A 65,402-nucleotide genomic window follows, 5' to 3' on the forward strand; every position below is an offset into this window, starting at 1 on the left:
TTCATGTGTTTACTGCAATCATGGACACTTACATACTATCATAGGTATCTATGTCGACAACGGGATCATTGCTTCTCTTATACCAACTTTCATAGACGAAATCTTACAATACTTAAATACCACTTTTAAGGTAAGATGAATTATTTTGTAGGATTTCAAGCTGAGCGCTGTTCGTCCACGGGTTCTAGTTTCTTACACTAGAGCCGATATATAACTGATGTACTACTGCGTTTTAGGCTACAAGATGCCCATGAAATATCTACTCCAGCAGATATGCAAAATTATGGAAAAACAAAGATCCCAATGACCTCGTAGTTGTTGTTCCATATCGCCAAGGAGTAGGATATCTCATGTATACAATGATCATCACTCGCCCAGATATTGGCTATGCTGTAAACAAAGTCTCCTTTTAAGAAAGTCCACGACAAAGTCATTGGACGGTGGTGAAACGGATCATGAGATATCTGAAAGTTACAAAGGATTATGGATTGTATTATAATGCTCAACAAGCCCCACCCCAACTAATAGGTTATGCGGATGCTGATTTCGGAGGTGATCTGGATGACCAAAAGAGTCGAACTGGATTTATTTACACCCTAGGTTCTACAGCCATTGCATGGGGGAGCGACAAACAGGGTTGTTTGACTACATCCACAACTGTGGCTGAACTTGTTGCTTTAGCAGAGTCAACTAAAGAGACAACATGGCTTGTCGGCTCTTAAAATCCCTCGATGCCGCACAAGAGCTCCCTATCACAGTATTCTGTGATAACCAAGCGGCTATTGCATTGATTAAGAATCTCAAATATCAAAGACAAACAAAGAACATTGACATGAAATACTTCGCCATTTGTAAACACTATGAGAAGAAATTCATGGATTTCCAATACATACAAACAAACAAATCACTGATATTATAATAAAAGTGTTACCATGAGATGCATTTCAATGTCATTTCAATGTTTACAATGTTAGGGTAAGAGAATTTGTTTCAAGTAAACATGGTTACTAGTTGCAACTAGATATGGTCAAATATTTCCTTCCATTCAAATGAATTCTAATGCATCATATGTATATAATAGTTCTTGATAGTATGTGGTAGTTGACATCTTTTTTTCAAAAAAAAGTTACCCTAGCTTCATATTAACTCTTCTTTGGGTTAGTGAAAGCTTTCTAGAAATTTTATAAAGAAAGGAACAACTCTTCAATATCTCAAATCCAAATTCTAAATACTCTATGAAAAACCTCCAAAGAAAAACTTCAAAGATTGATTGACGCTTTCTTTATCTAGAAAAGCATTGCACCTTCATACTAATTCTTCTTAGAGTAAGTAGAAACTTTCTAAAAAGCTTACAAAGAGAGGAACAACTCCTCAAAATCTCAAACACAAATTCTAAACACACTATGAAAAAACCTCAAAAAAAAAAACCCTAAAGAGTGATTGATTCTTTTTTTATTCAAAAAGGCACAATTGCTTCATACTAAATTATATTAGAGAAAATTAGAGAATTTTCAAAAAGCTAATAAAGAGAGGAACAACTTTTCAAAATCTCAAATCCAAATTCTAAACACTCTATGAGAAAACTTCTAAAAAAAATCTTAAAAAGTGATTTTTTTTTTTTTTTTTTTTTTTTTTTCTAAAAACATATTGCGGCTTCATACTAATTCTTTTTGGAGTAAATGAGAGCTTTTTAGAAAGCTTATAAAGAAAGAAAAAACTCTTCAAAATTTCAAATCCAAATTATAAATACTCTGTTACAAAATCTTTAAAAAAAACCTTGAGGAGTGTTTGGCTCTTTCTTTATTCAAAAAGATACCACTATTGTATCACATGTGTTTTTGCACAGTGTTGCACATTGATGCATCAGGTACCTAGTTGTGGAAGGTAAGTACAAATATAGCAATAATCCTATCAAATCTAATAGAATCTCAATTAAATTATAAATAAGCCTTAATAATCCTAATCAAACTTTAATCAATCCAACATTAAAAGAAGTTATAAAAAAAATATAAAGAAAAATAATAAGAAATCTTAAAAAAATATAAAAATAAACTTTTAAAGAAATAATAATAAAGTTAAAGAAATATTAGAAATAAAAACTTTTAAAGAAATAATAAAAAATCATAAAGAAATTCTAAAAATAAAAAACTTAAATAAATTCTATTTTAATCCTAATTAAAATCTTAATCAAATCTTATAAAATTCTAGGTCAAATCCTAATTAAAATCCTAATTGAATCTCACACAAATCCTAGTTTGAATCTTAATGAAATCCTAATGAAACTTAAATCCTAGAAAAATCATAAATCAAATTTTAAGTAATTCTAATGAAAATCAAAATTTCAAATAAATTCTTAACAAATCCTAGAACAGATTGAAACCTCAATAATTAATGATCAAATTTTTGATATCAACTCAAAATTTGCATACTTTTTAATATCTTAGATAGAAATAAGTATAAAAAAGATGAAATTGATTACACTTACCAATTGAAAAAAATGCAAGATAATCCAATCAAGTATTGGATGGCCTCTTACTCCAATTTGAATGCTAAACTTCTAGTGCCAATATCTCCTTCTTGAACTATTTAATTACTTTAAAATTCATTAATATATTAGAAATTAAGTCAAATATCTATATAAAAAAATTAACTTCAATCTAATTGATAAATTGCTGAAAATCTTAGAAACACTCATTCACCATCAAATTCCAATTTCGAAGACCTCAATCCACAAAAACCCTCATATACATCAACATAATTATTTGATTGATTTCAAAATTTATATATATATATATATATATATATATACATATATATATATATATATATATTCACAACTAGTACACTAATACATTATTTAAATTTTATTCAAATAAATATCACATAATTTAAGAAATCCTCAAATTTGTAAACATATTTTTATTTCTCAAATCCTCATCCTACCAAAAATATTATTAACCTTGAAAATCCTTCAAAATCTTAATATTGATTTAAATATTATAAAATCAATGCTTAAAAAGCTTTTATCTAGCCTATTCTAAAATTTTACTCTTTGAACTACTAAATTCTTGGGTACCAAAGACTCCTTTACTTTGCATAAAATATCCAAATTGTAAAAAATTTCTTTCAAAATATTATTTTTCCACAAAGGAATTTTTTTCTTAAAACTTTAGAAATTCAAATTTCTTGATCTAAGAATTCAAATTTTTTTTAAGATTTTAGATAATGTAGAATTTATTCTTAAGATTGATTAAAAAAATAATAAATCATAAATCTACTACAGATTATTTGGCATCTTAGAAACCTTAATTGGTACTTTAAATCTTAATTTATAAGCACTTAATTACTATTTTTTGTATATCTCAAAATCCAAATTTAATATGCCACAAAATTTATGTATAAAGTTTAGTAACATAATAATATATATTCTTAAAAATGTGTTGCCAAAATCTTGTCAATTTGTTTAAGATATGGCTAAACATACAATCACAAATAAATTGGATAACTTACTACCTCTCTAGGACAAGAACCGGATAAAAAAGTAATTCAGACAAGTCATCTTTCACTCAAAGAAAGGTAACAAAATATAAATAAACAAATATGCATATTGAAAGAGAAACTGGAATGGCTATTGCCAAAAGACAAGAAAACTAGAGACCCTTGAAATTAGACTGGAAGCAAGAAAAGAGCTGACAAGAGTAAAGAAGGCTTCACTCTTGTCTCTATATATACTATCTAACTAGGAGCTACGTGGCGACGTTCTTTAGGACCTCCAATATGTATTGACTTTGTAGGATACATGCCTTGACTTACAAGACAAGTTTTTCTACGTGTGGACTACATAGTTAGCTTGGTCTTCAAGCTAATAACATGTGTGGCACATGGCCAACTTGTTGACCACGTTTTTAATTAAAAACTTCAATTAAAGATACCTATGAATTCAAAGCAGCATCTATGAAGCTTCTAAGAAGCTTTCATATTAAATATTATAGAATTAACTTACTTTTATCTACTTTTACTTTATTTCTACCTATTTGTATATGTAATTATTGACTTACATGAGTATGTTTGTGACATTACCTCCCCTTCTAGGGACGAGTTCTACAAGGAGCAATCATCATATGTTGAAGAAAACTATAATGGGACAAATTGTTCTCTTTGAAGATGATTAATAGGGCCTCTCAACCATCGGTAGTGTCCCATACCAAGGCGGAAAGACCATCCAGTTATTTGATCATTTTTGAGGCCTTCATAACTTCTTTCGAATAGAACATTTGAAACACCATTAGGAGTTAATTCTACCTCTAGCAAAATCACCAAACATCGGGAGTCCCTTTTCAAATCGTGATACCAAATGCGTTGTATCTCACCATCTATTCGAGAAAGAACATGTCGTTCTTGAAGATCTTTATCTTGATTATGTCGTCTTGAAGGTTGTGACAATCATAATGTCTTGTTCGGTAGGTCAGCAAATAAAGGCTCTTGAGTCAAATATGCTGGTTGTTGATTCTCCATCTCTTGAGTGTCACAACTACAAAGAAGCTACAAACAAGGATTGAAAGTAGAATGTTATCTTGTCTAGATGTTGTTTCTTTTATAAAGAAGGTTTTCATCTTGATTTTCATGGATGTCATCGATGAAAAGCCTCCACCGCCTTTCCTCTATTTACAAGATTCTTAATTGGCTCCGATGTGCATTCATTAATATCATATCCGCGCCAATGGACAAGATATTCTAATTTATTTCGGCGTCTCCTTGAATCTAAGACTTCTTCTACTTCAAACTCTTCATTATTGTCCACTTCTATAGGAGGAGGTAGAGCTTGTCGTCTTCTTGATATGGCCACTATCTTGTATTGTTCAAGAAGAGATACGTGGAATACTAGATGGATTTTCATTAACTTTGGCAAATATAAATGATATACAACTAGATTAATTTGTGCAAAAATAGAAAATGGTCCTAACCTTTGATAGTCCAACTTGTCACAAGGACGAGTGGTCTTGATATTATGACAAAGTAGCCATACCTTATCACCCAAGAGGAATGGTGGTTGTTCCTTTCGATAGACATCTGCATTGACCTTTTGTTGTTCTTGAGCCTCTTTTAACTGCGCCTTCATCATTGCATATAGCTATGACAAATGAATCACCAAATCTTTCGTAGTAGGATTATCAACTTTTGAAAAGTCAAAAATATCAAGTCGTGGATGATAACCATAATTAACAAAGAAAGGTGTTTGTTTTGTAGAAGAATGTACCATCTTATTGTAAGCAAAATTTACCAATAGTAAAAGAGTTTTTCAATCATCTTGATGGTAATTAATGATACATCTAAAATATTGCTCCAAATCTTGATTAACACACTCCGTTTATCCATCAGTTTGAGGATGGAATATCGAAGATAGTTTTATATCCACTTTTAGAAACTTGAAGAGAGTCCGCCAAAATCTTGATACAAATTGAGTTCCCTTATCTGATATAATATCCTTGAGTAATCCGTGATAGTGATAGATATTGTCAAGAAAGAGCTTAGCTGTTTCTTCACCTGTGATAGATTTTGTACATAGTACAAAATGTGCCATCTTGGTAAAACGATCTACTATTACAAATATAGAGTCATAAGAACCTGAGATTGGAAGATCTGTGATGAAATCCATAGAAACAAAAGACCATGGTTGTTCTGGAATGGGTAATGGCTGAAGAAGTCCAAAAGGTCGATGACGAGGAGTTTTTGATCTTGAGCAAATATCACATGATTTTACAAAATCTTTGACTGCCTTCCACATTTGAGGCCACCAAAAATCCCTAGATATCAACTTCAAAGTCTTATTGTATCCAAAATGTCCTGCTGCTGGGAAGTCGTGACAAGCTTGAAGAATACATAAACGTGCTTTTCCTTGTGGAACATATAAGCATCCTTTGAAATAGAATAGGTTGTTTTTGAACTCGAATTTAGAGGAATCATGAGATTTAGAAGAATTATTCTTGATATCATGAACAAGAGGGTCTGAAGACATACTTAATTGGACTTGCTTGAGAAAAGTTAAATCAATAGTCAATGTTGATTTTATTGCTCGAAGATGAAATTGCTCTAGCATCAAGAGAACCATTCTTTGTTGCTCAAAAGCCACATCTTCTTCTTTTGGTGTAAGATCAGAACGTCTAGACAAGGTATCAAATAAACCTTGTTGTTCTCCTAGACGATAAGTGATGATGAACTTGAATCTTGATAAAGACATACTCCAACGAGCTTGACAATGATTTAATATATGTATTGACATGAAATACTCGAGGTTCTTATGATCCATATATACGGTGACTGGATTGGCAGTGCCTTCTAGGTAATCACACCATTCTTGAAAAGAATCCACAATTGCAAGAAGTTCTTTGTCATGGATCTCATAATTGATTTCTACTGTTGAGAATTTTCTTGAATGAAAGGCTATTGGATGAAGTTTGTCATCTATTCCCATTTGTGACAAAACCGCACCCAGAGCAAAGTCTGATGCATCTGTTTTCATAAAGAATGCTTTGGAAAAATCAACACGATACAAGATTGGTGCAGAAACAAACGATGTCTTCAAAGATTCAAAAACAACTTCCACTTCTTGATTCTTTTGGAGTTTATCTTTACAAGTCAAACATATAAGTGAAGCTGCAACTCGAGAGAAGTTTTTCATGAAGATTCCTTAGTAGTTGACAAATCCCCAAAAACATTAAACATCTCTTACCATTTTTGGGATCTTCCAATCTATAATAATTTAAACTTTCTTAGGATCCATCATAAGTCCATCATTTGAAATGATGTAACCTAAGAAATCGACTTGAGTAGTGTGGAATACATACTTTTCTATCTTGGCATAGAGTCCTGCATGTCTTAATTTTTGTAACACACAACAAACATGAAGTTCATATTCTTCTGGATTCTTAGAATAGATTAAGATATCGTCTAGATAACAAACCACAAATTCGTCCAAAAATTCTCAAAAAATATCATTCATTAGATGTTGAAAAGCTACTGGTGTATTTGTAAGTCTAAAAGGCATGACGTTTTATTCAAAATGTCCATACCTAGTTCAAAATGCAATCTTCCATTCATCTCGTTCTTTAATGCATACTAGACTGTATACTCTCCGAAGATCTATTTTTGTATAGATCTTAACTTGATTCAGTTGATCAAGAAGTCCAGATATTAAAGGTAGTGGATACCTGTTCTTGATTGTAATCTTGTTGAGTCCTCGATAATCAATACACATCTACAATGATCGATCTTTTTTCTTCACAAATAGAATTAGAGCTCCTACCAAAGATTTAGAATGGCATATGAAATTCTTGGCTAGATTTTCTTCAATATACTCTTTAAGTTCAGTCAACTCATTTTGTGATAAACTGTAGATTGGTTCGAATGGTGGTTGTGCTCCTTCTTGAAGATCAATTGAGCAATCATAGGAATGATTTTCCGGGAGTGTATCCGCATTTTTTTTTTCGAATACATCTTAAAATTCTTGATATTGGCTTGGAATGCCACTTGAAGTCTTTCCACCAGTAGAAACAGGTGTGGCATAAATAATATATGGTGATTCTTTCATAGCAGCATGCAAGAAAGCTTTTGCACCTATAAATACGAGTTTAATTGAATTGGACTTATGACTCTCTACTTGATTAACTACACTATTAGTTATACTTTTAGAGAAAGTAAGAATTCGGAAAATCCAATCTATTTGAGGGTTGTATTTTTCTAATCACGATAAACCTAAAATGACTAGATTAGAGGGAGATCTAATGATATTAAATACTACAAAACTATTATGACCATTGATTATTATTTCTATAGGAAAGGTTTCGTGAGTAATATCTCCAAAAGACAATGAACGACCATCTATGACTTCTACATGAACATGTTTAGTTTTCTTTATTAAAGATATGTTATGTCTTTTAGTAAATTCTTCATCTAAAAAATACGCCGAGGCTCTTAAATCTAATAAGGCAAAGGCTTTGTAATATTTAGGTCCTAAAATAATATTTAATGTAAAATAAGGAAAGGGCTCTGAGGAGAGAATATGACCTTTACTAGATATTGTGCAAGGTTCCAGCCGCACGGTCCCTATTGTAGCTGGACAAACTTGTTTTCTGACATATTATCTTCTTTCACAACCATACTCCTCATTTTGTGGTTGCATCATTTCTTTGAATAATGTTGAGTAGTGTGTTTTGGTTCTCCATAATATAAACATAATCCTTCTTGACGATGGCGAGTCTTTTCTTGCTCAGTAAGAGGTTTGAAACGTACTGCATCAATTTTTATATCCGCTACTTTTGAATGTATGTGTTGAAGAGGTGTTGGTGTTGCCATTGAATTATAGTAATGTTGAGGTCCACTTGTACAGTTCTCAGATCGAAATTCAAAAAGGCGATTGTCGCACTTCATAGCAAAGTCAATTGCTTGACTTAATGTTTGAGGATCAAGTAAGTTGAGCATTAATTTTTTTTTACCTCATAATTTAATGTGTAGAAGAATTGGCTAATAAATGTAGCATCATCCCTCTTGATATTAGTTACAAGTTGTCAAAATTATGAAGCATATAACGTTACTGATCGATTGCTTTGTCGTAAAATATGGATCTTATTGGTTGCAACACGAATTACATCATGTTCTCTATACATGGATCAAAACTCCACCAAAAAAGCCTCTAGATTATCCAATATTGGATCTCATTGTTCAAGAAAAGATAAAAACTATGATAGTGCTGAACCTGAAAGAAGCGTACCAATGAATCTAACTTGCGATCTTAGAATTGGATAGCTTTGGAGTTGAAGTTCAATCACAAGTTACACTTGATTGATAAATCATCGAAACTTGGATCTGATGCCATCTAACTTCTCGGGTAGGAGAATTCTTAGTTCTCTAACACTTGAAGGGCGTTCTACCATAAGAAAAAGGACATGATTTGGTACAGATGTTGATGCAGCTCTAACTATTTCTATATCTTCACTTTCTACTAATCTTGTTGCTACTTGTGGTAGTAAATTGAGTTGATGCATCGCAAGCTTTAATTCCCTTAATTGCTCTTGCATTTGTGTCATTGCACTCTTCATTTCAACAAGTTCTACCATGATAATACTTAGAAAAAAGAGAAGATGTCTAATATTGCTCAAGACAAATAGAAGAGAGGACTTGAGAACAAAGAAAATACTAAGGACAATATCGGTTTAGAAGAGGGTAATCCACAACTTCTAATATGCTTATATCTTATCAAGAAAAAGGGGTAATCCACTCTTAATCAAGATTAGACAAAGCTCTGATATTGTAGGTGTACTCTTGTCAATCTGTGAAGGATAAGAACTCGATGAAAAATCAATTTAGACAAGTGAACTTTTACTCAAAGAAATGTAACAAAATATAAATAAACAAGTACGTATATTGAAAGAAAAACTGGAATGGCTATTGCCAAAAGACAAGAAAACTAGAGATCCTTGAAATTAGACTAAAAGCAAGAAAAGAGTTGACAAGAGTGAAGTAGGCTTCACTCTTGTCTCTATATATACTATCTAACTAGGGGCTAATTGGCGATGTTCTATAGGACCTCCAATATGTGTTGACTTTGCAAGACACATGCCTTGACTTACAAGGCAAGTTCTTCTATGTGTAGGCCACATAGTTAGCTTGGTCTTCAAGCTAACAACATGTGTGGTACATGGCCAACTTGTTGACCATGTTTTTAATCCAAAAAATCAATTAAAGACACTTATGAAGTCAAAGTAGTGTCAATGAAGCTTCTAGAAAGCTTCTATATCAAATACTATAGAATTAACTTACTTTTACCTACTTTTACTTTACTTCTACCTATTTGTATATGTAATTACTGGCTTACATGAGTATGTCCGTAACACTGCCTTTAAATTACATGCATTGACTTCAACTTCTTATAACACTTGCATTCTAGCTTAGAATTTATTAAAAAATATATAAAGAATGTAGGCATAATAGTCTTTTTTCTAATCCAAATCACCAATCCTTCATTACATTTTGTATGTGTGCATTATATCCAAAAGAGTGACAATAGATATAAAATCCAAATCTTAACTTTAAGCACCTATATCTTTTTTATAAAAACTCCAAATTATCCAAAATTTATACCAAAACTATATCCAAAAACCTAAACACTTTTTCTTTTAATCTTTTAAGTTCAAATTGCCTCCAAAATATAATCCTAATTCCTAATAAGGCATCAAGCAGCCTCTTTAAAGCCCATTGGGTATGTCTTTTGGACAAAAGCAATGGAGATTTTCATCATCTATCTCCATTCATCTATATGGATGCCCTAACTACTCTTTTTGCTATCAATATTCTTCTCTAATCTTTTTTTTAATCTTTAATAAGATTTATATCATATATACCTTAAAAACCAAATAAAAGAAATAAAATAAGATTTCAAGAGTTACCAATGTCTTATAAAGGTGGCTCTAAATATATAAAACTATTACCAATATAAAAGCAACTTCAATAATAGTCCTTTTAAACTAACTACTTCAAAGTAGTAATCTATTTATATATTGTAACCAAAAAAAATCTAATAACATGGCTTTCACTATATTGTATAGTAAATTATATATTAGCTATATATGTGCATTATTTTCACATAGTAGCCCAACCACAACACAACAACATATAATATGTGGTTAACTTATTGACTAAGTTTTTAACCTACCAATCAATTACAAAAACATGTAGGGACAAATCAACATTTATGAGGTTTCTAAGAGGCTTTTCTAGAAGATATTATAAAATTAATCTAATTTTATTTACTTCTACTTAATCATATAGATAAATATTAGAGTAAATATGTATGTTTGTGACACTTTGTTATACATATCATACCAAAAAAACTTATGTGACAACTTGTTGATACATGTCGATTTACCATTATTGATTGCGCAACATGAAATGTATCATTTACTCTCCAAAATATCAAAGCTTTTTGTATAGTTGTTGTATCAACAATTCTTTTTGATTTAGATTAGAAATTATGTGCCTAGCTTCACCTAATCACATTTAAAATAGGAGGTTTTTTTTAATAGAACTTTGTTATCTAATGTGTAATATGTTCTTGCTCCATGGAAAAAAAAATTGATAGAAATGCCTTTTGTTAAAGCTTGTATATGATTGAAAGGTCGTTCTATAATTCTTCACAACTAAAATCTTATTAGATTTTTTATTTATTTCTTAATTAGGTAATTTGCATGCAAAACTTGACAATAATATGGAATATATTGTTGCATGCCTACCAAAAATTACCTCTTTGTCACAAACTCTGTATTATCTAGTTCCAATTAAATCTTCTTTTGACAAATTTAGATCATAAAAATCCTATTAGCATCCAAATTAATAATTTTTGTTTAATTTACAATTTCAAAGTCATAATTTTATAGCAATATTAATTATTTGGTAGACTTACCATTTAGCTTGTTTAATTCCATTAGTCACTTCAAAGGTTAATAGTAGATCACTAATATAAATTATTGCTTATATAAATAAGATTAAAAATATGCAATAGCCCAAATTTTATATTTATATGAAAACTTTTGAATAAATAAATATAAATCAAAGTAAAACATTCACAATTGCAATGAGGAAATTTCCTGTTTTTTAATTTGAAAATAATGCTGTTTTTAGATTCACTAGATTTATGAAAGAATGTATAAGATATCAAAGATTATTTCTCAGATAAGAAAAATTCAAAGCAAAGAGTAGAGTACTAACAACATGCTAAAAGGCAACTGGTACCATTGATAATAATTTGGACAAGAGGACTTTTTTTACATCATTTTTTTAAACCAATTGTAGAAGCATAGAAAATACTTAGGATCATGGACATGTTCAAACTGACAATGCTTTTAAGATTATGAACATGTTCAAATTGACATTTTTATTCAAGACAGTTATATGGAAGAAGTAAAAATAATAATGTAAGATGACATCAACAAAATCAGAGAACTGTTCTTGTAAAAGTAAACATATTATAATAGTTTTGTTCATAGACTTGGTAGATGCTTTTATAAGCTCGAAAAATGCAATTGAGATCTGTTCTGTGAATGGTTTTATTACAAATTATAATATTTTAAGGTTGTTGTACAGAAAATAAAACATAATAATAATAATAATAATAACTCTTGAAGAAACAATATAGACTGACTGACACATTAAGCAGGTGAAAAAAACACGCACACACACACACACACACACACATCTATTATTATAAAAATATCTGATAATGGTAATAAATTTGATTACATTAAAAAATTTACAAAGAGACATGAGGCTAAGAGACATGAAATACAAAACTAAAATAATATAAATGATGAGTGCAAAAAAACGGGTATGCATTTATAGCCAGTAAAGGAAGTAGTATATATCATGTGCAAGTGGATTATCAATTTCAAAACTGAATAAAAGATCTGATTTTTCACAAAAATGCATTTCATATAATCAAAACTATTCTCTGCACAATTGCGTTCACAGAAAGAAAATGGCACGGTTGAGGCCATCAGCATGAACTTTTTTAATAAATTAATATTAATTTATGTATCTAAAAATCTAATTTGAAATATATTAATAATAAAATTATATATTAACTATAAATAGTTATATAATTTTATTATTTATATATGACCTACATACTCTGAATTAAAATTAATAAGAAATTCTTTTACTACAAATTTGCAATAATAAATTTAAAATTATTCTATCTTATTAAATATATTTATAGTTTTAATCTATACTTAAAGTTTTAAATTTACATTATAAAATGGATTTTTTTGAAGTCCATCAATATTATATGTTTATATTTATATATATATATATGAAATCCAATGCCAAAAATTTATGAAACTTAGATTTATAAAGTGTATTCATACTACAACTTTTTATAGCTTTTAGAAGGTCATGTTTATATTTTAAGAAGTTGTGTTATCTTAAACATATATTTAAATAAATGTATATTTTATATTTGTAACTATTTAATTATAATTTTAATTACATCCAAAATTTTATTTATGTAATATTATCATAAAAAAAAATTAACATTACATAATAAAATATAGTTAAGTCTTTTTTTTAAATTACTCCATTGTGGCAATGACAAATATTGAATTGCATATTAAATTACATATTTGATGGTTTTAGAATAAATTTTGTAAATAAATGTTCTAAAATTTATAAATAGTAAAATTCAGGAGCACAAAATAATTATTACATTTTTTTTAAGAAAATCAAACTGTATATACATGTGTAAAAAAAGTTTACAAAAATATTAAAAGATGCATCCGAATAAAAGAATTTTAAATTTTGAAAAATATATATTGGAATACAATTGTAGACACATCTTTGATTTTTTTTATTATTACAGTACTACATGTGGTACAAATTTACGATTACAATAAATACACATATGTATAAGATACAAGATATAAGTTTAATTTGTGCAATTAGAAGAAAACAGTACCTATTCAAACTTAAAGAGGACATTGAATGCAAGTATATTCATACAAGAAGATTTTGAATACAAATTTGAAAGATAGTACTCACAATCAAATATTCAAAATAAAATCTATGTATTTTTTATGAATAAAGATTAGTTTGTAGAACAACAAAAGATAACTTACAATTGCATGTTTCAATATACAAGCAGAGTACAACACCACAAATCAACAAGTTGAGGTCATTTGACTCAGGCTAGAATTGTGCAAATGGATTCATAGCTCATCATTGGATGCAACATTATCTCCCAACCCCCAATTATTTGCAAGTAATAACATTTTCAATTCTGGCATCAGAGGAATTGTTCAACTATTCTGGTTCACTTTGTTGCGGTCAATATGCTCATACTCTCTTTCTAGTTAGCAGCACACACAAAGGTGCCGCATGATTCAGAAGCTTGAGAGTATAACCTGCAATTCATTAGTGATTACTTTGTCAAGTTTGCATCTCAATATTAGTTACGAACATGTTGATGATATTTTGCAGGGGAAATGATACAGTCTGCCATTTATAAACTCCATATTTGTATCAACCTCTTCATGAAATTCGAGATCATAGGCCTAAGCAGATAGTTTTCACATGATTGTGAGCATTCATCGTGTTGCACACCACAGTAAGTACCATAGGCTCTGCTTCTGTGTTGTGTGGCACCATTCTTCGCATCAGTGCAGTGATTGTGTGTGCACCGGATGTAGTCACCAACCTCGATTCCGGCAGAATCACAAAGCTTGCTCCAAGCACAGGCTCTATGCGGTACCATAGCGGTCGGAGGGTGTTTCGTGCATTCTTTCGTGCTTTAGTTTATCACTTCAAATCTTCAGTTCCAAAACGTAAGTAGTACCCATACCCTGAGTTCATTTCCTTCATTTGTTACATGAGAGTTGTAAACTGGCACTTTGTAGATGAACAAAATAACTAAGAAATCTCTGCTACACCATCTTACTCTTCGCTTCGGTAGTAACTCTGGTGACACGTTCTTCGCAAAGAAATAGGTTTTCTGTAAGAGTTGTCCTCATAGTATATTGATTGTGAAGTAAGTAGAGGTAGTTTAATTCACTAGGGAGGTGGAGACCAATGTTTTGCACCCTCCACAAATGGGAAACAGAGTCTGAAACATTATGAGACTCAATCAAGACTCTGTTATAAGTTGTCTAGTTAGAAGCCGCATGGTACACAACAAAGGCTCCTCCAAAACCACATATATTATTAAATGAAATTTCAAGTGGATCATCAGAGAATATGTCATTAATACAATATCAAAAATTGTGTAAATTACTACCTATTACCTAGATCTAGTCATTAACGCATGCGCATGGATCACCTGACCTCTATAACTAGAGCCTTTCAGCAGCCACGGATATTTGAAGCAGTAATTCAAACTCCTTCATCATGCTCCTAGACATAATCTGTTTCTGCAGGCCGGTGTTGCTAGAAAAAGAGCCAAAAGTACAGGCTTTGAGTTAACTTGCACTGTCATTTATCTATTTCAGTGTTGAACCCTAATTGAGTCCAAAATATACCAATTAATTGGTATTTGCTACCACCAATCGATTAGCTACAGTGCAGCTTATCCACCCGCACACGCAATAACTATTAAACTGGAATTGCATACACCTATGTTACGATCAGTTTAGAGACAACGAAAATTACGAAACCGGGTTGCGAGCATCACCAGGTGTTGATGACTGACGTTCATTTCCCCCGCTTTGCAAAACCCTGCTCATCCACTCCTGCTCTGGAATGGAGCCAGCCCACTCAGGTCGAAAGTTTAATGTGATACTCCGCATGGCATTTCTGATTGTTTGACATTGCTCAGCAGGCAGAGGAGCCGCCCTTCGAGCTCGATCAGCTTCCTCGGCTTCGCGGATAGCTCTCTCAGCTTCAAATCTCTGTCTTGCTTCCTCTTCTTCCTCCTCTGAATCTACACCATCTAAGTCTAACACAGGGGCACCACTACTCGCATTCAGGTTTAGAAACTCGAGGCCTTGAATGTTGCCGTACACAGTTACTTCAACTCCATTGATGTTTACCACTGTCCCTTGAGATCTCGGTCTCGCTGTTTCCAAAGTTCCATTGCTTCCAGGGTTGTGTTCAGGTTGTTCATTAGAGACTGCATTCGCTGCAGAAACGTACCCAATACCATCGTCATGTGGACCGGTTGGGGCCTCAGACAGATGTACGTAGCCATGGCCATTTGCATAGCCGTTGGCTGTCACCTCATCCTCCTCTAAATCTGTGGCGTCAGATGCACAACCCCAATCAAGATGAAAAGAAATTAAGCAAAAACAACCACAAATGTGCAAAAGAACAGATAAAATGGAATACACAATTGGTGTAAATTACCACACTCTCACTCGATCCAAAATCATAGGGATATGGACGAAGCTATTTCAGCCCCTGATCCTCAAAAGTGACACATATCCTAACAAAATCAAAACAAGTAAATGAACGATGAACAATATCTAGCACTCGCCAGATGCGAAAAAAAACTCAAAACTCAAAACCAATCAGAAACATTCCCGACGACGACGTCTTCGGTCCTCACATGCATATCCAGAAAAAGACAACCCGGCCTGAATAGAGAGAGAAAAACGAAACATTGCGGCATCAGAGTGGTGAACCCAAGTCCGTGGTGCAAGAGAACCTCAAACCTCACCCATCAAACCACATTGGCCTAAACAAAAACGATCAAAAACCACCAAAATCCAAGCCTCTCATGAAATCCAGAGACACCCAAATGAGAAACCCAAAAGATCTATCACACACCTTCGTCAAACTCCACAAGGCAAAGTGACGACCTCAAATGTGATGTTCAGAAACAGACCTGCAGAAGGAGGAGCCATAGCTATGGGCGAACAATCCTGTCTTCCAACACAAACACGAGGAACACGACGCAAAACAAGACTCAAGTGGCACTCTACAAAGCTTCCTTACACTTTACGTTGCGAGCTTTGCGATGAGCTGCTCGTAGAGCAACAGGCTCCGAAAGCAAAACCCTAATCTCGCTTGTTCTCAAAACCACCGGTTATGAGCAATGTGTGAAATAACAGTGAGTATTGATTATTTTCATAACTCTGTTTTCATTGATTTAGCAAAACTCAAACCATGTTCTTTTTATCTTTCTTGCTTTTGAAACAAATTGGATCGTGGGTTTTCTTTTTCTTTCCGCTGAAGGGTGGATGAATTCAACCTGTCAAATTATGCCATCGAATTTCATAGAATTGTGCTGCAATGAATACATTTCCTAGTTCATCATGAAACTACAATTATTGAAATTAAAAAAGTGAAAAAGTGTTATTTCAGTCATAAATTTGATGACATGGCAAATAAATTTACTGTGATACTGTCTCTTTTTTCTTAAAAGTAGGTAACATAAACTAATAGTTGTAGATTCTGTACTTTAAATTTCAAAGGTAAAAATTGTTTTGTGATTTGTAAGATAAAATATAATACTCTAGATATACAATTAATAGAATTGGATATACAAATTTACATAATAAAATATAATTATACTAAATATACAAATGTACAAAATTTGAGCTGATTTATATAAAATGATCTCTTTTTTCCAAGGTAATCAAAATGTCCATATTTTCTTTTAATCAGCAATAGATGTTTCATTTCTTTATGTATGGTGCATTGTTTGCATTTGTAGTAATAGTTACATCTATATGGCATTAGAATATAAGGAAATTGTTTTCATGATGCTTGATTACTATTGTCTCATCTTATTCTGTATGTGTGATTCATCTCAAGTAGGTTATATATCACAGTATCACAAGTCTCTCTCAAGATCCGACAAGTTCACACCTCATTGCCTCATGAACTTTAATATAGAGCTCTCGGAGTTGGGAGATGCATAGAAATCAAAAACTAGAAGTAAGTAGATGAATATATATATATGTGAAAATAATACACATAAATATTTGATGTATAATTTATTATACAATGTGATAAGAGCCACATTATCAGATTTTAGTTGGTCACAAAATATGGTTAGATTACTACTTTGAAGTGGTTGTTTAAAAGGACTATTATTGAGGTTGGTTTTATATTGATAATAGTTTTATATATTTAGAGCCATTTTTATAAAACATTGGTGACTCTTGAAATCATATTTTGTTTCTTTTATTTGGAGTTTAAAACATATATTACATAAATCTTATAAGAAAAAGTATTGGAGAGAGGTTTTGGTAGCGAAAAGAGTAGTTAAGGCATCCTATTGGATGAATGGAGATAGATGATGAAAATCTCCATTGCTATTGGCCAAAAGGCATATCCAATGGACTTTGTTGAGAGCATTAAATGTAACTAGTGCTCTCCATGCTATTTACTATAATCTACAATATTTATTGTAGCTACAGTGTTTGGAATGTAGTAGGAAGACACTCTTTATCTTCTTCCCTTCTCTTTGTATAAAGGATCTAACCCTATCAATAAACTTATTTCATGTATTTGTGTGTGTTTACATATGTATGCATATTACTTCTAGCTACTATTATCTCTCTTTTTCTAAAATATTCTCAACACGTTATTAGCACGATTTCTTTTATACTCTAGTCTTAGTTCTTAGTTCTTAAAAACTTATGTTCATTTTTTCTTTCTTTTTCTCATAATTTTTTTTTTTCCTTCTTGTGCTACTACTGCTATTGTTTTTATTGCTACTGTTATTGCTATTGTGTTGCTGCTGTTGTTTTTGATGCTGTTACTGCCAGTAACTATCATTGACTATTGCCGACTGTTGTCGGTCAATGTTATTTGTTGCTAACTATCGCTGACTACCGCAAATCAATATTGTTTGCCGTTGACTGTCAACTACCGCCATTGACATTGTTTTCCATTGATTGTCATTGACTCTCGTTGACTGCCATTGACTATCACTAACTACTACTGACTGCCACTGTCGTATTGCGTAGTTTTCTAGCTGGGAATACACTGGATACTTAGTTGTAGAAAGTTTAGTTTTAACTTATTGGCCAAGCTCTAATTAGTTATTTAATCTTAAAAATAGAAGATAAATAAATACTACAATATCAAAAAGATATTGTATTAATAAATCCTTCTATATTTAAGAAGGTTTGTATATAAAGCTTTCTAAAATGTCTAGAAATTTTCTAACATTCTTGGCTATACCAAATCATAGCTAACCATTTGCTAGTAGATTAGGTTTTCAATAACTTCAAAGGAAATCCACAATCTCCTCTCAAAAACTCATCTTTATACAAAAATTCAATCATAGCTCCATATATCCATCTTCAACATATATATAAAGTCTTGGCTTCCAAAATACTTCTTTATTTTATATAAAATGCTCAAGTTATAACAAAATCCCTTCAAAATATAATATTTCCGCAAAAGATTTCTTCTTTTCGAATTTTAGAAATTCATATTTCTTGATCTAATCGTTTAGATTTTTCCAACTTCACAAATATTATAGAATTTATTCTTAAGCTTTACCTTACAAAAATTCAATTACAAATTCATTACCGAACATCTGGCATCTTAAAAATCCTAGCAAGTGCTCTTAAACCCTAATTTACAAGCACCTAAGTACTATTTTCTTCATATCTCACAAATCTAAAATCCAAATGCCACAAAACTTATATTTAAAGTTTGATTACATGAAATTACACATTCTTGGAAATTTTTAGGCAAAATCTTGTTTAATTGCATAAGATAAAGTTCAAAATACAACCACTAGCAATTCCAGTCACTTACTACTCTTAGATTTGCAAATTTTGACTTCAACCTCCAATATCTCCTTCACTTAAACTTGAAATCCATCAAACAATATTCCAAAAGTATAGATGAAAAGTGCTCTCTTTAATCCTAATCATCGATTCTTTGTTGCTTTTTGTATACATGCATTATATCCAAACGAGTGATAGTAGGTACAAAATCAACATCCTAACTTTGAGCGTCCATATGTCTTTTATATAAATTCCAAATCAAACAAAATTTATACCAAAACCATAGCCAAAAACCTAAACTTGGTGATCCTAGCCTCCAAAGTTTGAATGCCTCTAAATCTCCAAATTTTCCAAATTTAAATGCTTTCAACAATGAAATATATTGTATTGTCTCACAACTACAATTATGTCGATAAAGCATCTCTAAAGAAGAAATGATTGAAAAAACTCTCTCTACATTTCCTCCTACATCTATTGCGTTTACACAATAATATACAAATATGAAATTTTAGAGACAACCTGATCTCATATCCTATCTATTTGTTGCGGAGAAACTAAACAAGCTACTCTTACGTAATACAGAAACTCGTCCTATTGTAATGCAATGTTTATATTATTTCAAAAGATAATTTTATATATAATTGGACATAATTTAAGACGTATAAATGCAAATTCTTTGAAATTATATCGTGCATGTGTGTAAGGCAAGATAATTGTTCGGCCATGAATTTGAAAACTCCTACAAGAATTACCACCAATGCTTGAAAGGTCGCATGGTGATATTTGTAATCCTATTAATCCAATATCTTGACCATTTCATTATTTTTTGGTCTTTGTTGATGCGTCAAGCAAAAAATCACATATTTTATTATTATCATCTTGAAACATAGTATTTGCTAATCTTATATCTATGCTTATTTATTTTCAAGCACATTTTTCTAATTATCCTATCAAATCATTACATATGGATAATGTAAAAGAATTTGCATCAAAATCCTTTGAAAACTATTATACTGCAACAGGGATTGAATTGACATATTGTGTTCTATATGAATATGCTCAAAATGAACTTGCAAGGTCATTTATAAAGCATATACAACTCATTATCTCGCCACTCTTTCTTCATGCAAATTTACTTGTATCTATGTGCAGTCATAGAGTTTTGCATGTTGCAACATTAATATGCCTCTATCCTTCTTCTCTTGAAATTATTACACCACAAGAGCTTATTTCAAGTCGTGGTCCAAATATATCTCACCTATAGATATTTGGTTTTCATACTTGATTTCTAATACAAGAATCTCAATGGCATACCATTTGAGCTCATCAACGAGAAGGCACATATGCTGGTTTTGATTCACTAAGTATTATTTATATAGTTGATCCATCAACTAGCACATTATTACATGCACATTTTTAAAATTGTTGTTTTGAAGAGAACATATTTCCATCTCTTCAAAGAGGAATATTTAATCAAAAAAAAAAATATAGTACTTGCATTTGGAGCACTAGAAACATTTACAATGAATCTAAATCCTAGAACATCTTTGGTTGAAAGTGAAGTTGCCAAGATTTTGTATCTAAAATGGATTGTAAATGAAACATATGATGGCTTCAATGATGAATCTATAATTATAAAGATTCCAATTAATGAGGCTCAAAATAAACCTGCTTAAATTGTAATACCACTAACAAATATACATTAAGTTAAAACATTAGCAATTAAAAGGACTGATAGACTGGATAAGCAACCACAAAAGAAGAAAGCTATAATATGTAGTGATTTTGGTATTGTTTTTGTGGAAGTTTCTACTAAACCTATAGAACCATAAATTAATGAAAATATGTCTATGCACATTATACGTTCTTTTCATGTTGTAGAAAATTTTGAAATTATGATGAATAAAACCAAGTTGAGTACAAAATTATCTATTCTATATTGTGCTAGAAATGACCTTTCGGATAGACCATCTATTATAATAGATGAATAATTTACATTTATGATGGCAAAAGATTTTTCTTACAAGAAAGAAGATCTTGAACCTCAAACCATTCAAGAAGCAATACATCGCTCTGAGTGGTTAAAATAGAAAACTACCATCGAAGAGGAGTATGTTTCTTTGCATAAGAAAAAAGTCTTTGGTCCAATTATAGATACTCTTATTTCTCTCCTTGTGGGATATAAGATGGTATTAATATGTAAGCGAGATACTAAAGGTTAAATAATCCACTATAAAGCTCGTCTTGTTGTTCAAGGATTTATCCAATGATTTGGCATTGAACATGAATCTACATATTTTCTAGTCATGGATTCAATTATATTTCGATATATTATTGGAATGACAATTCATGCCACCCTTAAAATACATCTCATGGATGTAGTAACTATGTATTTGTATGGTTTACTTGATGCAAATATTTACGTGAAAGTTCTACTTAGTTTGGAAACAGAAACTTCAAATGCACTTACTCTAGGATGATATCATGGTATTAAATTAGATAAGGCCTTGTATAGTCTAAAACAATCTAGATGCATGTGGTATCAACATCTCTGAGATTATTTAATTATAAATAAGTTTGTAAGTCATCCATTAATCCCTTGTTTCTTTATCAAACGAGATAAAACTGATTTTGTGATCATTTTTGTATATGTTGATGATTTTAATCTAGTAGGCACTAGATCTGCATGTGTTGCATCTACTAACCTACTTATATATGAATTTGAAATGAAAATACTACAAAAAATAATTTTTTGCATTGATCTTTAGATTATGTAACTCACAAATGGTAGCATTTTTTTCTACCAACTAACGTATATTAGACAAAACTTATGGAGATTCAATATAATTGATGCTTATTTATTTTCCATACTAATGATTGGATGTGGTTGTAATAATCATGATCTATATTGTTTGCATGAGGAAGAGGAGGAAATAATAGGAAAATAATATCTATACTTTGTAGCAATTGCAGCACTTTTATATTTAGCCACATCTATCAAATCAGATATTATATTTGTAATTAGTATTCTTATATGATACAGTGCACGTCCAATACTACAACATTGGAATGGTATTAAACATTTATTACGTTATTTAAAAAGTACTAAAGGTTTGAGATTATACTACACAGAATTTGCAGATCCAAAATTGATCGGATATTCTAATACAAGAGATAAATCTGATATTGCAATAGCTGAATTTCAAACAGGCTATGTATTCTTAAGACATGGAGCTGCGATATCATGGAAATCAATGAAACAAATATAACTGCAACTTCATCTAACCATGCATAAATTATTACCTTACATGAGGCATCTCAAGAATATATTTGGTTGCGATCAATTGATAAACTCATTCAAACAACTTGTGGATTTTTATATGATGATTCTCCGACTATCTTGTATAAAAATAATAGCACTTATATTACACAAATGCGAATTGGTTTCATTAAAGGAGACAAGACAAAGCATACTGATCTAAAGTATTTTAGTTATATCCATGACTTGGTTACTGATCAAGTACTTAAGATCAAGAAAATTGAATCTTCAAATAACCTTGCTGATCTCATCACCAAAGCTCTCCCTTTTTGCAACTATCACTAACTTACTTATGGCATTGGCATGCAAAGACTTGCTTCTCTTAAGCAAGAAAGTTAATGAATTCTTGAGATAATGTTATAAACTTTTTCTTTTATCTATGGTTTTGTCTTTAAATATAATAAGGTTTTAATGAGGCGGTAGTTATTGATCTTAAAAGATTATAGAATAGTATAGATCATAATTCTATGCATACAAATATAATGACGAGTGATGAAGAGTGTTGAGAGTATTAAATATAGTTGACACTCTCCATACTATTTATTATAGTCTATAATATTTATTATAGCTACAATATTTGGAATATAGTGGAGAAACATTGTTTATCTTCTTTCCTTCTCTTTGTATAATAGATCTAATCCTATGAATAAACTTACTTTGTGTGTATGTATAAGTTTACATATATATGGATATTACTTCTAACTACTAATATCTCTCTTTTTCTAAAATATTCTCAACAGACTTCAAGGAAGTTGTTCGATGCCTTATTAAAGATTAGGATTATTTTTTTAAGTTTATTCGAACTTAAGAGGCTAGGATCAAAGAATTTAGATTTTTGGCTATGGTTTTGGAACAATTTTTGAGTGATTTGGAGTTTTTATAAGAAAGATATAGGCATTCAAAATTAGGGTGTGGATTTTGTACCTATTGTCATCCTTTTGGACATAATGCACATGTTTCGAAATCAATGACGGCTTGTATCAAGGACAAGAACTCAATAAAAAAACAATCCAAAAAAGTGAGCCTTCACTCAAAGAAAGATAACAAAATATAAATAAATAAGTATGTATATTGAAAGAGAAACTAGAATGGCTATTGCCAAAAGACAAGAAAATTAGAGACCCTTGAAACTAGACTAGAAGCAAGAAAGGAGATGACAAGAGTGAAGAAGGCTTCACTCTTGTCTCTATATATACTATCTAACTAGAGGATATATGGCGATGTTTTATAGGACCTCCAATATATGTTGACTTTGTAGGACACATGCCTTGACTTATAAGACAAGTTTTTCTTTGTGTGGGCCACATAGTTAGCTTGATCTTCAAACTAACAATATGTGTGGCACATGGCCAACTTGTTGACCACGTTTTTAATCCAAAAAGTCAATTAAAGACACTTATGAAGTTAAAGCAGCATCTATGAAGCTTCTAGGAAGCTTCCATATAAAATACTATAGAATTTATTTACTTTTACATACTTTTACTTACTTCTACCTATTTGTATATGTAATTACTAGCTTATATGAGTATGTCCATGACATTATCCCCCCTTCTAGGGACGAGTTCCACGAGGAGCGATCATCATATGTTGAGGAAATCTATGATGCGACAAATTGTATTCGCCACACACTCTGATCTTTGTTTTCTTCAAAGATGATTGATAAGGCCTCTCATCCATCGGTAGTGTCTCATACTAGGGCGGAAAGACCATCCAATTATTTGATCATTGTTGAGGCCTTCATAACTTCTTTTGAATAGAACATTTGAAATACCATCAAGAGTTGTTCCTACTTCTAGCAAAATCACCCAACATCGGGAATCCCTTCCCAAATCGTGATATCAAACGCATTGTATCTTGCCATCTATTCGAGGAAGAACATGTCGTTCTTGAAGATCTTCATCTTGATTGCGTCGTCTTGAAGGTTGTGACAATCATAATGTCTCATCCAATAGATCAGCAAATGAAGGTTCTTGAGTCGAATCCACTGGTTGTTGGTTCTCCATCTCTTGAACGTCACAACTACAAAGAAGCTACGAACAAGGATTGAAAGTAGAATGTTAACTTGCCTAGATGTTGTTTCTTTTATAAAAAAGGTTTTCATCTTGATTTTGATGGATGTCGTCGATGAAAAGCCTCCACCGCCTTTCCTGTATTTGCAAGATTCTTTATTGGCTCCCATGTGCATTCACTAATATCATATCCACGCCAATGGACAAGTTATTCTAATTTATTTTGGCGCCGCCTTGAATCTAAGTCTTCCTCTACTTCAAACTCTTCATTATTGTCCACTTCTATAGGAAGAGGTAGAGCTTGTCGTCTTCTTGGTATGACCACTATCTTGTATGGTTCAAGAAGAGACACGTGGAATACTAGATGGATTTTCATTGACTTCGGTAGATGTAAACGATATGCAACTGGATTGATTTGTGCAGAAATAGAAAATGGTTCCAGCCTTTGATAGTCCAACTTATCACAAGGACGAGTGGTCTTGATATTGCAACAAAGTAGCCATACCTTATCACCTAAGAGGAATGGTGGTTGTTCCTTTCGATAGACATCTGCATTGACCTTTTGTTGTTCTTGAGCCTTTTTTAACTGCGCCTTCATTGTTGCATGTAGCTCTGATAAATGAATCGCCAAATCTTTTGCAGTTGGAGTATCAACTTTTGAAAAGTCAAAAGTATCAAGTCATGGATGATAACCATAATTAGCAAATAAAGGTGTTTGTTTTGTAGAAGAATGTATCGTGTTATTGTAAGCAAACTCTGCCAATGACAAAAGAGTTGTCCAATCGTCTTGTTTGTAATTAATGGTACATCTAAAATATTGCTCCAAAACTTGATTAACATGCTCCGTTTGTCCATCACTTTGAGGATGGAATGTCAAAGATAGTTTTATATCCACTTTTAGAATCTTGAAAAGAGTCTGTCAAAATCTTGATACAAATTGAGTTCCTCTATCTGATATAATATCTTTGGGTAATCTATGATAGTGATAGATATTGTCAAGAAAGAGCTTAGTTGTTGCTTCACTTGTGATAGATTTGATACATAATACAAAATGTGCCATCTTGGTAAAACGATCTACTATTACAAATATAGAGTCATAAGAACCTGAGATTGGAAGATCCGTGATGAAGTCCATAGAAACAAAAGACCATGATTATTCAGAAATAGGTAATGGCTAAAGAAGTCCAAAAGGTCGATGACGAGGAGTTTTTGATCTTGAGTAAATATCACATGATTTTACAAAATCTTTGACTGCCTTCCACATTTGAGGCGGCCGAAAATTCCTAGATATCAGCTCCAAAGTCTTATTATATCCAAAATGTCCTGCTGTTGGAAAGTCGTGACGAGCTTGAAGAACAGGTAAACATGCTTCTCCTTGTGGAACATATAGTCATCCTTCAAAATAGAATAGGTTGTTCTTGAATTCAAATTTAGAGAGATCATGAGATTTAGAAGAATTATTCTTGATATTATAAACAAGAGGGTCTGAAGATATACTTAACTGGATTTGCTTAATAAAAGTTAAATCAACAGTCAATGTTGATTTTAATGCTCGAAGATGAAATTACTCCGGCTTCAAAAGAACCATTCTTTGTTGTTCAAAAGCTGCATCTCCTTCTTTTGGTGCAAGATAAGAACGTCTAGACAAGGCATCGTACAAACCTTGTTGTTTTTCTGGCCGATAAGTGATGATGAATTCAAATCTTCATAAAAACATGCTCCAACGAGCTTGACGATGATTTAATATGCGTCCTGACATCAAATACTCAAGGTTCTTGTGATTTGTATACATGGTGATTAGATTGGAAGCGCCTTCTAGATAATGACACCATTCTTGAAAAGAATCCATAATTACAAGAAGTTCATTATCATCGATCTCATAATTGATTTCTGCTGCTGAGAATTTTCTTCAATGAAAGGCTACGGGATGAAGTTAGTCATGTGTTTCCATTTGTGACAAAACCGCACCCAGAGCAAAGTCTGATGCATCTATTTCCATAAAGAATGCTTTGGAAAAATCAACACGATACAAGATTGGTGTAGAAATAAATGTTGTCTTCAAAGATTCAAAACCAACTTCTGCTTCTTGATTCTATTGGAGTTTGTTTTTACAAGTGAAACATGTAAGTGGAGCTGCAACTCTAGAGAAGTCTTTCATAAAGATCCGATAGTAGTTGATAAATCCCAAAAAACATTGAACATCTCTTACCGTTTTTGGGATCTTCCAATCTATAATAATTTAAACTTTCTTAGGATCCATCATAAGTCCATCATTTGAAATGATGTAACCTAAAAAATCGACTTGAGTAGTGTAGAATACACACTTCTCTATCTTGGCATAAAGTCCTGCATCTCTTAATTTTTGTAACACACAACGAAAATGAAGTTCATATTCTTCTGGATTCTTAGAATAGATAAAGATATTGTCTAGATAACAGACTACAAATTCGTCCAAAAACTCTCAAAAAATATCATTCATTAGATATTGAAAAGCTGTTGGTGCATTTGTAAGTCAAAAAGGCATGACATTGTATTCAAAATATCCATATCTAATTCAAAATGCAGTCTTCCATTTATCTCCTTCTTTGATGCGTACTGAATTGTATGCTCTCCGAAGATCTATTTTTGAATAGATCTTAACTTGATTCAGCTAATCAAGAAGTCCAGATATTAAAGGTAGTGGATACCTATTCTTGATGGTAATCTTATTGAGTCCTCGATAATCAACACACATCCGCAATGATCCATCTTTTTCTTCACAAATAGAATTAGAGCTCCTACCAGTGATTTAGAATGGCATATGAAATTCTTGGCTAGATTTTCTTCTATATACTCCTTGAGTTCAATTAATTCATTTTTTGATAAACTATAGATTGGTCTGAATGGCAGTTGTGCTCCTTCTTGAAGGTCAATTGAGCAATCATAGGAATGATGTTCCGGGATTGTATCTGCATTTTTTTTTTGAATACATCCTGAAATTCTTGATATTGGCTTGGAATGCCACTTGAAGTCTTTCCACCAGTAGAAACAGGTGTGGCATAAATAATATATGGTGATTCTTTCATAGCAGCATGCAAGAAAGCTTTTGTACCTATAAATACGGATTTAATTGAATTGGACTTATGACTCTCTACTTGATTAACTACACTATTAGTTATACTTTTAGAGAAAGTAAGAATTCGGAAAATCCAATCTATTTGAGGGTTGTATTTTTCTAATCACGATAAACCTAAAATGACTAGATTAGAGGGAGATCTAATGATATTAAATACTACAAAACTATTATGACCATTGATTATTACTTCTATAGGAAGGATTTCGTGAGTAATATCTCCAAAAGACAATGGACGACTATCTATGACTTCTACATGAACAGGTTTAGTTTTCTTTACTAAAGATATGCTATATCTTTTAGTAAATCCTTCATCTTAAAAACACGCTGAGGCTTTCGAATCTAACAAGGCAGAGACTTTGTAATATTTAGGTTCTAAAATAACATTTAATGTAAAATAAGGAGAGGGCTCTGAAGAGAGAATATGACCTTTACTAGATGGTGTGCAAGGTTCTAGCCGCATGGTCCCTATTGTAGCTGGACAAACTTGTTTTCTGACAAATTATCTTCTTTCACAACCATACTCCTCATTTTGTGGTTGCATCATTTCTTTGAATAATGTTGAGTAGTGTGTTTTAGTTCTCCATAATATAAACATAATCCTTTTTGACGATGACGAGTCTTTTCTTGTTCAGTACGAGGTTTGAAACGTACTTCATCAATTTTTATATCCGCTACTTTTGAATGTATGTGTTGAAGAGGTGTTGGTGTTGCCATTGAATTATAGTAATGTTGAGGTCCACTTGTACAGTTCTCAGATCGAAATTCAAAAAGGCAATTGTCGCACTTCATAGCAAAGTCAATTGCTTGACTCAATGTTTGAGGATCAAGTAAGTTGAGCATTAATTTTTTTACCTCATATTGTAATCCATAGAAAAATTGGCTAATAAGTGGAGCATCATCCCACTTGATATCAGTTGCAAGTTATCAAAATTATGAAGCATACAACGATATTGATCGATTGCCTTGTCGTAAAATATGGATCTTATTGGTTGGAACAGAAATTACATCATGTTTTCCATACATGGATTGAAACTTTGCCAAAAAAGCCTCTAGATTATCTAATATTGAATCTCGTCGTTCAAGAAAAGATGAAAACCATGATAGTGCTGAACCTGAAAGAAGCGTATCAATGAATCTAACTTGCGATCCTGGAGTTGGATAGCTTTAGAGTTGAAGTTCAATTTTAAATTGCACTTGATTGATAGATCCTCAAAACTTGGATCTGGTACCATCAAACTTCTCGAGTAAGATAATTCTTGGTTCTCTAATACGGGAAGGACATTCCATTATATGAGAAAGGACATGGTTTGGTGTAGATGTTGAAGCAGCTCCAACCATTTCTATATCTTCACTTCCTGCCAATCTTGTTGTTCCTTGTGGTAGTAAATTGAGTTGATGCATCACAAGCATTAACTCCCTCAATTGCTCTTGCATTTGTGCCATTGCATTCTTCATTTCAATAAGTTTTGCCATGATAACACTTAGAAAAGAGAAGATGTCTAATATCACTCAAGACAAATAGAAGAGAGGACTTGAGAACAAAGAAAATACTAAGGACAATATTAGTTTAGAAGAGGGTAATCCGTAACTTCTAATATGCTTATATCTTATCAAGAAAAAAGGGTAATCCACTCTTAATCAAGATTAGACAAAGCTCTGATATTATAGGTGTACTCTTGTCAATCTGTCAAGGACAAGAACTCGATGAAAAAACAATCCAAAAAAGTGAGCCTTCACTCAAAGAAAGATAACAAAATATAAATAAATAAGTATGTATATTGAAAGAGGAACTAGAATGGCTATTGCCAAAAGACAAGAAAACTAGAGACCCTTGAAACTAGACTAGAAGCAAGAAAGGAGTTGACAAGAGTGAAGAAGGCTTCACTCTTGTCTCTATATATACTATCTAACTAGGGGCTTCGTGGCGACGTTCTATAGGACCTCCAATATGTGTTGACTTTGTAGGACACATGCCTTGACTTACAAGGCAAGTTTTTCTTTGTGTGGGCCACATAATTAGCTTGATCTTCAAGCTAACAACATGTGTGGTACATGGCCAACTTGTTGACCACGTTTTTAATCCAAAAAATTAATTAAAGACACCTATGAAGTTAAAGCAGCATCTATGAAGCTTCTAGGAAGCTTCTATATTAAATACTATAGAACTAATTTACTTTTACCTACTTTTACTTACTTCTATCTATTTATATATGTAATTACTAGCTTACATGAGTATGTCTATGATAGATTGGCAACTAGAATTGAAGAAAGCATTTATTTTAGCTATACTTTTCATGTACTGCTTGATAAATTTTAAGCTGGGATGAAAGAATTATAGAAAGTTGAAGTTAGTACTTGCAATCTAAAGATAGTAAGTGATGTGATTTACTAGTAGCTATATTTTGAGCCATATCTTGAGGAATTTGACAAGATTTTGGGTAAAAATTTCTAAGAATATGTATTATTATGTTAATAAACTTTATACACAATTTCTATGGCATTTGGAGTTTGGATTTTTGAAATATAGAGAAAATATAGTTTAGATGCTTATAAATTAGGGTTTAAAGCACCTGCTAGGATTCCTAAGATGTCAGACAATCTGTAGTAGATATATGGTTTATTTTTTTTGTGGTAAAGCTTAAGGATAAATTCTACATTATTTAGAAATTTGAAAAGATTGAACCATTGGATCAAGAGATATAAATTTCTAAAAGTCAGGGAGAAAAAATCCTTTGTGAGAAAAAAAATGTTATGAAGAGGTTTTATTATAATTTGGACATTTTATGCAAAGTAAAGGGATTTTTGAGAGCCAAGATTTTATATATATGTTAAAGATGGAGATATGGAGCTATGGCAAAATTATGATATAATGATAGATATTTCTAAGAAGATTATAGATTTCTTGAAGCTTATAAAAAATCAAACTTATCAGCAAATAATTAATTATGATTTGGTATAGCCAAAGTTATTAAGGCATTTTTAAATTTTTTAAAAAGCCTTATGTATAAATCTTCTCGAATATAGAAGGATTTTATTAATACAATATCTTTAAATACTATTATATTTCTTTGGCTTTTATAATAAGAAAACATCACTTATTGGAACTTATCCAATAAGTTAAAGCTAAATTCTCTATAGTTAAGTATCCAATATATTTCCAAATAGAGAATCATGCCACAAGACAATATAAACATGATGAATGACATATGAAAATACAATAAGGAAGAAGAAGATTAGATGTCCTAGATGGACATAGAAATGACTTAAATAATAGTGCACCTATATACAATCATCATATAATTGGACAAATAAGATAAAAGACATGTAAACATTGTCGTGATATAATATGACTAATGAATGAAAAAAAAAATATATATATATATATATATATATATATATTATAGAAAATCTTATTTTAAAATGTTATAGCAAAAATTCAGTATGCTTCAATGGATTTGTAAAACTATAATGCATTTTTAATTTTTTTCATAAAGAATACCATTAAAAAAAATCTGAATTTGTAAATTTTTTTCATTGATTCACAATCTTTCAAGAGTTATGATCTTCACTTGCATGCCTTCTTCATACTATATTACATTTGAGGAGTTGTACCTTTATGGATTGACCCATTTGTAAGTGAACTTAGTACTAATCTTTGTAGATTTGCATGGCATAAGACAATAAGTTCCTACATTTTATTTTGGAACTTTTTTGTGGCCAATGGCAGGGGTTTCTACTAGTATATATATAATTTCTCATTACAATACTTTTACTTTTTCTTGTAACTAAATAAAACTAATAAGTCTATTAGTAGCTTTATTTTTACAATGGATGACAAGGATTACTTGACATAATCAGAGTTACATTGAAATTTAGTCTTATGTAACATATTTATATTATTTTTAAGTTGTATCTTATTTCATTTTTGTCAATCTTCACATTTTTAACTGTTGACAGTTTATTACCTGGTTTTTTATTTTTTTTATTTTTTTTTCATTACATTCTATAGCATAAATATTTGATTTACAAAGATTATGTAATTTTTTTACATTACTGATTTGTATAAGTTCTTACTGAAATGAATTTTTTATTATTTTTTTCTTCTTTTGGAGTAAAACTACCAATTTATTAAAAACATTCACTATTGCCACAAAACACTCTAGTTTTACTTCTAAGATCTTAAATTATATAGGTTTCAAAAGCATATGTTATGTCTTATTGAAGTAGCAAAATTAAAAATAAATATTAATTTCTCATCTTATTGCAATGTATTTTATTTATGTATAAATTAATATTTAAAAACATTTCTTACATCATTTCTGAATATGTGGTCCTGCTATGGAATTCATGCTCATAAATACACTTAATAAAAGGAATTAGGATGGTAAAGGGAGACAAATTTTTTTTTTGGTAGATTGAAGATTAAACTTTTATTTACAACAATCCACATTTTTAAAGCCGATAGCTAAAGTGATTATTTTCCAATTATTGAAGAAGTAAAAATATTATGTTTGTGAAAATAAAAACAATTGCTTAAGTTTTAGTTATTTGTATTGTAGGCCAAATGCACAATTGATAGTTTAATTATTACTTGGATATTGGATTTTGTAAAACTAATAGACTGACAAAATTCAATAATGCTAAGAGAATAAGTTTTTTTTAAATAAAATATTAATTTTTAAGAATCACAAGAAGACAAAATAAAAAAAGAACTAAAACAGAATATGCATCACTTATTACATAACTTGACTATATATATTTATATATATATATATATATATATATATATACACACACACATGTAAATTTCTTTAATAAAATTAATAAAAAAAATATAAATAAATAAATGAAACAATATTGAGAGCAATGATTACCTTTAAAATCAATTTCAAATTTAAATGATGAGATTTCAATGAAAATTATTAAATTTTATAACCAATAAATAATATGGTGTTGATTTAGTAGCAAATAATCTATACTCTACAAAAAAAACTATATAACAAATATATTTACATACATACCTATACTTTTTTTAGTTATTATTTAAAGTAATTTCATTGAACTATGACTAATATAAGACATCATACTATCATAAAAAATATATTTATAAAAAAATACTATAAATAAACTACCAAGTGATAACAAAATCAAAGACTATAATGAACAAAGTATGGGTTACATGTACCTATTTCATATAATTGATGTTCGCACTTCAGTCTTCATATTCGCATACTCAAAGTACATGTTTCATGAAGAAGATTCAGTCTATTAATTTCTTTTTTGACTTAGATCTGACACTAACATTATCGAGCATTGATAGTCAATGACATAGATGAAGATTTGATTCTTTGTCTCATATTCTATAATTAGAAGTCATAAAAGATTATGTATGAAATAGTTAATAATATCGTTCATGACGAGAAGTTTATGGAAGAAAACCAAATCCAACCAAAGTTGATGCAATTGGAAGAATAAAAAAAGATTGCAGTTCTTCAACAAAGGTATGTAGGTTTTTGGATGCATATTTATTTTATTATTTTTGGATTCCTCACTATGCTTACATAATGGATCCATTGTATGAGCTGTTATTCAAAGATTATTGATTTAAATTGGGAGAAAAGCATATTAGAATAATACAAAGATTGAAGAAATTATTGATAATACCTCTAGTATTGAGAAAAAATTGATTATAAGTGCAATAGACTAATGATTTTTATAATGGATATTAATTCAATTGCTATTAGATAGACTATAGATTAAAATGAATTGAATAGACATAGATTTGTAATCCAATTTGGAGCTAAGGTTTTAAGTATTTGCTAATGTGCTTATTTACAAGTGAAAAGAGAATTATGGAGGATTATTTCAGCTATGAAAGCTCAAAAAGATTATTTAATAGGAACAATAGTTGTGATTGAAACAAATTATTGGCCTTTACTTTGAATGATTATTAGTTGTATAATATTAGATATTGTAATATTGAGATGGATTTCTTATATCAAGTTATTAAATTTGGAATTTAGGCATACTGCAAGAAAAGACAATCTGATAGCAAATATGCTATCTTGAGCAAAATATAATAGAAAAGATGAGATGATTGAAGAAATTGATGATGTGTGTACAAAATTTTATTTAGTTTCACAATTAAATAAGAAAGATAAGTCATTTCATGAAAAAAATTATAAAAAAGAGTTATTAGATATTGAACATTATTTGAGTACATTAACCAAGCATGCTAATTGATCAATTAAAAAATTTAAATAGATTAGAAATAGTACATAGAAGTTTATATTATAAGGAGGATTTTTTTGGAAGAGGCCAAAATCAAACATTGGAATGCCACAACAAGTAGTAGATACTAAGGAAGATCAATAAAAACTACTCAAGGAGTTTTATGGTAGTCTATGGATAGGGCATAGAGGAATTTGGGCTACTTTTGTTAAATTAAAGGAATAATATTGGTAGAAGAATATGTATCAAGATAAGGCTTTGTCTGTAGAATCTTGTGTAACTTGTCAAATGTATTCAAATATATCACATTGAGGTGGTCTATATCCAACATATTCTTTGACTATTTATTTTAAATGAGTTGTAGATTTGATTATTATGACGATGAGAGTATGGCAAATGAGGGATTTAATTTTGGCTAGTATAGATTTATCAAATCAAAAAGAAGGCAAGGCACTAAGAACAAATTTTGCAAAAGAAATTTGCAAGTTTTTGTTTAAAGATGTTATAGATGTATTTAAAGATGATATTTTTGTTGTTATAGATGTGTGGAAAAGATTATTGTAGATTGTGAAAAATTGGATGCACACAAAGCTTGTGAATTATAATAGCCTTGGTTAAAGCTTGCAAAGAAAGAATAAAAGAATGGCCTTGACTTCTACCTTATGTATTATAAGGAGATTGAACAACACATAATTTAGTAATAGGATATATGCTAGTAGAACTCATGATAGGTTAAAAACCTATTATGTTAATTGAAGAACATATACCAACTTGGAGTATGTTACTTTGGAAAGACGGGTTGACAAAAGAAAATTTATTGGCTATTAGAATTTGACAACTTGAGCAAAGATTAAAATATGTAGAGCTATCATTGAGAAGATTACAAAAGATTAGGCTAGAAAACAAGGCTTGGTTTAATAAACAACACCAATTGATGCCTAAAGCAATTAAAGAAGGTGATTGGATACTTATTTATGACAATAATTTGGATAACTAAGACAATATTTTGTGAAAGTTTTTAAAATGGTGGTTTAGATTATATGTAGTAGTAACAATCCATGATAATGCCACTTATTCATTGAAGGATTTGGATGGTATAAGGTTAAAGATATCTATTGTTGGGAAGCGATCAAAGATATTCAAAAGACAAGATAGAAAAATCAATGTGAAGAATCATGCTGAAAATATCAATATTTTTAAAGAAGATATTATACTAAAATGGATGGTGAAAATAATAATAAAGGAATTGATGCAAAAAATAAAGAGATGGTGTGAAGCCAATTATGACATGATTCAATTGGAGTATATCAAAGGATGTGCACAGGTAAAGGGAGGTGGATGTTGTGTTAGAACACAACTATATGGTGAAAATATAATCAAAAATAAATTTTTGATTAATATTTAATTATGTTAGTTGAATAGTAATTTAAGACATTTAAACATGGCTTTATTAAATCCTCTTAGTCTATTTTCTTGTCTTACTAGCTAGATATAGATTAACTATATATTCTACTATATAGTTAACGACGGGAAGTTTACCGAACGGGGGTTGCGAAGTGGTAACACGCAGCTCTTTCATAAGCTCGGCATGGAATTCCTCACGAGAAATGTCGATCTGACAAGTGCACCTCCGCCGCTTTGAAGCGCGGGATGCCAGTTGCGCGATTACCGACGAGACACCTCGCGAGATCCCTGTTGGATGCAATCGAAAAAGGAAAACTAAATTGGTGGAACTCACTGCGTTCGACAACACCACCACTACTAGCGTCGTACACTTTGACGTTGTGGGAAGCCGGCCTACCATCTGACCAAGCCCGATTGTAACCACTTCAGCTCAAGTTGATTCATCGTTGTCTGCTCTTTCTAGTTCAGCACTGCATTCTCTCTGTAACTTGCGCATATAATCATACTGTAGTGATTTTTTTTTTAATTGTGGGAGGACCTTGGCTGCAGACTGTTCACTAAGCTTTGAGTGTCAGTTACGGGAGAATTTGCTTCATCAGCTTGTTTTAGTCGTGTGCTGTTCTGGGTGCTGCGATCTGTGAATCCTTGAGTTTTTGGTTAAAGGCAGGTAACGGTAGTGAGGAAGAGATGAAGCGATCGACGATTGCTTGATTGAATTAGAATGGGTATATGAAGAAGCACGAAGCAGTTACAGAATCCAGAAGAATCCAGGAGTAGGGAATAGTGGGTTCACAGTTTATTGCCGGCTTCAGAGAAAAGACAGCTCGATCTTGTAGAGATTATCATCTCGTACCATGGGAAGTCTAGACAATACTTCACGAATTGCGAGGCAAGAGTTGGAGGTAGCACACAAAACTGTGAACGATGATAGATCCAAGAGTGGCGTCACATCCAATCAGGGAGATGGAGGTTCCGTGCCGCAATTTCACTACTTCTGTAAACCTCATTCCACCACGGTCGGCACCGTGCTTGTACTAATCTTTTACCACATGCTGCCGTTCACTGCTATTCCCCACATCCTCCTGTTCATGTACCTTCCCTACTACCTCCAGCAGCGATGCAGCTACGCTGGATTGACAATCTACGTTGGGTTCTTGCTTTCGCTTCTTGTCGTTCCGCCTTACTATTCCAAGACTGTCCGACGAAAGGTCCGAGTCTTGTACGAGGCTTTAGCTGTTCACCTGCCGAGTGCCAGGTTTATCATTGTGCCTAAGGAGCCCCTCCCACAAGACAAGGGTTACATCTTCGCAATTCATCCGCACGGGCGTATGTTCTACTCTAATGCCTTGTTCTCGCAGTTGCATGAGATTTGGAGAGCGCCTCTCAAGCTCACCCATGGTACAAGCAATTGACCAATCATGCTTTAAACTCCTCTTTTGCTGAATTGTGGTTTCTGGAACTTTTTTCAAAGATGAGATTGATTATCTTTCTGCCCTGCCTTCGTAGGTGATTTGTTTCAAACTGCCGCGGGAGGGTTTTTCTATGCACCGTTTGCCAGAAACTGGTTCTACATGATTGGGATTATGCCAGCAAGCAAGGAGAACATTGTTGACAAGCTCAGGAATAAGGATCATGTGAATATCTTCATCCACATGCTCAATTTCATTTCATCAAACAGTCCTGAATTATCTTTCATTTTCGGTGAAACCTTGAATGTATCATTATTCAATTCACATATTTGAACCCTGTTTGATTTCACGTTGCAGGTAACTATCGCAGTGGGTGGCGTGAGGGAAGTATGTTTGGGCACCCAAGTCGATGCAGATGTGTTGTACATCAAGAGGAGGTAATTTCTTGCTTAATTTGCCCTACTACGTTTAGCCCGGAAACTTCTATTTCTAGTTGCTTCTGTTGCAATAGTACTTGGGCTTGCCTGATTTCCGACAGTGGATATTATATTTATCTCTGTTCAAGCATGATTTGTCAGGAGGGGATTCCTTCAGATAGCTATGGACGAGGGCGCCGGAGTAGTACCTGTCTACGCTTTCAACGAAAATCAAGTGGGTATTATGTTGAATTATGACTATATTCTCTTCAGACTCTTGTTTGTCCTCAGATTATTCCAATGGACTCGCGCACTCGAAGCCCTTAAAATAATTTCATCTGTGCAGTTATTCAAGCACGATCCTCGATTCCTCTTGGATTTCTGGCAATGGGTAAACAATTATGTGAAGATTGGAGTCCCCTTCATGCGAGGATACTTTAATCTGCCGATGCCTTATTCCAAGTAAACAAGCACCTCTATCTCTTGTCTGTCTCACACCAAACTCAACTTTCGACTATCTCTTCTGCAACACTTAGTTTAGAATGAAAGGCGTTTGTTTCCCTGCTTCAAATGCGAGTTCTGATAATGTTGCTTGGTATCCCCAGGGAACTGCTTCTTGTTTTCGGAGAACCTCTATTTTCAAAAGAAGACGAAAGTATAGAAGATTTCCATGCGCGATACGTAGAAAGTTTAACGCAGCTATTTGAGAGGTATGTTCGCTTCTCTCCAGACCCCAAGCACAAGCTCATTCTCAAGTGAATGATGCCACGCTCACAACAGATGTCAGAACGGCTGTGATTAACCGGAAAATCCAGAGAACGTGGAACATTACTCACAGAGTGTTGGAAGAGCCATAGATTGGTTTAGAATCTACAATTCGTAAATCCTGGTACTGAAACTCGATTCTGAAGTGAATCAATCAATCCGATTCCTTCACATTTCTTGCTCATTAGTATACACTTCAGACTTGCAATATAATCCCATGTATGTGAAGATATTCTTGTCATCAAGAGTGGAAGAACTGATAATACTGGAAGTCACAGAAATACGGATTTACGTGAGAGAATGCCTACAATCGATGCTCGAGATGTTGGGTCGACATGGTTGGAAGCACATTGCATGAAGCCCGCTCTGCCGTAGTCTTGCTATTTTCTTCTGTTATCGAGAAACTCCATTCTTAAGTTACAGGTATCCGGACGAAGTATTTTTTTTTTCTGTTATTCCTGAGTAGACAGCGATCATGCTTGCGCCATATTACCTCCGTATAAAATAATCAGAAATTGCTAACTACCATCTTAATTTAAAATTGTAGCCCAATCCAAACAGTACATACGTGAGCCAAGTTCGTAGTTTTCTTTTTTTTTGCTCTTACAGCTCCTGCTCTGCAATAAAAGCCAATTAGGTAAGTAATTCTCGAAGTCGTATTTTTGTTTTAACGAGTTCATAAGAGAGACTACCATCAACCCGATCCCAGGCTTTTGATGAATTAACATTTGGTACATCGCTGAAGGCTCCAGATGAGTGTCTCGTCAAGCCTCTCGCATGCAAAAGGCCACGACAGCTTCACGGTCCGTCAGAAAGTTAAACATTACACTGCATTACTTAATAGAGAACTTGGAGAAAAATAAGCATTAGCCTTTTAGGGGTGTTGAGAACAAACATCAAAAGTGCAACAGTTGGACCATGAATTACTCCATAGGAAGACCGAAGTGAAAAGGTATTAGGAGCTGCAAATCTGAGTCACTATTTCAAGTGAGGTAGACTCGACAGGAAGCCATTCTTTTCCTGCCCTGCCTCTCTCCCACGTTTAAACGTAGATGCTTTATATAATCTGCTATCATCTGCGTCAGCATAGATGTTTCTCTTCTAAACGTAGTACTGCTCTTTAGATTAAAAGTATGATCAAAATTCTAGACCGAGTCCCAAACAAAAATTCTGTTCTATCTTCTCGCATCAGGATTAAATATTCAGCTGAAAATTTGAAGGTAGCTCGTGAAGTAGACGTTAACGTTTAAGGATTACTTATATCTCACAGGTTACGCAATGCAGATAGTTCTTGGCATACATTTCTCACTCCTCCATAAGCTTGTGAGTAGACGCTGTACAATATATTGTAGAACTCAACCCCTTCAGGCGAAGGTTCAAATGATTGCTGTTTCTGCACCCAATTTCCTGCGTCCAAGTCACTAACGTCTTAGACTAGTCTTCCTAGAGTAACCGCTGTCTGCCTTTTCATCGTGTATGCAAATACACGAAAGAGGATTCAAAGGTCAGCGGATATATTCACCTTCGGGTGTGAGTGACGAGTGCCAGCCAAGCCACTGACCAGCAAGTAGGGCAGCTCCCTTCACGCCTACCTCCTGCAATGCCCAAAACAACCCTTACACAGAAGCTTAGAATATAATCGGAAGACTATTTCTGAAGTGATCCGGCTGCATGATAAATCATTAAAACCTACACTTTGAACCTACTATACCGAAGTTCTATTAAATGGGATATTTACAAACCTGGGCATCTGAGAGCACCTCAACCGTCTGCCCGAACACCCCCGAAAATATGGCAGGCCACACTGGAGATCTGCACATATCAGGTTTGCTGTAATTTGTAAGCATCCTACGATTAGTGGTTTCTGGCATCGAACAAGAAAGACGAGAATGTCAATTCATTCTCTAAAACAAATTCGACACTTCATGATTTGACAGATAAAGCAAGTCACAAATTGGAGACAAAGCGAAGTATTTAAGAGAGTATAGTAGACCTGGCTCCGCCGCCAACCAAACGAAGTGGAGTAACACCTGCAAGTGATTGATTAAACCAGTTGAAAGATAGTTAATAATGCCCCCAGGAACAGCAAGACCCTATTTCCAAACCATATCTCTGTATAGTACAAGTTGCAATTTCGAAGTAGACTGTCACTACCAGAGCTTGGTGCTGATCCGCCATTCAGAGCATCACGGCTGGAACGCATTGCAAAAGCAACCCCTTCCATAACCTGCAATGTACCAGGATAAGGACATAAGTATGGGCTTCATAAATTTGACTGGTGCTCTCGGAATCTATTTGACTGGTGCTCTCGGAATCTATTTGACTGCACTCCGCCAATAAAGCATCAGAAATAGTGCATCCCGAGATATCAATCAACAGAAGGAATGCGCCGACTCACAGCTCGAAACATATGTGCACTAGTGGTCGATGTTGAAATTCCAAGAAAGCATCCACGAGCACTTCCATCCTCAAACGGGCACCTCTCTCCTGCTCTTATCACGAGATGACTAAATCAGCTTGTAAAACGGATCTATTTGTGGATTACGACCCTGGACCCAGATTTTGCAAGATATTTAAAATCCTTCCATTACGTGCAATTCTTCGTGCATTCCAGACAATTGAAGAACAGAAGCTGATCACTTGGACTTAATATGGCAGGAGAAAGCAACAAGGTGATAAGTCATACCATTGAGATAAGGTAGATACAAAAGTCCCCCAGAGCCAGCACCTTCTAACTTGACCATACGATCAATCTCTTCCATGCTTGTACCCCCTGTCGAGGAATCTTGTTAGCTGTCAGTAAACCAGCAAGCAATGGATTGAATGCTGACATCAATAAAAAATTGACCACCGAATTATGTTCTAGTCACGCAAACCTTACCAGGACCTCCAATATTTGCAGCGGACCATGCTAGATTACCTCCAGCTGTCATTATAGATCCTACAAAACCAACGCTTATGTCACATGAATACTTTCAAGCACTTGAGAACATCTGAGGCGGAACATGAAAGCGACTCTCTGATGATGTGAGAGCCCTCTTGCAGAACACTACAATTTACATCTGCGAATTGCATTAAGGCGCACGGAGGCTGACTGACAGTGGAGCCTAACAGTACCAGTTTTGAAAACCAATGATTCGTCCGGGTGTCCCAACCTAAACACACCAGATGGTTTTGCAGCCTGCGGTAAATTAAATCCAAAGAGTAAGAATTAGACAACCAATTTCAACTGACATAGTTTGGCATACAGCATAGGAACTACTTATATTTAAATAGTTACTTTCGTAAGAAGATGAGAAAAAATACATCGACTTAAGGATGGGGTTCACTGACAAAGAAAGACTACCTCAATATCAACTTGATCCTGAAATGATCCTGCCACCCACCTACATCATCACAGACACCACCATGCGATACATTTAGTTCGTTGGTGTCTCCATGTCTCTTTGAGATCGCTTCCTATTCATACGAATCAACAGATTTCTTGGCCTAAATAAATGTGAAAATCAAGAAATATCTATTAATGCAGATGGAGACTTCCTACTAAGTGGGTGAAAGATCAGTGATGTACCCAGAAGTGCCTATATATGCATACAAACTCCCCGGACTCCCTGCCCCCGCACTGCAATACGAGAGGAAAGCATTAGATCTTTAATAATCTCACGACATCAGCAGACCTCATGAAAAACAAAGACATTACTATTCGAGTAAGTACCATGAAGCAGAAAACACTAAAGCATCAGTTTATTTGCCAAAATACTTCCTTTGCCAGACCAAATTGTATGGAAGTTCATTTTGAATCGTTCATGCTGTGCTCTGAAGAAAGTAAATCGAGACCTACCCAAGCGTGCACGCACCTGCGTCACCGCAACAGTGAAGCACTGGAACACCCTTTAAACTTACCACTCCAAGTTCTTCAGCTGCTTCTGAACTGACAACTCCTGTTTCACATGCCAAACAGTAACTTCCAGCAAATCTCTACGCATGATAAATGAGAGTCCCTCGAACCTCAATAACCAAAAGCCAAGTGATTAGTGAGCAGCGAAAACAGATTCACTGTAGTGGAAGTGCACAATTTAAATAGGAGGCAAAATTAGAGCATTTTATGCAAATTTAAATTTACATACCGCAAGGTATGTTAGCAGCCTTAATCGGAGGTAGTTTCTCCATCCAATGCCCCAACTCCACTGAATGAATTAGATCTTCAGCATACTGCACTCCAACAACAAGTCCTCAAAATCAACCAATTCATACTCTATTTGATTTGCCCTCTTGCCATGGAAAGCCAGAAAAACTGAAGCACCTAATAGAGGTTATACGAGTAAAATGTGTTCCCGTCAGCAGTAATGCAGATAAAAACATACTAACATTGTCAAGGTTAATTCAAAAAAGGTACTCATGCCAAATTGTTTAGTGTTACGGCTGTGGATTTTAAAGACAATGAATTCCAGAGTGGTTCTAATGCACACTGCTTTAAGTGATGTCCACTTCTTACGTGAAATGAAAGGTCCAAAAGGCCAGTGGTTGAGGCTGTGGTGCTGTCCGTGGCTAAAGCTCCAGAAAGCTTCCACACAACATAGTCATGCCTGTCACCAAATAAAGAATGATCATCATCTGCTAGATCGAAAAAAGCAGCTACAAGGATTTAAACAGGCAGATAAAGTAAACAACTCGAAAGCAATAGCACCACTTTATAGATGGCCCTTCGCATTTTCATATCTCATAGCAATAGTCTCCAATATCTCAGGAAAAAAGAGTTTGGCTAGAATTAAGAGAGAATTTACCCTCCAAACAAGAGCGTTTGGCATTGCTCAGCAGCACTAAGTTCGTGCTTGTCCAACCAACGAAGCTTGGCTAGTAAACTAAACAAAGCAAACAGATCTTACACATCATAAGGAAATAAAATGAACAAATTCTAGTCATACCAACAGAAGAATACATAATGGGAAAAGAAAGGGGAAAAAATACAAAAAAACACAAAAAAAGAGAGAAGGATAAATTAATGTATAATAATAATAATAATAATAATAATAATAATAAATCTCACTTAGAAACAACTCTCTACCTGGAGGCACCTTGTTGCGTCCCAGTTATAGATGAAATATACTCAGGCCCACCTGCCATCCCATTAACCTTCAAAATCCGAGTTTTAATGGTTTTTTACCTCAGTTCAAGCAAGAACAGAGGAAGCAACGTATCTACGAAAACTTTGGCCAAAATCTCTTTGCCCTTCACACCGATTGAAAAATTACCAAGAAAATACCTCGGCAACTTCTTCTGCAGCCCGAGCATCAGAATACAGGATGGCTGTTGGAATAGGTTGACTTCCATCCTGCAAAGACGCTCACATCACAATGCCATTAAGAAATGCACCATTGCACGGTGAAGTAAGTTGAAACAGACAGTAAGTGTGCGAGATAGTTCTGTATGATCGAAACAAATGTTAGCGTTTCCGAGTCACCCTTGATATCTGACTCATGCATTTGACAATCACTCATTTATTCAACACATGGGCGAAGTGTTAATTTCGCATGCCTTGGGCAAGCGGATAACATTCTGCATTTGCCCCGTGACAGCGAGTGCCCGCACTACGCCACCGCTGCCCTTATTCCAGCAAGCCTGCACAGCATGCGTAGTAGCCCACCACCAGCTCTCTACTTCCTGCTCAACACTTGCTGGTCCTCCCCTGTTGCACACGGACACCAGTTACACCTCCGAGGAATAACTTCAACTGCAAAGAAGGAATCAACGACATAGATCCACAATGTACAAAATAACGCATCACAACTCCGTAGGCAGCAGCTAATTAAGCAAAATCTGGCGACATTGCGAATATCTTGACAAGATTGAAGGTGGAGGTTGTAACGAGTTGAAGAAAAACCATTACCGAGAAGAAGGCGCAGGCCGAGGGTGAGGATGAAACGCCGAAGCCACCACGCTGCCCAGCTGGTTTACCAGAGCTGCCTTAGTACCCCCGGTGCCCACATCAATCGCCAGCACACATTCTTCCCTGCTCTCACCCTTCATGGCCCTCACGGCAACGAGCTCACCTCGCCCTCCCCTGCTGCTGCAGCTGCTCTGCCTCCGATTCACCCTTAGCTTTTCCATCCCGAATCCTCCATGTAGAGAAGATACACTCCACCTCCACCCAACATAGCTGTGGCAGCTCATGCTTTTTCAAAGCTCTCGCGCCTCTTCAAACCAAAGATCGATCACGGCGCTGACTTGAATCTCGAAGGCAAGTGTTGTTGCCAGGCAATTAGATCATTCCATCGTTTGCTTCAGCCGCAACATTTTGCCTGTTATCATCGACTCTGAGCATGCGACTGCTCGATTGTGATGTCACAACCTTCAGAATTCTGAAGGTTTCGGCGACAAGGCCACGATATTGGGTTGGCAAGAGCCCCGAGTGCCAACACTCTCACCATCAATATCCGCGGTTACGGGCTCCCTTGGTTGTAGGTGTTGTGGTGTATTAGAAAAAGATTCCGTCAATGTTGACGCTTCATTTTTCACACATTTCCACTGAATTTTGAAACATTTTGTTGAAAATTCCATCTGGGGTTCAATGGGTTTTTATTTTGATGAATTATCCACTTGTACTCGAATTATGATGACTTAACATAGATATAATCAAAATGTTTTAGTGGACTTATTTATTTATTTATATGTGTTAAATGATTCTAAAATGTAGTTTGGTAATCTTGATAAGGAATGATTAGCCTAAAAATTTCATAATGGTTTGTGTGTATATATATATATATATATATATAGATATAGATATTGAAGAAGAAATTATGTTAAACTTTGTATGTATATTAAAAATAAAATAAAAAATAGTGTTGTCTGAAATTACAAATCTAAACTTAATTGAAATAACTTTATAACTTGTAGTCTTTAAAAAAACTTAACATACTTTTAGAAGAAAACACACTGAAAATGGACATGTTTTTTAATATAGAAATTCAACTATTGCTTTAACATATATACACAAAATATTATTCATTTGTTGTGATGTTTTCTATCATATCATTATCACAAATAAATAATGTAATAATTTAATATTATGATTTTGATACTTAATACTTGTGTTATTAAGTATTTTTAAAATTAATTTGAAAAATATTTATTAGAATGGTGTGAAATGCAATATTTAAATTATAAATTGAATAAAATGCTAAATAAAAAAAATTATAATTTAATTTACTTTCATAAGAAACTAAAATATTTTTAGATTTAAAAACTAAAATTGAATAGTTGAAAAAAGTTTAAATTCATACTTTTTTAACATATATATTTTTATTTGAATATCATATCAAAATCAATTAACGTATTATTAGCAATAGTATAAAGGAAAAAATACTAAATTTATCAAATAAATCTACAGAGAATTACAAAGAGGTTTAATACACAGGTAATGATGAATTAAAAAAATAAAGCAAAATAAAGATTTTTTTTTTTTTTTTTTTTTTTTTTTTCCCACAAGAAAGGAATCAGAATTAAAGTAAGACTAAATTACAAGATAGATATTAAGAAGACTAAGAATTATTTTAGTATTGCTTTTATATGTTGTTGTTTACAAGAAGGCAATGAAGATGTTTCTTGAAGATTCTTAGACTTGGAGAACAAATGTCCAAGTTGTTTGAATCTTGTATAGTAGTTCATTTAATCTATTAAATTTATAATGTTATATGATTTAATATAATGTTATTTTATTAACATGGTGTATCTAAAGAGGCTTACACATCCATTATTTATCTAAAAAGGTAAGATAATGGTTCACAAAAATAATTCACAAGTTTAAACTATTTCAATTATCTAAGTAATGTGTGTATATATATATATATATATATATATATATATATATATATATATATATATATATATATATATAGCACACGTATAGGTAGGTAAAATATTTTATTACATAATAATCTTTATAAAGTTTATTATACTAATTTTTAAAAATGGGATATAAGTTAAATATTACTGGATATTGATTTGCAAAATTAACTACTTTAAAATTAGTACTTATATTCTTTTATATAGAAGCAATTTTTTTCTTCTAAACATGTATCTCTAAAATTAAATTGATAATTTCAGTACTTTAAAATAGTCTTTAAAACCATCTTCTAAAAATAAAATAAAAAACATAATAAATAAAATCAATTTCTTTTGCAAGAAGTAAAATTAACAATTTCAATAAGCTAAAAACAATTTAAAATTTGTGGTTTTAACTGATTGTGGTAATTTTTAAAAAATAGCTATAACAAAAAATTCTACTAAAGATACTTTATATGTTACAGAATTCTAATGCTTTGGCACGAATTAACTTAAACATAAAGAAGAGACAAATTTAGATTTCTTCATTACATGTATATGTACATAACACATGGTCTGTATAAATTTTAGAGGTATAATTTAGATTTTAAAATGCACTATTAATATTTATAAAACTAATAAATATTATTTAAAGAAATAAATAGAAAAATATCATTTTAACTACTAAAAACCAAAAAAAACAATAAATAAAAATAGACTTAAAAATAAAAGATGGAGATGCAATTAAAACAATGTTAATCTTTAAGAAAATATTAAATCCCAAAAATATCTTTATTGCATGATTATAGTATATAATATTACTTTCAAGCTCATTTTGACACAGAAAATTCCATGTAAATATGATAAAATCATAGTACTAGATTAATTTGGAATTATAAGAAAAAATCTAACAAACCTTCAAAACAATCGTGTATGTTTTTCTATATATATATATATATATATATATATATATATATATCATAAATTTACCTTTTTTTTTTTTTTATTACTGCTTTGGTTTTGAATAATTTTTTAAAACATCTTTTCTTAACATTTAAGACTATTTTAGCAATATCTTCAAAGTAAAGACCAGATAAAAAAAAATAAAAAATCACAGTAAAAATATCTAATAAAATTTAATACTCATATTTTTATTAAAAACACTTAAATCACATCTCTTTTCTGCTTAAGTGGCAAGAATTTATTATTTTCTCAATATTTTTATAAAACAAACATCTTAATTTACTCAAATATTGTATAGAAAACTACAAATAAAAGAATATATATATATATATTTAATGCAATGTTTAGAAGATTAAAACATTGATAAAGAAAAATAAAAATAAAAATGTGATAAAAAATTAAATCAACAAATATTTGATCTTTGAGGCCAATTATTAAAAATTATACTAATTTGTTGGATAAAAAAGAGGAATATATAAAAATATTTTAAACTAATATTTGGAATAGGATTTTATTTATTTTTCTTAATTTTTAGATATATATATAAATATATAAATATATATATATATATATATATATATTAAAATGAAAAAAATATATATTAGTTAATTAATGATGTATTTGATTTTCACTTTTAGAACCAATTAAGTGCATGCGTGAACCTTTTTATATAAAAGTACTTATAAATTTGATAAGATTTTTTAGACTAGAAATTTTTTGATTAAATTTTTAATTAATTAAATAGACTGATTTAAAATTATAAAATAATCTTATAAATTTTTAAAAATAGATTTATATAAATAATTAGAAATTATATTTTATTTTTGTGTATTATTTGAAAATATTTACTTTTAAAAATCATGATTTTTTATTTCTTTAATTTATTATTAAATAAATAATAAATATCTTAAAATAATATATATTAAATACTTTTAAATAATCTTCTTGTGTACCAATAAAAAAAATATACATAAAAATTGTGTCTGATGTATTTTAAGTTTTAATAAAAATAATTTGTATAAAAAATTAAAATTTTATAAGCCTTTAAATAAATAAAAATAAAAAAAATTAATTTAAAATATAATAATTATTTAAAAAGAATATAAAAATCAAAAGTACCATTTAATTTTTGGAATTTAGTCATAAAAGATAATAATTTGCTAAATAGAATAGGTTTACAAGTTTAAGATTTAAGATTTAAGTAAAATTTACTTAAATAGATAAATGAGTCCTATTTATGATATTTTAATTTTTAGAACTAATATGATAGAAAAAAATAATTCTTGCTGAAAGTTATATTGATTAAAATTTGTATCAAGAACTTATGGCATAGTTGGTTGATTTGTATATAAGATATAGTTTGGTTACATGTTTTTTATTTTAAATTGATTTTAATATTCAAACAAATAAACATCAGTGAATTTAAAGAACTTCATGTTATTATGTTGTATTTTTATTATGAATATTTTCAAGCAAGTTTATAACTTTTTGAAAGATTGTTTTAATTATAAATTTAATTTTATGAAATGTATTTATTCAGATAGGATTTATTTAAGGTTTGAGATTAAAAAATTTGATATTAAAATTATTGGTTAAAATTAGATTATAAAAATATATACAAAGATGAAATATTGGTTTTAAGATTATTCAAAAATTGATGGTTTGGTGTTATAGACATATATATTTATTCCAATAATTATATATATCATTAGATAGAAATAGGTAAAAGTAAATTAATTTTATAGTATCTTTTAAAAAAGCATCTTAAAAGCTTTATAGATGCAACTTTGACTTTATATATATTTTTAATTGTTTGGTAGGTTAAAAACTTGGTCGACAACTTAGCTACATGCCACATGTATTGGTAAATTGTCAAACAAGCTAACTATATGGCACACATATAAAAAACTTGATTTGCAAGTTAAACATGCTTCTTGCAAAGTCAACACGTGTTAGATATCCTATAGAACATTGTTATGTAGCTCCTTGTTAGATAGTGTATATATGGAGGGAAGAGTAAAGTCTTCTTTACTCTTGTCAATGCCTTTCTAGTCTTTAGTCTTGTTTTAAGTCTTTTTAGTCTTCTTTTCTATAATAATAGCTAATTTAATTTAATATATTACCATCTTTGAGTGATTTTCTAAAAATTTTAAGTGTCATAAGATTATATTGATCTTTTAGTTCTTTAAGATTCATATCTTTGATAGTTTGACAAGAGTCCTAACTCATTGTCCATGTTTTGTTTTGGAAGTGAATGAATTACCATACTTCTATTGTTTTGTTCTTGAAGGTTGTAGACCATCCATCTTTAAATTAATTTATAATTTTTTATTTTTAATTTTTTTCCTAAAAATAATGAATTATCTTTTTTTGTGGAAATTTTCATTTAATATAGGAGGTTGTAGATTATTATTCTTTAATTTAATTTTTTGAATTTTTTTGAGTTTTCTATAGAAGAAAAAATTATAGATGTTATTCTTAGTAAAAATAAGGATAGATTTGTAACTATTGCAAATCTTTACAAGCTTATAAACAATCTTAAGATGAAAATCTTACACATTTTAAATATAAATCATGGAGGTGCTTTTCCTACGTCTATGGAAGAAGGCAATAATGAAGTTTAAAGTCTATGCTAATAAATTGTGTGGTTAAAAGAAGCAAGTAAATTGAATTCTAATTTGAAACTAAAGAGTCTTACTACTAGAAATATAAAAGAGGCAATGATAAGTATGTCAAAAAAAATTGATGGAACAAAATCAAAGTTTCAAGGATTTTTATGAGAAGTAAAGCTTTACTTAAGATTGCATCTTTTTTAATATCTTGATAGATTTACTTAAGTCAAATTCATAAGAGTACTTCTCTGTAAGAGTATTTTTTCTTGGTCTGTAGCTTTGATGGAAAAAGATTCACAACTACTCTATGATTTGAATTTATTCTTAGAAGTGTTTACAATTATATTTAGAAAAAGTGATCAAAAAAATGTAGCACAAATCAAACTTGTATCTTTATAATAAAAAATACATTTAGCCACTATATATATTGCTAAGTTCTAAAATCTTACTAGCAACATGGATTGGAATAATAAGGCCCTTATTAATCAATTTCAATATGAATTGAAAGATAATATCAAAGATTTATTGTTGAAAATGCTAAGAGTAGATTCATTGGAGCAATTTATTGCTTAAGCCATTGCATCCGACAATCAACTCTTTGAAAGATGCTAAGAACAAAGATTTTGTTTGAGAAGTACAAGTCAAGCCATGGTGACACCTTCTAAGTTTTTAAAACCTTACTTGTCCAAGCTAGAGCCTATACAAATTGACACAATATATTTTAAATATCTTTTTGAGCAAGAAAAGACTTGTTTTTATTAAGAAGATTTGTGTCCATATTATAGAAAATCTAAGCACATTGTTCAATATTGTCCAATATAATGCAATCAAAAAATGAAGATCATGATTGCCAAAGAAGATAATGTATTAAAAACACATTTTTCTAGCTATAATAGGAATAGTGTGGCTAAAAACTTGTATAATATCTAATAAAGGTCCTATTCTTATATCAATTTTTTCTTCTTGTTTCAAAATAGAAGTATTTTTAAGACAAAAAAATTACAAAGTCTTAGCCTTATTAGATTCAACAACCTTCAAATATTTTATTGGCAAAGTCTTTGTCAAAAAACAAAAATATCCTTATTTAAAAAAACCAAAGCTTTATATGTAGAAGAAATATATCATCATTTGTTGTCTTTTCAAGATGTTATACATGAAATTATTCTTTTAGATATAACAACTAATAATCATTATAATTTACTAATATCCAAAGTGATAAGATCTCTCTTTAATCTAATTATTTTAAGATTATTGTGGCTGAAAAAGTATAATCCTCAAATAGACTAGATTTCTTGTAACCTTGATTTCTTTTGTAATTTATTTAAGATTCTCTTAAATAATTAATAATCCATTAGATCAATATATTCAAACTATAATTAATAGGCACAAGAGCTTTCGTGCATGCTACAAAAGAAGGGTCAATTTTTGCTATATATGCCACACCTATTATTAATAAAAAAAAAAAAAAAAAATCATGTAGCATTTCAAGCTATTACGGAGATTATGATGATGTTTTTCCAAAAATAAATGTAGATATTTTTCTAGAGCATTGCTTTTATGATTGTTCCATTGATCTTCAAGAAGGAACATAACTACTATTTGGACCAACTAAATGCCTATTACAAAATGAGTTGGTTGCACTCAAGGAGTATATTAATGAAAATTTGGCTAAGAACTTCAAATGGTATTTTAAATCTCTAGTTAAAGCTCCTATATTATTTGTGAAGAAAAGAAAATGGATCTTTGTAGATATTTAAGGACTATCCAAGATTCAACAAGATTACCATAATATATAGGTGTCATGGACATACTCATGTAAGCTAATAATTACCTATATAAATAGGTAGAAGTAAAGTAAAAGTAGATAAAAATAAGTTAATTATATAGTATTTGATATCGAAGCTTCTTAGAAGCTTCATAGATACTACTTTGACTTCATAAGTATCTTTAATTGACTTTTTGGATTAAAAACGTGGTCAATAAGTTGGCCATGTGCCACACATGTTGTAAGCTTGAAGACCAAGCTAACTATGTGGCCCACACGTAGGAAAACTTGCCTTGTAAGTCAAGGCATGTGTCCTACAAAGTCAATACATATTGGAGGTCCTATAGAACGTCGCCACGAAGCCCCTAGTTAGATAGTATATATAGAGACAAGAGTGAGGCCTTCTTCACTCTTATCAATTCTTTTCTTGCTTATAGTCTAGTTTCAAGGGTCTCTACTTTTCTTGTCTTTTGGCAATAGCCATTCCAGTTTCTCTTTCAATATACATACTTTTTTATTTATATTTTGTTACCTTTCTTTGAGTGAAGGCTCACTTGTCTGAATTACTTTTTTATCGAGTTTTTATCCTTGTTAGATTGATAAGAGTATACCTATAATATCAGAGCTTTGTCTAATCTTGATTAAGAGTGGATTACCCCTTTTTTTTGATAAGATATAAGCATATTAGAAGTTGCAGATTACCCACTTCTAAATTGATATTATCCTTAGTATTTTCTTTGTTCTCAAGTCCTCTGTTCTATTTGTCTTGAGAGATATTACAAATCTTCTCTTTTCTAAGTGTTATCATGGCAAAACTTATTGAAATCAAGAATACAATGGCACAAATGCAAGAACAATTGAGGGAGTTAATGCTTGCGATGCATCAATTCAATTTACCACCACAAAAAGCAATAAGATTGCCAGAAAGTGAAGATATAGAAATGGTTGGAGCTGCTTCAACATTTACACCAAACCGTGTCCTTTCTCCTATGGTGGAACGCTCTTCCAGTGTTAGAGAACCAAGAGTTTTCCTACCCGAGAAGTTTAATGGTACCAAATCCAAGTTTTGAGGATTTATCAATCAAGTCCAACTTGTAATTGAACTTCAACTCCAAAGCTATCCAACTCCAGGATCACAAGTTAGATTCATTAATACGCTTCTTTTAGACTCAGCACTATCGTGGTTTTTATCTTTTCTTGAATGACGAGATCCAATATTGAATAATCTAGAGACTTTTCTGGCAGAGTTTCGATCTATGTATAGAGAATATGATGCAATTCGTGTTGCAACCAATAAGATCCGTATTTTATGACAGGGCAATCAATCAGTAACGTTGTACGCTTCACAATTCTGACAACTTGTAATTGATATCAAGTAGGTTGATGCTGCACTTATTAGCCAATTTCTCTAAGAATTATAATATGAGGTAAAAAAATTAATGCTCAACTTACTTGATCCTCAAACATTGAGTCAAGCAATTGACTTTGCTGTGAAGTGCCACAATCGCCTTTTTAAATTGTGATCTGAGAACTGACCTCAACATTACTACAAATCAATGGCAATACCAACACCTCTTCAAAACATACATTTGGAAGTAGAGGATATAAAAATTGATGCAGTACATTTTAAACCTCTTACTGAGCAAGAAAAGACTCGTCGTCGTCAAGAAGGATTATGTTTATATTATGGAGAACCAAAGTACACTGCTCAATATTGTCCAAAGAAACGACGCAATCACAAAATGAGGAATATGGCTGTGAAAGAAGATAATATGTGAGAAAACAAGTTTGTTCAGCTACAATAGGGACCGTGCGGCTGGAACCTTGCACAACCTCTAGTAAAGGTCCTATTCTCTCCTCAAAGCCCTCTCATTGTTTTACGTTAAATATTATTTTAGGACCTAAATATTACAAAGCCTTTGCCTTATTAGATTCAGGAGCCTCGGCGTGTTTCTTAGATGAAGAATTTACTAAAAGACATAACATATCTTTAATAAAGAAAACTAAACATGTTCATGTAGAAGTCATAGATGGTCGTCCATTATTTTCAGGAGATATTACTCACGAAATCCTTCTTATAGAATTAGTAATCAATAGTCATAATAGTTTTGTAGTATTTAATATCATTAGATCTCCCTCTAATCTAGTCATTTTAGGTTTATCGTGGTTAGAAAACTACAACCCTCAAATAGATTAGATTTCCCGAACTCTTACTTTCTCTAAAAGTATAACTAACAATATAGTTAATCAAGTAGAGAGTCATAAGTCCAATTCAATTAAATCCATATTTATAGGTACAAAAGCTTTCTTGCATGCTACTATGAAAGAATCACCATATATTATTTATGCCACACCTGTTCTTACTAGTAAAAAGACTTCAAGTGGCATTCGAAGCCAATATCAAGAATTTCAAGATGTATTCGAAAAAAAGAATGCAGATACACTCCCGGAACATCATCTCTATGATTGCTCAATTGACCTTCAAGAAGGAGCACAACCGCCTTTCTGACCAATCTACACTTTATAACAAAATGAGTTGACTGAATTCAAAGAGTATATTGAAGAAAATCTAGCCAAGAATTTCATATGCCATTCTAAATGTCCGGCAAGAGCTCCAATTCTATTTGTAAAGAAAAAAGATGGATCATTGTGGATGTGTGTTGATTATCGAGGACTCAACAAGATTACCATCAAGAATAGGTATCCACTACCTTTAATATCTGGACTTCTTGATCAGTTGAATCAAGCTAAGATCTATACAAAAATAGATCTTCGGGGAGCATATAATCAAGTACACATCAAAGAAGGAGATGAATGGAAGATTGCGTTTCGAATTAGGTATGAATATTTTGAATACAACGTCATACCTTTTGGACTTACAAATGAACCAACAGCTTTTCAACATCTAATGAATGATGTTTTTCGAGAGTTTTTGAACGATTATGTGGTTTATTATTTAGACGACATCTTGATCTATTCTAAGAATCCAGAAGAACATGAACTTTATGTTCATCGTGTGTTACAAAATTTAAGAGATGCAGGACTCTATGCCAAGATAGAAAAGTGTGTATTCCACACTACTCAAGTCGATTTCTTAAGTTACATCATTTCAAATGATGGACTTATGATGGATCCTAAGAAAGTTCAAACTATTATAGATTGGAAGATCCAAAAAACGGTAAGAGATGTCCAATGCTTTTTGGGATTTGCCAACTACTATTGGATCTTCATCAAGGACTTCTCTCGAGTTGCAATTCCACTTAAACGCTTGACCTGTAAAGACAAACTCCAATGGAATCAAAAAGCATCAGTTGCTTTTGAATCTTTGAAGACATCGTTTGTTTCTGCACCAATCTTCTATCGTGTTGATTTTTCTAAAGCATTCTTTATGGAAATAGATGCATCAGAATTTGCTCTGGGTGCGATTTTATCACAAATGGAAATAGATGATAAACTTCATCTAGTAGCCTTTCATTCAAGAAAATTCTCAGTAGCAGAAATCAATTATAAGATCCATGACAAAGAACTTCTTGCAATCGTGGATTCTTTTCAAGAATGGTGTCATTATCTAGAAGGCGCTTCCAATCTAATCACCGTGTATACAAATCGCAAGAACCTCGAGTATTTTATGTCAGCATGCATATTAAATTATCGTCAAGCTCGTTGGAGTATGTCTTTATCAAGATTCGAGTTCATCATCACTTATCGATCAAGAAAACAACATGGTTTGTCCGATGCCTTATTTAGACGTTCTTATCTTGCACCAAAAGAAGGAAATGCAGCTTTTGAGCAACAAAGAATGGTTCTCATGAGCTGGAGCAATTTCATCTTCGAGCAATAAAATCAACATTGACTGTTGATTTAACTTTTATTAAGCAAGTCCAGTTGAGTATGTCTTTAGACCCTCTTGTTCATGATATCAAGAATAATTCTTCTAAATCTCATGATCCTTCTAAATTTGAATTCAAGAATAATCTGCTCTATTTTGAAGGATGCCTATATGTTCCACAAGGAGAAGTAGGTTTACGTATTCTTCAAGCTCGTCACGACTTCCCAGCAGCAGGACATTTTGGATACAATAAGACTTTTGAGTTGATATCTAGGGATTTTTGGTGGCCACAAATGTGGAAAGCAGTCAAAGATTTTGTACAATCTTGTGATGTTTGCTCGAGATCAAAAACTCCTCGTTATCGACCTTACGGACTTCTTCGGCCATTACCCATTCCAGAACAACCATGGTCTTCTGTTTCTATAGACTTCATTACGGATCTTCTAATCTCAGGTTCTTATGACTGTATATTCATGATAGTAGATTGTTTTACCAAGATGGCACATTTTGTATCATGTATAAAATCTATCATAGGTGAAGAAACAACTAAGCTCTTTCTTGACAATATCTATCGCAATCATGGATTACCCAAGGATATTATATCAGATAGGAGAACTCAATTTGTATCATGATTTTGGCGGACTCTTTTCAAGATTCTAAAAGTCGATATAAAACTATCTTCGGCATTCCATCCTCAAACTGATGGACAAATAAAGCGTGTTAATCAAGTTTTGGAGCAATATTTAAGATGTACCATTAACTACCAATAAGATGATTAGACAACTCTTTTACCATTGGCACAGTTTGCTTACAATAACATGATATATTCTTCTACAAAACAAATACCTTTCTTTACTAATTATGGTTATCATCCACGACTTGATACTTTTGACTTTTCAAAAGTTGATAATCCTGCTGCAAAAGATTTGGCGATTCATTTATCAGAGCTACATGCAACGATGAAGGCGCAGTTAAAAGAGGCTCAAGAATAACAAAAGCTCAATGCGGATGTCTATAGAAAGGAACAACCACCATTCCATTTGGGTGATAAGGTATGGCTACTTTGTCGCAATATCATGACCACTCGTCCTTGTGACAAGTTGGACTATCGAAGGCTTGGACCATTTTTTATTTTTGCACAAATCAATCCAGTTGCATATCGTTTACATCTACCGGAGTTAATGAAAATCCATCCAATATTCCACGTGTCTCTTCTTAAACCATACAAGACAATGGACATACAAAAAAGATGACAAGCTCCACCTCCTCCTATAAAAGTGGACAATAATGAAGAATTTGAAGTAGAAGAAGTATTAGATTCAAGGCGACGCCGAAATAAATTAGAATATCTTGTCCATTAGCACGGATATGGTATTAGTGAACGCACATGGGAGTCAATAAAGAATCTTACAAATGCAACAAAGGCGGTGGAGGCTTTTCATCGATAACATCCATCAAAATCAAGATGAAAACCTTCTTTATAAAAGAAACAATATCTAGACGAGATATTACGATTGTCACAACTTTCAAGACAATGTAATCGAGATGAAGATCTTCAAGAACGACATGTTCTTCATCGAATAGATGGCGAGATACAACGCATTTGGTATGATGATTTGGAAAGGGACTCCCTATGTTTGGTGATTTTGCTAGAGGTAGGAACAACTCCTGATGGTGTTCCAAATGTTACATTTGAAGGAAGTTATGAAGGCCTCAACAATGTTCAAATAATTGGATGGTCTTCCCGCCCCGATATGAGATACTACCGATGGTTGAGAGGCCCTATCAATCATCTTCAAACACAACAAAGATTAGAGTATGTAGCGAATATAATTCGTCGCATCATAGATTCCTCCACATATGATGACTGCTCCTCGTGGAACTCGTCCCTAGAAGGGGGGTAATATCATGGACATATTCATATAAGCCAGTAATTATATATACAAATAGATAGAAGTAAGTAAAAGTAGATAAAAATAAGTTAATTCTATAGTATTTAATATGAAAGCTTCCTAGAAGCTTCATAGACGTTGCTTTGACTTCATATGTATCTTTAATTGATTTTTTGGATTAGAAACGTGGTCAACAAGTTGGCCATGTGCCACACATGTTGTTAGCTTGAAGATCAAACTAACTATGTGGCCCACACATAGAAAAACTTGCCTTGTAAGTCAAGGCTTGTGTCCTACAAAGTCAACACATATTGGAGGTCCTGTAGAATGTCGCCATGTAGCCCCTAGTTAGATAGTATATATAGAAACAAGAGTGAAGCCTCCTTTACTCTTGTCAACTCTTTTCTTGCTTCTAGTCTAGTTTCAAGGGTCTCTAGTTTTCTTGTCTTTTGGCAATAGCCATTTCAGTTTCTCTTTCAATATACATACTTGTTTATTTATATTTTGTTACCTTTCTTTGAGTAAAGGCTCATTTGTCTGAATTTCTTTTTCATCGAGTTCTTATTCTTGACAATAGGTATCCTCTATCTTTGATTTCAAGACTTCTTAATCAAGTCAATCAAGTAAAGATACATACAAAAATAGATCTACAAGGAGCATACAGTTTTGTATGCATTAAAAAAAGAGATGAATAAAAAACTTATTTTTTAAACTAAGAATAGACATTTCATATACAATGTCATGTCTATCATCGATACACTGTATGAGGGACCAAATAAGAAGTTGAATAAAAGAATTTCAATAAGAAAGCTAACAAGAACTTGATTAAATCAGATGAATATAATATCAACATTAAAAGAATAAGTTAAAGCTTTAAGAGATGTATTGTCAAGATTGAGGATCTTCTTGGCCTTGGTTCTAATATATATTAGATATTAGAAAGCTTCTTCAGAAGTCTTTATGTTTTTTAAAGATAAAAAAATCCTAAAAAGCTTTTTAGACAACTTTATTAATCTTCTTTTGATTTTTTAGAATCTATTAGAATATTTTAAGAATCTTTTAGAATCTTCTATAATATTTTAAAAATATTTTTAAATTTTCTATTGAAATATTTTAAAAATCTTCTTAAATCTTTTAAAGATTGATAGAATATTTCAAAAATATTTCAAAAATATTTTTATTAAATATTTATAATGTTATCTTTTGGCCTCATGAATATATAGTTACTTTCAACATCTTATAAATAATATTTTTTATAAGTTTTTTAATGATTTTTTTATTTATTATTTAAATAATATTTTAATTTACTTTAAAAAAATAAAAGAACATAAATTTTTATATTCCTTATATGTTATAAATATTAAAAGATATAATATTATATGCCAAAATAGAAAATTATATATTCTAAACTACTCAAGTTGACTTTTAGGATATATTATTTCTAATTAAGGCCTTATGATGGATCTCAAGAAGCTTCAAACTATTATAGATTAAAAACTTTCAAAAATAATTTGAGATATGCAATATCTTTTAAGATTTGTTAATTATTATTGTATCTTCATTAAGATTTTTTTTCAAATTTTGGTTCTTTTTACACATCTAAATTATAAAGATAAACTTGAGTAAAGTAAAGAAGTTGAAGCATCTTTTCAAGTCTTTAAAATAACATTTAATTTTATATCAATTATATATTGTGTCGATTTTTTCAAGACATTCTTCATAGAAATATATGCATTAAACTTTGTTATGAATATAACTTAGTCACAAATGGAATCAAATAATATTCTATATTTAGTAAATTTTTATTCTAAGAAATTTTCAATAGTCGAGATTAATTATAAGATATACAACAAAGAACTTCTTGCAATCATGGATTCATTTCAAGAGTGGCATTAATATCTAATAATCACTTTTGATTCAATTATTGTCTATATAGATAACAAGAATTTTGAGTATTTTATGTTGGCACATGTTTTGAATTGTCATCAAGTTTTTTGGAGCATGTCTTTATTAAAATTTAATTTCAAGATCATATATCAATCCAAAAAAAAAAAAAAAAAAAAAAAAAAAATTGTTAGACGTCTTTTCTAAATATTTTTATCTTGTACCAAAAGAAAAAAAATGTAGCTTTTAATCAACAAAGAATGATTCTTTTGAAGCTAGAATATTTTTATCTTTTGGCAATAAAATTAATATTAATTCTTGATTCAATTTTTTTAAAGCAAGTTCAATTAAGTATATCCTTTGATTTTCTTATTCATAATATTAAGAATACTTTTTCTAAGTTTTATGATATTTTTTAAGTTCAAATTTCAAAATAAACTATTCTATTTTAATAGATAATTATATATTATAGAAAATGAAGCATAATTACGTATTCATTAAGCTCATCATGACTTTCCTGTAACCAAGTATTTTAGATATAATAAGATTTTGGAGCTAATACCTAAATATTTTTGGTAGCTTCAAATATAAAAGGCAATTTAAGGCTTTATATATTGATGTGAAATTTATTCAAGATCAAAAACTCCTAGTCATTGACCTTATGGACTTCTTCAATTAATACCTATTTTAAAACAACTATAGTCTTATGTTTCTATAGAATTTATTATTGATCTTTTAGTTTCAAATTTATATGATTCTATATTTATGATAATAAATTGTTTCACCAAGATGGCAAATTTTGTATCATATACAAAATCTATCACAAATAAAGAAACATCTAAAATTTTCTTTGACAATATTTATTACTATTATGAATTGTCCAATGATATTATATTGGATAGAAAGACTCAATTTGTATCAAGTTTTTGAAAAATCTTTTTTAAGATTCTAAAGGTGGACATAAAGCTATTTTCAGCCTTTCATCCTTAAACCAATCGACAAATGGAGCGTATAAATTAAGTTTTAAAGTAGTGTTTAAGGTGTACTATTAATTATCAATAAGATAATTGGAATTTTTTTTTTACCATTGGTAGAATTTGCTTATAATAATATGGTACATTTTTCTATTCAATAAATACATATTTTTTATTAATTATGATTATCATCTGCAAATTGATGCTTTGACTTTTCAAAAATTGATAATCTTATAATAAAAGATTTAGCAAATTATTTATTTGAGCTACATACAATAATGTAGGCACAATTAAAAGAAGCTCAAAAATAACAAAAGATCAATGTAGATGCCTATTGCAAGGAATAATTTCAATTCTATATTGGCAAGAAGATATGATTACTTTGTCACAATATCAAGACTAGTTGCCTTTGCAAAAAGTTGGATTATTATAAGTTTGAATGATTTCCTATTTGTGAATAAGCTAATCATATTGCTTATTAATTATATCTACCAAATTCTATGAAGATATATTTGATATTCCACATATCTCTTTTTGAATCATATAAGATACTGAATATCTCAAGAAGAAGACAAATACCACTTCTTCTTATAAAAATAGATAATAACCAAGATTTTGAGGTAGAAGAAGTCTTAGATTCAAGATAGTGCAAAAATAGGTTGAAATATCTTATTTATTGGTGCAAATATGATATTAACAAATACACATAAGAGCTAGTAAAGAAACTTGCAAATGCGGCAAAGAGGATTGAGGCTTTTTATTGATGATATCTTTTAAAATCAAGATGAAGAATAACAAATCTTTGCTATAAAAGAAATAAGATTCAATAGAGATAGCATTCTATCTTTTATTCTTATTTGTAGTTTTTATATAATTGTGGCACTAAAGGGATAGAGAATCAAAAATCAGTAGTTTTAACTGAAGCATTCTTATTTGCTGACTTATAAGATGAAGCATTACAATTGTTACAACCTTCAAGACAATATAATCATGATAAAGATCTTAAAAAATGATATGTTCTTTTTCAAATAGATGGTGAGATATAAAGTATTTGATATCACAACCTTGGAAGAGACTCCCAATGTTTGGTGATTTTATTAGAAATAAAAATGACTCTTTACAATATTTCAAATATTTTATTTCAAGACAGTTATGAATGCTTCAACAATGATTAAATAATAAGATGGTCTTCTTGTCTTGGTATGAGACACTATTGATGGCTAAGAGGACCTATTAACCATCTTAAAAGAAAACAAAGATTAGAATATGTGGCAAATATAATTCACCAAATCTTAGATTTTTTCAATATATGATGACCACTCCTCATCAAACTCGTTCCTAAGAAGAGAGATAATATTATAGACATATAGATTATGTGAAGAACAAAGTGCAAGAATGCTCGTATTGAAATTTAAGAATAATGTTGAAAATAGGCATTAAACAATATTCAAATACAAGGCTTTGAGTTCATCCAACAACTTTTATTGAATGACATTGTGATGAATTTAATTTAAGTATATCAAAGATATTTGAAAGATAATTAATTTTACTTGTATGAAGGAAGGAATATAATGCTAATATATTTATAAATTTGAATCAAATTTAAAATAAGAAATTTTGGCTTGAATGGATTATTTAAATCTTAAGGGTATTTTATTTTAGAGTAGATATCCGACTCTATAGTGATTCAAGGCAAACATTGAGAGAAGATTAGAATAGAAGTTTTGGCATCACGGGGGATTTTTTTTATTTTTTTTCTTTTTTTTCTTTTTGCTTAAATAGGAGTATGTTAGGAAAGAAGGAGAGGAGGAGATTTTCTAGAATTTTGAAGTGGCAAGTTTCAAGACTAGTTTGGAATTTTTTATGTTACTTATTGATTTTTTATCTTTTTGTATTGAGATTTAAAAAGAAGCTAGATCTTGTTGTTAGCTTTTCAACAAGCCTTAGTATATAAGAAAGGGAGTTGTAACAAAGGAGATCTATGCAAGTTTCTTGAAGGGAGTCATTGGAGTTTTTGAAGCGGCATGATTCAAGACTAGTTTGGAGTTTTTGTGCCATTTCTTGTTTTGTTTTGTTTTGTTTTTTTGTTTTTTTGTTTTTTTTTTTTTTTGATCTAAGATTTTAAGATAAGTTGGATGTCATTACTAGTTTTTTAAAAAGCTTTAGCATGCTAGAAAAAGAGTTGTGACAAAGAAGATCTAACCTAATTTATGAATGGAGGTTTTAAAGGCACTAGTTGTAACAAGCACTAAATTTTTTTTTCCTTGATTTGGCTTTCATTTTTTCAAAATTTTATTTATTGAATTTTAAAATTTAAAATTTATAACTTGAATTAAACTCAATGAATTAGAATTTACCTAGATTAGATTAGTAATAAGTAAATTATAGGTATTCTAGTGAAAAGAGGTTTGAGTTTGAGATTAGAGTTAGGAATTTGATGCATCTTAGCACAAGAAAGAAATTAATCTAAAATTTTTATTCAATCTTTGAGCTACTTTTTTATATCTGACTTTACTTGGGCAACATTGTATTTTTTACAATCCACTTGCAATCAAGGATCCTATGTTCTCTTCAAAAAAACTTGCCTTCTTGACAATGGCACCTCAAAACAAACTACAATACGAATTATTTTTGAAGCAATGAAGAGAACAATTGTGTCACTAATGCAACAAATCACAACACATTGATTGTTTTTTTTAAATACATGAAGCAAATAGATGTCAATTCATGATAAATTGTGCAAAAGAAATAGTTAGTGATTACTTTTCAACATCAAATGAAATACAAAAAGCCTTGCACGTACTCTTCATGGCTTTGATGCATGATGAGGAGTGGATTATTAATAGTGGTATATTTTGACATTTCTTTGGAGTCTAGAATATTTTTTTCAAAAATAAAAATACCTCTTTATTGTAGCATAATGGCCACTGTAAAAAATAAAATAAAAATAATAATAATAAAAAACATATACTATGTGAGAAGGCAAAGTAATATTGAAATTGTGATTCAAAAAAATAAAATAAATTGAATTTGTGACATTTATTACATATTGAGTTCAAGAAAAAATTTACTATTGATAGAAGAATATATGAAAAATACAAATAAATTTTTAATTTTTTTTAAAAAATAATGTCAATCACTAATCCAATCAAGTCTACCAAAAATTATTAAGTAAGGCTATTAGGACAAAAGATTTAGATTATATAAACTCAATATATACACAAACTCAGACTTCATAATATTAGCAAGTTTTTTAAAACCAGTACCACTATGCAAAAAATCTACAATCAAATCAAAACCATTTTGGGTATTACCATCATATAATATTGACTCCAAATTAACTCATCTATATATGACAGAGTCGCCTAGGCCATATGGATCAACAAACAATAAAGATAATTAATACAAAGCATACATCAATCTTTACTACAATACCAATTGTATGCTAGTACTACCTTAAAAGAAAATAGATCAACATATCAATGCCTAAATCTAGAGCTAGCAAATTTGACAAAATTCTAGAATTAACAAATGTTGATTTATGTTGCCCAGTGTTGGTTGCATCATTCTTAGGTATAAAGTATTTTTTACTATTTATTAATAATCATTCTAAGAAGATGTAGATTTATTTTATCAAAAAAAAAGTCAAACTCTTAATTATTTTATAGAATTAAAAACCATGATTAAAAGATAAATAAGAAATCTAATCAAGATTTATTGACAATAGAAGAGAATTTATTTCACAAGAATTTTAAGATTATTGTTCAAAAGATGGTATTATTTGATAATAAGCATAGTTATATATATTCCAACAAAATAAAGTAGTAGAAAGAAAAAAACCATATTATTATGAAGAAGGTTTAATGTATGTTATTATAAAAAAAAATTACTTACATATTTATAGCTTGAAGCAACAAAAATAGCAGTATATTTATTGAACAGATTACTTATAAGGATAAACAATCAAAACAAGTCATCAAAAGAAATCTTCTCAAGTAACAAATTTCATCTCAATCACTTCAAAGTTTTTTGATGCTTATCTCATTTGCATTTAGGTTATCAATCTAGAAAAAAATTATAATTGTAATAAAAAATGGAAAATTTTGTAAGCTATGACAAACAAACAAAAGAATATATGATATATTTATATTATCTACAAAAAGTTATAGTATCTAGAAATATAATTTTTGAAGAATCAAAATTTCTTAATCTTAAAAAAACTACACATAGTAACGAGCCAAACAATCTATTGTAGTAGTTCATTAAATCTAGAAAAAAATAATATTAAACAAGTTTACAGCTTAGTATTGCATGGAATTTACTACAAAAAGAATCCATAGATTATCTTATTACAAAATTATTGAAGGACAATAAATATGTGGTCTTACTATCAATCCATCTATGCCACTATGATCCACACTACTCAAGACAATGACAACAAAGCCACCACAATTAATAAGATTCAAAGAAGAGGATAATATCAACATTTCAAAGTAAATATATTATAGAATTCTATCTCCACTTTAAATAAAAAATCATAAAATCAATTATATCTTAAGTAAGGAACTAGATGAGTAGCCAATTTTAAAAAACAAGCAATGATTTGTCATCTATAAAGCCTCTAAATTATTTTGCACCAATATTTCACTAATCTATATTTGGATAGCACTAACTAAGATAAGAGCTGGTCAAAAAATCTAACATCTATATTGATTGTGTGACCACTTTGCAAGAAACATGCAAATTTCAAAATTAGAACCTACAACTTATTATGAAGTCTCAATATACCAAGGCTAGAAATAAGCAATGATAGAAGAAATCAATTATAAATATAAAAATAAAATGTGATATCTTACAACACTTCTATAAGAAAAATCTACCATCTCTATAAAATAGATCTAAATTAAATATAAATAAATCATTACAAAAATAAAAAGTAAGATTAGTAGCTATGAGACTTAAATAGAAAAAAAAATTAATTATGAAGAAACATTTGTATTTATGGTTAAATAGGAAAAAATTAGAACTATGATTTAATTGCAATATTAAAAAATTAAAAATTATATCACATAGATGTCAAAAATGACATTTTTTCATGGAGAACTAAAAGAAAAAATCTACATCATACAACTTTAAGATTTTGAAGTATCAAGAAATGAACAATTAGTATGTAAATTATAAAAGGCACTATTTGGATTATAATAAGTACATTGAGCATATTACAAAAAAATAAATTTTTATTTAAAGGAAGTTGGTTTTTAGCAAATAACAAGCAATCATAATTTATATTTTAGACTTTCACAAGGAAAAATTATTCTTATTGCTCTATATGTAGACGATTTTTTTATAATTGGCAATTGTACAAAAACATAATTAAATTCTAAAGAAAATTGTACAAAAAAATTAAAATGTCAAAATTATCTAGAGGATAAGTCATTCTATATCTAAAGGCAAAATGCATATAAGTAAAAAAAAGGGATATTCATGACACAAAAGATATATGTACAAAAAAAATTAATAGATTTTGGGATGGAAAATTACACACCAACAATAATATCTATGGATGAAAGAAAGAAACTCAAGGTAGACATAAGGAAAGAAGAAATGGATCTTGCACATTATTGTAGTATTGTAGGTAAATGCCTCCATTTAATTTATACATGCCCTGACATATAATTTTCAACTATAGTTGTCAATTGTTTTATGGCAAGACCTCAATAATCTTACTTATTACAAATCTAGGAGTAAATCCAAGAACAAGATATATA

At 31.1% G+C, this 65,402-nt stretch overlaps 3 protein-coding genes and 1 long non-coding RNA gene across 4 annotated transcripts; 2 read left to right on the plus strand and 2 right to left on the minus strand.

Annotated features, from left to right (window-relative positions):
- Window positions 1-14,720: 14,720 nt before the first annotated feature.
- LOC112295750 (uncharacterized) lies at window positions 14,721-16,629 on the minus strand. The gene is made up of 2 exons (XM_024547666.3): window positions 16,361-16,629; window positions 14,721-15,769 (listed from the first exon to the last, which is right to left on the minus strand). Exons 1-2 carry the CDS (start codon window positions 16,377-16,379, stop codon window positions 15,183-15,185), a joined length of 606 nt encoding a protein of 201 aa, XP_024403434.1. The 5' UTR covers window positions 16,380-16,629; the 3' UTR covers window positions 14,721-15,182.
- An 18,851-nt stretch (window positions 16,630-35,480) lies between these two features.
- LOC149987376 (uncharacterized) lies at window positions 35,481-35,989 on the plus strand. Its single transcript, XR_016498577.1, has 2 exons — window positions 35,481-35,720; window positions 35,854-35,989. It is a non-coding gene; the product is annotated as an uncharacterized LOC149987376 (long non-coding RNA).
- LOC112295698 (diacylglycerol O-acyltransferase 2) lies at window positions 35,763-38,139 on the plus strand. Its single transcript, XM_024547557.3, has 6 exons — window positions 35,763-36,702; window positions 36,811-36,938; window positions 37,071-37,150; window positions 37,292-37,364; window positions 37,476-37,591; window positions 37,735-38,139. Exons 1-6 carry the CDS (start codon window positions 36,159-36,161, stop codon window positions 37,886-37,888), a joined length of 1,095 nt encoding a protein of 364 aa, XP_024403325.1. The 5' UTR covers window positions 35,763-36,158; the 3' UTR covers window positions 37,889-38,139.
- A 682-nt stretch (window positions 38,140-38,821) lies between these two features.
- On the minus strand, window positions 38,822-44,255 carry LOC112295697 (uncharacterized). Its single transcript, XM_024547556.3, has 19 exons — window positions 43,782-44,255; window positions 43,430-43,580; window positions 43,158-43,226; window positions 42,960-43,027; window positions 42,679-42,756; window positions 42,390-42,480; window positions 42,022-42,106; window positions 41,736-41,835; window positions 41,466-41,516; window positions 41,241-41,280; window positions 41,012-41,075; window positions 40,776-40,835; window positions 40,581-40,667; window positions 40,293-40,381; window positions 40,049-40,121; window positions 39,888-39,924; window positions 39,637-39,706; window positions 39,417-39,489; window positions 38,822-39,301 (listed from the first exon to the last, which is right to left on the minus strand). The coding sequence occupies exons 1-19, from the start codon at window positions 44,063-44,065 to the stop codon at window positions 39,159-39,161; spliced, it is 1,713 nt and encodes a 570-aa protein (XP_024403324.1). The 5' UTR covers window positions 44,066-44,255; the 3' UTR covers window positions 38,822-39,158.
- Window positions 44,256-65,402: the final 21,147 nt, after the last annotated feature.

Source organism: Physcomitrium patens, chromosome 19 (assembly GCF_059467195.1).
Source record: "Physcomitrium patens ecotype Gransden chromosome 19, ASM5946719v1, whole genome shotgun sequence".
Lineage (NCBI taxonomy): Eukaryota > Viridiplantae > Streptophyta > Bryopsida > Funariales > Funariaceae > Physcomitrium > Physcomitrium patens.

Coding starts and splice junctions, on each gene's coding strand:
- LOC112295698 (XM_024547557.3), top strand. CDS start 36,159: ATGGGAAGTCTAGACAATACTTCACGAATTGCGAGGCAAGAGTTGGAG. Junction 37,151..37,291: donor GTGTTGTACATCAAGAGGAG/GTAATTTCTTGC, acceptor ATGATTTGTCAG/GAGGGGATTCCTTCAGATAG. Junction 37,592..37,734: donor CTGCCGATGCCTTATTCCAA/GTAAACAAGCAC, acceptor TGGTATCCCCAG/GGAACTGCTTCTTGTTTTCG.
- LOC112295697 (XM_024547556.3), bottom strand. CDS start 44,065: ATGAGCTGCCACAGCTATGTTGGGTGGAGGTGGAGTGTATCTTCTCTA. Junction 42,757..42,959: donor ACGCAACAAGGTGCCTCCAG/GTAGAGAGTTGT, acceptor TGCTTTGTTTAG/TTTACTAGCCAAGCTTCGTT. Junction 41,076..41,240: donor AGGATCAAGTTGATATTGAG/GTAGTCTTTCTT, acceptor AATTTACCGCAG/GCTGCAAAACCATCTGGTGT.